This window comes from Grammomys surdaster, unplaced genomic scaffold (assembly GCF_004785775.1).
Source record: "Grammomys surdaster isolate TR1022 unplaced genomic scaffold, NIH_TR_1.0 752, whole genome shotgun sequence".
Classification (NCBI taxonomy): domain Eukaryota; kingdom Metazoa; phylum Chordata; class Mammalia; order Rodentia; family Muridae; genus Grammomys; species Grammomys surdaster.
The window spans coordinates 3,873,499-3,945,587 of NW_021605171.1; the positions used below are offsets into that span (position 1 = coordinate 3,873,499).

General features: G+C 37.1%; 1 pseudogene; it reads right to left on the reverse strand.

Annotated features, from left to right (window-relative positions):
- Nucleotides 1–46,215: 46,215 nt before the first annotated feature.
- LOC114633856 lies at nt 46,216–58,981 on the reverse strand (annotated as a pseudogene).
- Between the last annotated feature and the right edge of the window lie 13,108 nt (nt 58,982–72,089).

Consider the following 72,089-nt stretch of genomic DNA (forward strand, 5'->3'; position numbering starts at 1 on the left):
TTTGGGCTAATCCCTGGACCTCCTCTTCTTCAGGCTCTTCCCCATTTTTGTCCCTGCAGTCCTTTCAGGCAAGAACAATTCTGGGTTAGTTTTTGATTGTGGGATGGCAACCCTATTCCTCCACTTGATACCCAGTCTTTCTACTGGAGGTGGACTCTATAAGTTTCCCCTCCCCACTGTAGGACATTTTATCTAAGGTCCTTCCCTTTGAGTAGTAAGAGTCTCTCATCTCCCAGGTTTCTGGTACATTCTAGAGCATCTCCCTACCTCCCACCTCCTGAGGTTGCCTGTTTTCATTCTTTCCACTGGTCCTCAGGGCTTCAATTCTATTCCCTCATTCCATTACTTGATCATGTTCCTCTCTTCTCCCTGTCCCCTTTCCCACCCAGGTGCCTTCCTCTGTACTCCCTCATGTGATTGCTTTCTTCTTCCTCCAAGTGGGATAGAGGCATCCTCACTTGGGCCCTTCAGCTTGTTAGCCTTCTTGAGTTCAGTGGATTGTATCCTAGGTACTCTGTACTTTTTTGCCTTATATTCACATATTAGTGAGTACATACCATGCATGTCCTTTTGTGTCTGAGTTACTTCACTAAGGATGATATTTTCTAGTTCTATACATGTGCTTGCAAGACTCATGATGCCCTTGTTCTTAATAGCTAAGTAGTATTCCATTATGTAAGTAAGCCATATTTTCTGACTCCATTATTCTCTTGTGGGGCATCTCAGTTGTTTCCAGCTTCTGGCTATCACAAATAAGGCTGCTGTGAACATAGTGGAACACATGTCCCTATGACAAAGCTCTTGTTTGTGTTACTGATATGAAAGCAAGTGTGCAAATAGATGTTGGGCCCCATTTTGGCCCTGTATTGGGCCTTGTGGACAAACCTGAGTCTGGCTCGAGTTTTGTGACCTATCTCAGTCACTTCTGTATTGGGATGATTAGAAAGACCTGTTTGGCCCTGCTTCTACCCCACTTTTGCTGATGTAGAGCTTTGCCATTGGCTCTGTCATTCACCCCATACCCTCCATTACCCTTCCCTGCCTCCTACGTCATCTCACACCACCAAAAATCTCCCTCCCTATACTCCGAGTTTATATAAGTGAGAGCCTGATGCAATAAAGTTGAGTTCCTGCTTCGATCATCAAGACTCCTCGTTCAGTGTGTTTCTTTTGGATTGTCAGCACTCACCATCCCTCTCAGCCCCAGAGAGACCCTGTGGGACCAGAACCTCTCTCCTCTCACCTGGACCTACTGGGAAGGAGCCAACAAATATAGAGTTACCTTGTTTAATCAATTCTTTTATGAATCTAAAGTAAACATATTACTCATAGTTTAGAATTTATTTTTATAAATATCCTCCCAAAATTCTCACTTGTTGAAGGCTCTTCATCTGTAGGTTGTATGAGTGCTTTGCTCATGAGTGCAATACATTCACCCACCAACTCTTGATTTCACAGCTAAATGGGCTCTTAGAATAAGTGAGTTACAAGCTACTTGCCTTTACAGGATATTCTCTTCTCCCTGTCTCTCTCTGTCTCTCTCTCTCTCTTCTCTTTCTCTCTCTTCCTGTATTTTCACTTCATCCCCCTTCTCTTCTCCTTTCTTCTACCACAAAGTGGATCACTTCATGTGTCCCACCATGAAACTCAACTTCACCTCATATAGTGTAAAAGCTATAGCACAATGTTGCCATGGCCTGATAAGTCTCCAACCATGGGTCAAAATAAATCTTTCCTCTTATGTTATTTTCTCTAATATTTGTTCACAGTGACACAGTGTGAGAAAACAACATTTAAAGAATTTTAGAAAACTTCCCTGGATTGTCTATATGGAAATTAAAGCACAAAGTCTGGAAAGTTCTGTGCTGCTTTGTATCGAATAGTATACTGTATTCTGTGGAGCAAAAAATTCATGAGTAAGTTGTCTCAGATTCTATTTATATACCATATGGTCAAACATGAAAGCATATGCATAGAAGTAACATTATAAAGAAAGAACAGCTTGTATTTATGTATTTGTGTGTGTGTGTGTGTGTGTGTGTGTGTGTGTTTAACAACAATTAATGGAATAAGATGCCATGAACAAGGATTGGAGGGAGGAAGGGGACAGAGAAATAATATAATAATAATATTGATAATGAAAAACTTAACGATAATTTGGAAAAGATTCCTTTTTTATTTTATGTGTATGGATGTTTTGCCTGCATGTTTGTTATAATGCTTATATGAAATGCTACAAAGAACATTGGACGCACAGGAATTAAAATTACAGACAGTTGCTAGCTGCCTTGTGGGTACTGGGAATTGAATCCAGGTCCTCTTCAAGAGGAGCCAATATTCTTATCCACTAAGCTTTTTAGGACAAATATGACTGCCATATTTGCACCACAAGGTCTATTGTTCTCAGTTCACATACCAATTCATTTCTAGAGGCCATGATTTCTAGAGTGTTATATTTATTCTTTACTAGAAATGCCCTCAGTGCTCTTTAATTTCTTCTATTTGAGAGAATGAGAAAGACACAAGGCAAGAAACTCACCAGCTGTGCTCACAAAGAACTGCAAACATGTCACATGAGCTGCTCTAATGTGGTACCGAAAAGTGGTTCTTGTTTTCACCAGGTACATAGGATATGTTTTTTTGACACATAACATTCTTTCCATGAAGCAGATTTCTAATCTAAATGTAAGAAGGTAATTCTTACATTTGTGAATTTGTTCTCAGTGGTAGATAGCTGTATAAGTTATTATCAAAATTATAAATGAGGTCATAGTTGGGAAACAGAAGTGTTTATTAATATGTTTTGAGAGAATAAGCATAAGCTGGGCAGGTCTGGAGGGAAGCCAGTAGGCATCGCTGACTATTCATGTAGGTCAATATATACCTCTTGGCAATAAAACTGTCCACTGGGCGATGGCATGTCAGAGCCACAGAAGCTCTCTGTTGCTCAGAGAAGATAGTATTCTTTTGATCTTGCACACAGCTTGAGGAAAGTTTTCAGGTTTTAATATCTGGCTCATGATAAACTATCATTCATCCTACTGCATTTTCTTATTTTTCTTTATATGTAATACTGTCATAACTTCTAGGATGACATGTCACATTAATGACTGAACTACTTTCAAGCATGGCCTGAGGGGAAAGTCTCCTGTCCCTATTTAAATAGAACATTATCTTGGCAAGAAATAAGATTTCTTAGGGTTGATTTTAGGGCTGACCTGTGCTTTCACACACTGAGATGCTGAGATGCAAATCAATAATATCCCAGAATGGTTCCTACTTGGTCACAGATTTATTCCAGATACAGTCTCTTAAAATGAAGCTAAATTGAAATATGCTAGTTTATCTAATAGAAGTGCTATTTTATGTGAAATGAACAATTTGGGTTAAAAATCCAGAGAGGTGAAGTCAACGATGAGCCAAATGTCCATGTGAATATTGGGCCTCAGCAAAGGAGCCCCTATGGCTGTCAGAACTGGAAGAGAAAAAGGAGTTCCTCAGGAAGCTCTGGTGTCCAGTCTACCAATGTCTTAATGTCAGACTTCTACTCTGAAAAACAGAGACAGATAGTATCCTGAGTGTTTTTGGCATCCTAGTCTGTGCCTGGTTATTACTATGACCCTGTGGCTATAACAGAAAATGCTAGTGCCATTATGTAGCCTTCCTAGTTTATGCAACATAAACCTTAACATCACCTCAGACTGCAGAAAGTCAATTCTGGCCTGATGGAATTCTTCAAATTATTATTTACATGATGAAAAGGACAAGCCCAGATTGCGGCACTGAAGTCACAGATATAAAATCAACTCCTGCTTCAAACCTGTGGTGACTCTACTGCTCTGTGATTGTTTTGAGATATTTCAAGCCATAAATAATTTGTAATTCACTGTGTGTTTTCTCTGAAGCAACAGCCTTGCTAATGGAAAAGATTTAAGCAACTCACAAAACTGAATAACAATACTTTAGGCCTTATTTTTTAACTACCCCTGCTCAAATAAATAAAATTCAGCCAGGATGATGGTTTTTACCAGTATGCTTAGCACTTGGGAAGATAAACACTTGAGAAGTTGAGACAAGCAGACAGCCCTTCTGAATACAAGGCCAGCTTGAGCTGCATAATGACACAGTGTCTCCAAACAAAATAACAGCCACAAAATTAAATATAACTATTAATATAACTATTTCTAGTTATTTAGGAATGTCTCTGCTCTTTGGAATATCAAAAGCACAAGCGTTAAGCAAGTTTTAACATCAGGAAAAGGAACACCTATGCAGTGAGTGTAACTGAGTCAATGCTTTTTCTCCCCATTCTGAGTTCCACATCCTAACTGACTAAACTCTTCAAGTTAGACTCACATCTTTAAAATTCTACCTAGATTCCAATTTTTAAAATGTGTTAAATTATTCATCTGTTTGAGAAAAACAAATCCACAAATGTGTTTGAGTGGCAGTGGGCAGGGACAAACAGCTAAAACAATAGACTGTGAACTGCTTCTAACAAAGCTTGCAGCTGGAAGTTTCACATTGTCACACTAAAAGACCTAAACCTCTAGAAATAGTTTGAAAGTAGTAGAGAGTACAAAAAACACAAGCATCATGGCCACATTTGCCATTTGGCAGGGAGTGACACATCAATCATCCTACAGTACCTGACATATGTAACCAAACTCAGGATTGCTTATAGATATCACCATGGAAAAGGTAAATCCTCTCTGTGGTGTACCATGAACCAACCGCAGCAACAGCAAATGCTCAGGAGAAGCAAATTCTAAGGCGATTACCATGCATGGCATTTACAGAGTACTGATGTCTGATGCTGGGTAGAGCTCCCCTAAATTGTGCTTGGGAATTGTTGCCTTCAGCCACCAACATACTATGCTCGGCCAACGTCTTGCCTGAGAAACAGGCCTTATCCACAGGTAGTAGGATAAACACAGATGCAGGAAAATGAGTCACGAGAGGAAAACAAAAATCTAAATTGAAGGTAAATGGAGCTTTGTACACACGCATGACAAGAAATCCATTGAGCAAGACTAATTTTATATTGTAGCCAAAATGTCTATTGTATACACTGAAAGCATGAAGCAGGAGGGAAAGAAAATTGCCACATAATCACAGACCTTGAAGTAAACTAAAATAAAGAATGTCTTCTGTATTTGCAAATACACACACATTCATAGAGAGGCAAGAGAGAGATCTACACACACATGTATACACACATATGTATACACATACATACAAATACACATACATAGATAATATGTATGTGTACTATATATATTTAGATATATATATACTTATGTATTTGTGTACATATATAAGTGGTAAAATCTACCCAGTTTATATCAAAAAATAGAGAAACACTGATAAGCAAAAAAAAAAGGTTGTAAAAGTGAAGAAAACACTGTGAAAAATATGCAGTTGAAGATGTAAGAGAGAAAAGGCAATAACATTGGACCATTGAATTTATGATGTGCATAAAATGAGATTTTTTTTAAAAAAATCACTAATTTCCAGTAACATATGTTCATAAAATGACTGTGTAATGCTTTACTTAAATTTTTCTTGTGCCCTTTTCTTTTTTTCTCTCTGTATTTTTGTTTGTTTCAATTACTAGTGCAAAATGAAGCTTAATTTCTGCCCAATTTAGTGTCAGTGCATAACTTTTGTGCTGGTTTGAAACAAAACATCCAGAATACATCCCTTGAATCTGATGTCAACACTGTGGTAACTAGCACATGTTCTTTGAGGCCTGGTGTTCTGTCAGTTAGCCTCTGGGTGGTTGTTGGGGTATGTGTCTATAGTCTGGCATTATTCATTGAATTGTCAAGTTGTTAGGTACTTTTTTCTTTTTTATAGAAAAGAAGTTGATTTGAATACCTCCTCCTGAGACCAGTTTGTAACCAATAAGATCTTGCTTCAGCTGCTTTGCCTCTTTACTGAAAGAATATGGCTAAAGAATACAATATGCTTTAAGTATTCAAAATTCTTTTTCTAGCCGTGTCAATATCAGGAAGTGACCTTGGAAAAGGTCTTGGCTCAAATAGAACAGTGTCTTGGTAGGAAGCCATTTGGCCTTAATGGGATGGAGGGCCAGCTCATCCTGTCCATTTGGCACCAGTGTGCTGCTCTGTGGAAGGGAAGCATTGCTGCACATAGCCTCAAGTGCTGGCTTCTTGAGGACAGAAGGGACATGACAGTCTCTGTCTCTTCTATTACTGATTCCCTCTGAGTGACATCTGTCTTCATTTTATTTGTTCAAAAGGTCACAAGTGAAAGGAGCTACTTCAGTCAGTAATTTCATCAGAATAGACTTGGTAAAATAGCAGATCTGCAGTACATCCTGGGAATTAAATAGGGATGAAAAGATTCTAAAAAGTAATCATCTCTTCAGTACAGATCTTTAAGATCTGTTGGAGTAGAGTATACTCTATATGGAAACAAGACTAAGGAATATTATATGACTGAATGTTCCTTAGGTTTTGGTTTGTTTTATTCTTAACTTTCATTTATTTTTCTTTGTGAAAGGAAATGAAAATATCGGTATCAAACACAAAATAGAAAGTAAGGCTCATGAATTTTTTTATAAGATTAAAAGGAATAATAAAATCTAAGGGTAATGTTCTTGCTATCATCTAATACACGTGATTTTCCCACTACTAACTTTTCTGATAAAAACAGCAGCAAAACCATCCACTTGAGTCTAGATTCTCTGTGTTTAATGTCAAGCAAATAATCTTTCTGTAGTGGCCACAGCCCACAAGAACATGGAATCTTCATTCCTCCTGATTCTGTAACTCAAAAGGTCGATTATATTCTTTCAACACATTTGTAATTTAAGATACTGGTGACTCCAGGGAATTTTGAACATGAGATTATGACTGGTTCCTAGAAAGGAAGAGACAGAGCATAAGAACTATTAAGGTAAAAGTTCACATAGAGGATTATAACTCCAGGTGGAATTTCAAACTCTCTCTGACTCTGTCTCTGTCTCTGTCTCTGTCTCTGTCTCTGTCTCTGTCTCTGTCTCTATCTCTGTCTCTCTCTCTCTCTCTCTCTGTCTCTGTCTCTGTCTCTCTGTCTCTGTCTGTCTCTCTTTCTGTCTCTCTCTGTCTCTCTCTGTCTCTCTCTCTCTCTCTTTGTGTCTGTGTGTGTGCGTGTGTGTGTGTGTGCCAGGTGTACACAAGATTATGAAGAAAATTGATGCCAGCTATCTTCTTTATAGTTCTCTGCCTTATTTTAGACAAGGTATATAAATCTGAAGATCATTTGTTTGGCTAGACTGGCTTGAAAATGAGCTCCAAGAATATGCCCTCCCAATGTTTTGGTCACAGATGTGTGATATGAAAATTAGATCTGTGTGGATGCTGTGGATTCAAAATTCGGTCCTTATTCATGGGAGTCCACATTCTACAAATTAAACTATATCCCAAGCCCCTGATCTTCATATATTTGACTTTGAGATAGCATTATATAATCATTTCCAATGGCTTTCACATAGCCATTGGTCTCTTGAAACAGAGCAGATGTATTTACCTGCAGGAGACCCTCATGAGGTTGTCTTTCAATAATCTCCCATGGAATGGATGGAATTGAAGACCTCTGGGTGCCCCAAAGTCTTTCCCAAGATCCTCATGAAGTTTCTCTACTTTCCAAAAATGTAAATAATAAACTAGCTGCCATTCTATCTGCAGTAGTATGGTTATCCGTGAGTTGTTAGTCATATTTCAGTGACTCTACTTTCTGTGAGTTATCAGTGTTGGAGGTGGGACACATCAATGACACAAATGTCCATAGCTTGCTTACTAAGGTGATTTCTTAGAAGCATCTTTTGGGTCTCTGATCATGCTCCTGTAACTTGTGGTCCTCTTCTTCCCCTTGGGGTTCCCAGACCTGTTGCCTATTGGACTGGGCTGGAGGGAGGAAATCTTAGTCAGCAAAGATGAGTGCAGGCAAGATATTCACTATTGAATGTGCAGGTGAAGAATACAGACCTGAGAACCGCTTCAGGGAACTGATTTATCTTTTGGTGGTGGGGACAGGGGTATTTATGCCCCAGGGGACTCTGGAGCAAGGTTTCTGTGGCCACGTATAATTGATCAGACAACAGTGTTGGAAGATACTTCATCTGCATTCTCAGGTGTTGTGGAGTGGGAGTAGGGATGGGAAAAACCTAATAATGTTAAATAAGGAGTTAAGCCTGATAACTTTCAAGTAATAAATTTTTACTAGGGTTGATAGTTGGGTAGCCAAATTTATGGTCACCGTTTGGGAGTGTGGACAACGCCTGCTGTCCTTATCTAATATATACAGGATTGAATCTCTCCTCAATCCTTACTCAGTTAATATCGGGACATTAAGGTCCCACAGATCCTCTCCTTTGTTTATAAAAGACAAGTATTGTCATAGTCATTATGTATGTATATTGAGAATGGTTTGGTATTGGACCAGAACATGATTGGCAATAATTTTTGCAATGCTACTTATATGTCATTTTAGAAATTGGATGAGGCAGGGTACTAGGAGAAGGAGGGGCCCAATGCTCAGTACAGGGCCAAGGAAGGGAAGAAGACAAATCACCAGAGGGTTTGTGCATCAAGATGTGGAGGTACCTGGGGTATAGTGAGCACAGAGATCACCAGAGTACCTGTATTTTTCTTCTACTAGCTCAGATTTATGAGCATAGAAACAGCATTTCTCCCTCAGTACAAAACAACTCCCTCCCTGTTTAGCAGTCTATAAGTCCAGAGCTCTCTGATTATGTAGAACAACTCCTTCTAGGAAGGAAATCTACCCTTGGAGGAACTTGAGACTGTTCATGGTGGAATCCATGGACTGGTTAAACCTGTCCTGGAAGTTCTGAGCCAGATGATATGTTTGGATGAAGAGTTATGCAGCCACTAGAAAGGCCACCCAATCTGATAAGCAGATTGATGAAGATCTCCCTTTTATTCAATACCGTTCCAGCCGTAAGGTGAGTTCTTCGGAATCATAGAGATAAACATTAGAAACAATCATTACAAGAGAGCAGAAACCTTGAAAATGGTTCTAATACAGGAATTGGTAACGTTATTGCACCAGAGAAAGAAGGGTTTAACATACACATATTTGCTTCCTGTCTGTGCTATTTCAGGAGCATGTAAGAAAGACCTTGAAGAGAGTCCTAAGAGATAAAAAGGGACAGATAGATTATAAAGAATGTGGGTAAGAGCAAATGAGTTTCATGAAGCAAGATGTTACTGAGAACAGCTGCCAATAGTGGCCAGGAGACTGAAATGCAGAAAAAGCATTGAGAGGAGTTAGGTTGGGTGGTTAGAGGAAGGAAGTTATCTGTATACCAGATGTATTGTAGCCAGGCAAGAGTATTTTGGGCATCCCTTTGAATTCAATCATCCTGTTCAAGAATGTTAACATGGGTAAAACTGACGTGTAGGCTGAGACAAGCTGGCAGGAGATGTATATGCCATCTATAGGGTATTTGGTGTAGCCATTAGGGTAGAACTTACCCACAACTCACATTTGCTTTGGTTTGTCCCAAGGATAAACAATGGAAAATGAAAACTGAGTTTTAAGGCTGGCAAGCATGATCCACCATAACTAGTGTTTTCAATTCAGCATCTCCAATATCTGCAACCTTCATATACAGAGGATTCTTGGAAGCAGTCACCTGTGTTGCTGTAAGGAAAGCAGAGGAAAGGGCTGGTGTTACTGGAGATAGAATCAGTGTAGAGGAACCTCAGTCTTCATCCAATATCCTTGGTCCAAGTGGGTAGTCCTGGATTCCTATGATTTTATTGTTCCTGTTACATATCTCCATAGCAAAGAATCTGTAGTGGTGGATTTTGGGAGGGATAGAAAGTGTCTGGGTGGTAACCAGATTAGAATGAAGAACAAAAAATCAGCTATAAGAATAGACAAAGGGGAAGCCTGTGGAGGACACATGGCCTGGGCTGCTGACACTGGGTCATGAATGTCTTTCCAGGAGATCTTGGTTTCCCACCAGATACTGAATCTCCTTCCTCTACTCAGTCCTTGGCTTGTCATCAAGAGGGGAGCTATCTTCTTGGTCTGTGTAGTATGTGAAACATTTCTCACTGAGACCCAAATAGGCCTGTGCTGATCCTGTGAAAATATACAAACAAAATCCCTTCTGATTTTAAGGAGGAGGTCTGATCTCACCCAAGGTGGTGCTCTGTAACATTAGGATGGGAAGGGTTACCCCAGTTGAGTTCCAGTGGAGTTAGTTAGGAGGATGTTTGAAGCTTAAATATTAAATGTACTGAGAGTAGTCAGAACCATCATTAGTTTTATTTATGGAGTAAGTGTTTGCATTTTGTTTTTTAAGTTGGGCTTTTAGGGTTTTATGTGTTCATTCTATTATCCTTTGGCCCAGGGGATGTGTGAGAAATCCATTGTGGTGGGCAGTTTCCCATCAAGAGTTAATATTCTGCGTAATCAGGAGTTGGGTTGTGGAATCTTATAAGACCAAGCAAGGAGTGAAGCCTAATAACTTTCAAGGTAATTAATTCTTACTAGGGTTGATGGTGGGGCAGCCTATTTGACTTTATGGAACCAGTTTGTGAGAGGGGAGGAAGCCAATGCCTGCTTACCTCATCTGAGGTAGACAAGGTTGAAGCACTCCTTGACCCTTCATCTCTTAATCTTCCACCATAATGATCCCACAGTAACTGACCCTGAACCCTCAAACTCACTTATTCACCAAGCTGCAGGTGTTGTTTACTTTTTCCTTCGTTTACTGTTTCCTTCTCTATCTGGGATGCATTTTGCCTCTCAGCTTTCCATAGAAGGACCTTGAGTGAGGTGAAGTATGTTTCCTAGGATCCCCTTCTTTGAGTGATTCAGTTTCTCATCTGGATAGATGTGCTTCATGATTTGGAAACAGGACTAGGCAGTAACCATGTGCCTGTTTTAAGGGTCATGCCCTAGAGATGTCTAAATCTGGAAATCCTAGTGTCAAGAAGGCAGTCCCACTAGAAACACAATGGGTTCCAAGGAAAGATTTCAGTTACAAGTTGCTCTTTGGGAGTATCTTTTGTTGTGGTACTCTGAATTTACCCATTTGATGTTTATAAGGCAGCTTCAGTCATCCCTTGAGTTGTATCTAGAAGCAAAATCCAAAACAGGGTTGTGTTTGATCAACTCCAATAATTAGAGACAGGTCTATCACTCTATATAAATCTTCTCTTCTCCACCCTTTCCAGTGGTTCTGTGTGGATAATGATTGTTTTCCTTACATGTCTCTTGCTTCTTTTCTAATCCTGATAGATGTTAAAAATCACTTTCTTGACTATTATTTAGAGCTTTATATTTGGTTCTATATTTTCTTTCTAAAGTGGATGTTTGATTTTAATTTCTACACAAGGATATAACAAACATGGTTTATGCAATTCCAGAACTCAGTTATGAAGTTGCTTCACCACTTAAAAATCCTCCATTTTTTTCCTTAGATAAAGTTAGTTTCTGCATTATTTCACATATCTCAAGAATAAATAATAATTCCGAAATACTTCATATGCCACCTTTCTTATTTTATTTTTAATAATCCTTTTTAGGGCTCTATTTAAGAAAAGTAGACACTGTCATTAGTCCAATTGTTTACTAAATTATAATAATTGTAGTAATAGGTAAAATTTTATTAATGTATTCAGTACCAAAATGCTTATACAATGTAACAAAATTATGCTACCTCAGATATTTTAAGCTATTAAATTGTGATTTATTTTATTTACTTTAATGTGATAGTTCATTATTTTTTTCTGTAAGAATGCAATTCTTGTTTTAAATTTTAGTCTCAAACTAATGACAATATTCATTTTTAACTATACTAATTAATTTTTTAAATCACATACATGTTTTGTATTTCTGTTTTCCATTATTAAAACAGAATAGGGAGTGCTTGAGAAAAACCATGCATGATTTCTCAGTGTTCCATTTCCAGGTTTATTTAGTTATTTATGAGGATTTCAAGAGGTGTTTGAAGAAGCTAAGTGGTTTTACAAGGTAGCAATCAATACTATTTCACAATGAAACTAGGTGTCTTCTTATATTTAAAATAAAATTTCAAGTGTATAATAAATCCTAACAAATAGTGAGTTGTAGGTACTGTGTCATTTCTGAGCAAGAATCATAAACAAAAATAACTAGTATTAAATTTCTTCTCTCTTTCTGCAGTAAGAGAATATAAACAGCTGATAATCAGAATTTGTGGTAAATAAAGATGTTATTTAATAAGTTTTAAGCCAAAGCAAATAACACTTAGATCTAAATGATGAAATTATTATTTTAATGAAAATTGTTTAATTTAGAAAGTTCTGGACATATAAACTCAGCTGTTTTATCATGTACTAGCTATGTTTAAAAGTATGATAGAGGTTAAATTCTAATTTTCTCATTTCAATAAAAACCTATATTTAGCATTTATGTCTGTTCAGTTTCAGATAAATTAGCTGTCACTAGCTTTTAGTATATGTATATGTCTTAGTTGTTTTTCTATCACTGTGAAGATACACTCTGACCAATACAATTTATAGAAGAAAATTTGGGGCTTCCTTAGAGGATTAGAATATTAGTCCATGACCGTCATGGTAGAAATCATGGTGACAGTTAGGCAGGCATGGTGCTGGAGCTCAGAGCTCACATTCTGATTTGCAGGAAGAGAGACATTAAGACAAGGCTTGTCATAGACTTTTAAAAGGTCAAACCCCAAGTCCAGTGAAGTACTTCCTCCAACTAGGTAATACCAGCTCTAGCCAGACCATACATCCTAATCCTTCCCAGATGGTACCACCAACTGGGAATAAAACATTAAAACAGATTATGAGGCCAATCTATTCCAAACTATCACTGCTTATATATTCATTTCTGCATTGAATCACTTGTTAAACTTCTCAGATAGATCCACATCAGAGTGTAGTAATACTACCCTTTTCCCAGACTGGTGGCTCACATTGAGGTAATTGATATTATAACAAGAAATGTGTTACAAAATATTTATGCAGAATTTTGTTAATGTTGATAATTCTAAAATGACAATTCTTTAAATTACTTGATACACAAAATTATCTGTTTATAAGAAATCCCTCTCATTGGCATCTGAGACATATTATAATTGATTCACCACCTATCATTGGCCTGTGAGCCATCGTAACTATGACTGAATCCTTTTCATTGGCATATCAGCCATGGGAATAGTGATTCCACCCCTGTGCTTGGCATTTCAGCCATAGAGCAATGATCATTGTTATTCAAAGGTACATAGAATGATGTATTCTGTTCCTAAACACTATTATAGATTTTTTGGAATATCATTTAGAAAGGTTAAAGGCAAATCCTTACATAATGACAGATTTGACAGTGCTATTTTGTGACCTTCAAAGGGTGTTTAATTACTCCAAAATATTTTTTTATTTTTATTTTTTTAATGTTTAAGCTTTTTATTTAGTCTTTTTCAGTATAGCTATGTAAGTATATATAAGTGTTAAAATAATATTTCTACAAAACATGCTTAAATATTATTTCCTTGATATCAATACTGCTGTGTAGTTTTGAAAAATACCATATCTACCTGTGTAGAGGAGGTACATTCTTGTTTCAGTGAACAGAAACAGATCTGTGGTATATGGCTAGCCATCAACATATCTTTCATTTCACTTATGTAGGACATACTTAATTTAACTTCTCAGAGCAAATCAATCTAAAATTTACAAGAGAAATCATCTGAAAAGAGAGTGCAAGATGATAATCATGAAAGTGAGGGAGAACTGTGAGGCAATGCTCTGAGCTTAGATTTCTTGTCAGAGTGAACAGAGGCCACTCCTATAGTCTAGGGTTCCTGGTAAGGCCATTTCCTTTTTCCTTTTTTTTTCATAATTTATTTTTTCTCAAATCGCAATTCATTCACACAGGGGTTATAAACACAGAAAGGCAGGATGTGGAGAAGGGAATGACACTGGAGTGTGGGTGTTCAGGGGGAATACAGATATTCTCAGAAACAGGTATCGGCTGGGTGAAGGTTCAGGGGACAAGTCACTACGACTCTGCACATGGCTCACCTGTCCCCATCCAAGCTGGTATTGTCTGCCAAGGCTACCTATTTACAAGGTCCATGACCACTCAGGATTGCAAACTTCCACAAAAGCTGCCTGTCTACATTAGCTCATAGCCATTTGTTTCAATGCTCCTCCACTGAGACCCAAGACTTGGTGTTAGTATACATGTATGACAGGCCTACTGCTAATTTTAGGCCTATGGCTGATTTTAGGCCTTCAGTATGTAAGCAGGGCTGCCCCTGACATCTCCTCCCTTCTCTAAGTATAGAAGGGCTGTGGCAATTCTAAACTTGTGAAGGCTGGGATAGAGGCCTGACCTCCAGTATTTGAAGGGGACCTTGTAACGGCTCCAGTCCCCCTGTCGTTGTCCAGTGAGGCATGAGGGCCATACCCATCCCAATGCCTTTTTCCTGGAGAAGGGATACTTTTGACATCAACCCCTATGCATTCAGGCTTGTCCCTCAGGGAACCCAGAGAGATATTTTTATCTTTTATATATAATCCCTTGCAGTGCTTAGCCTCACAGCCTAAGCAAGGATTCAGATCACCTGACAGAGGGGGTTCTGGGTGACCCCTCTCTGCTTGGTCTAGGGGCAGAAGTCCCCCCTTTTAGGTTGGGTGGAGATGGGTTTTGGAAACACCCTGTATAAAGTAACAACCTCATCTTGAGTCTTGTGGTCCTCCATAGGTAACTTATGATAATGTATCTGAGTAGGTTTTGCTACCAAATTATTTATCTGTTGTATCACAGAGGTAGTCCATCTATTTGAGGGCCAGGGACCAGCAGAAAAAAGCAAAAAGAACCCAAATAATGGTCCCAAGATGGGAGGAAATAAGGTTGACAACCTTGGAGAGGCTGAAAACCAATTCTTGTACCAGCATTCATCTGTCTCTTTCTCTCTCTGATTTTTCTTAGGGCGTTCACTACCTATTTCATGCTCTCTTTAACCCTCCTTGTCTTGTCTATGTAAAGGCAACCTTGTTCTTTATGGGCTGTACACAGTCAAGAGCTGTACACAGCCTTTTCTATTGTAATAGAGTAAATCAAGTCCAATAAGGATCTTTGCGATTTTAGGAGGTCTCTTCAGACAGCAAAACAAGGGATTTCTTCAAATTAGTGATGTCAATCTCTAGCTGTTTGATGTTCTTGTCAGTGGCCCTTCAAAGGTCTGAGTAGTATAAGTTCAGAGGCCAGCATCTGGATTGGAACTTCTAACAGCAGACATCACGGGTGATTCGTTTTTACCTGGGATCCTGCCTGAGTTCAAGCTCCTGGGATTCCCTCTTTCTGTCGGTTTTCTGGGGTTGAGTACAGAGCTGCCACCTGTGATCTGCTCTATGCTCGGGCCCAGACCGGAAGTCCCCCAAAATATTTTTGGTAAATTGAAATATATAAATGTGCATAAGAACTGTGAATAAAGGAAAGTTTAACAAGCTAAACAAAGAAGAAAATATGTCGTTTTAGTAGAAAAAAACATTTATTCATTTTATACTTACTCAGGAGAACTTTGATGCCTGCTAGTCATGCAGGCCTAATAGAACATTCTGTAACCTGCTTGGAAATATCTATGGGCTTTAATTTGCTTGCCTTAGTTAATACAAACTTGAATAAGTTCCCCCAAACTCTAAAATGCCAAGTAGATCAAATCCCGCTTTACCTTTGTTAATCTGTCTCCAAATAGTTCCAATCTTCAGCACAACTTTGAGAAAAAAGCATACAGCCATAACTCTCTAGAAAGACTTTGGACCTAATGTAGCAAGCCTTCTTGAACTCTCCCCATATAGGCCTTATGTGTGATGATGTTGAGTGCTGCTACATCACTCTCCTAAGTGGAGAAAAACTTATGTCGTTACACTAAAATATGGCAAAGACAAGGCTGCCTAAGCTCCCTGTATGTATTCAATATAGTTCTTGAAATTGTAGAGTACATGAATATATCTATATAAGTTATAGATATATACACAGCTAAAGGAGATTGAGGGGATACTAATTGGAAAGGAAGAACTCAAAGTAGTGCTATTCTCAGATAATATGATAGTACACATTAATGAGCCAAATATTCTACCAGGACCTTCCTAACTGCAAAAATTCAGTAGCTTTGTGGTCTCCTGTTCTGCCTCTCCAATGATGGTGTCTCAATGCTGCTGATACACTGGCTAAGGTAGGACTCAGTAACGTCCAGGACAGGCCTGAATTTCCCTTGAGAAATCAGAGCTCCACTGTTCACCAGCCTTGAAGGGGAAAGCAAGGCCCGAGACAGGTAAAATTCAGGTCCTTTGGAAGCAACTTCCAAGAACTGGGGAGCGAGAGGAGAAGGCCTTCTTCAAGAGCCTTAGTGTCATGGCTCTTTTAGGCAAAGATTTTCCATGTTGTAGTGCTCTCTAATGAAGCAACTCTCTGAGATAATCTTACTTGTTCATATTTCTTTATTTGGAGTGGAAATTAAGGCATATACTTTATTCATGGGTGAACCAGAAATTATATAATTTTGCGGAAGGGTGTAAGAACATGCAAGAAGGAAAGATCTTTGGCTGAAGACTAAGACTACTGAGATGCCTCATTAGCACTGAAAGGCAGTCTAGGTGCTGAGCTACTTAACTGGGTGCCTGTGGTCACATCAGTTGGGAGTTATGGTTACATGTTCCAGAGCAGGCATTATAGGCAGGGAAGGGAAAGCTCCACTCCTGCTATCACACATCTCTGAGATTTCTGGAGTTTCAGCACACACCACCTGCTCTTATGCCCATTTGGTGCCACAGCTCACATGCCCTACATAACCTTTTTATATACAAAGGATGATTAGGCTGAGAAAAAAAGTCATGGAAACAAAACCCTTCAAAATATCCTCAAATAAACAGAAACATCCTGGTGTAACTCTAACCAAGCAAGTAAAAGACCTGTATGACAAGAACTTTAAGTCTTTGAAGAATGAAATTAAAGAGGATATCACAACATTCCATTATCTCCCATGTTCATTGATTAGTAGGATTGACATAGTAACAATGGCCATATTACCAAAAATCTCTCTGACCAAAATTGGGTTAGGCACCAATCTATAAGTATAGCAGAATATCATTAGGAATCATTTCATTGACCTTTTTCCCCAGCAATGTTTGGTTCTTGGCTCTCTAAGCAATATCAGAAGTGTGCTCCCTCCCTTGGCATGGGTCTCAAGTTGGATCATTCATTGGTTGGCCACTCTCACAATCTCTGTGCCACATTTACTCAAGCACATCTTGTAGGAAGGACAAACACTAAGTTTTGTGACTGGGTTGGTATTCCTGTCCCCTCACTGGAAGTCTTGGCTGATTATAGAAGATGGTTAATTGAAGCTCAATATCTCCCATTGCCAGGAATCTTACCAAGGGTCAACCTCATAGATTCCTGGGAGTTTCTATGGCAACAGGCTTCTAGCTTGTTTCAGAAATGCCCAACCATTCTACATTCCAGTTGACTTTCCCCGTACTCTCTTTCTATCTGTCCTTCCATGGATCTGATCCCTCCTGTCCCCATCCCCAACTCAACCCCATACATACTAATCTCTTGCCCCTGTCTATCTATAAAAATAGAGGAAGAGATCCAAAGCCAATCATTAAGTGGAGCTTGAAGAATCCTCTAGTAGAGGGGGAATAAGATTTGTAGGATCCAGAGGAGTCAAGGATACCACAAGAAAATTCAGAGAATTTCCAGCTAACTTGGGTTGATAGGGGTTCACAGAGAGTGACATGAAAACCAGAAATACTGCATGGAACCAACCTAGGACCCCTGCACATGTGACAGTTGTGTAGCTTGGTCTTCTTATGGGACTCCTGATAATGAGAGTAGGAGTTGTCTCTTATTCTATTGCCTGTGTTTTGAACCTTTTTCTCCTACGGAGTCACCTCACCTCATCTAGCTTTAAAAGGAGGGGATGTGCCTAGTCTTACTGCAACTTGCTATGCCATACCTGGTTGATAGTCCTGAAAGTCCTGCCCTTTTCTAAAGAGAAAATGAGGAGTGGATGGGGGTTGGAGAGGGAGAGGGGGAACTGGAAGTAGAGGAAGGGGGAAACTGATGTGGGAATGTTAATTAATTATTTAATTAATTAATTAAAAAGAAGGCAGATTATTTTCTTATACAATGTAGCCCTGGTTATAGTTTTTTTCTCACTATCCTCTTCCAAATTTCTCCCAACCTCCCATTCTTTCCAGATATATTAGTTTTGTGTATCTCATAAGAAAAGAATATGCTTGTAAGAAATAACCAAACACAACAAATGTCTATAGTATAAGATAAAGCAAAACTCATCGTATCAAAATTGAACAAGGAAACATGACAGAGAAAAAGAATCTTAAGAGTAGGCACAAAACTCAGAGGCTCACTCATTATGGGACATTCGGGAGTCCCATAAAAATACTGAGCTAAAAGCTATACTAAATATGCAGAGAGCCTGGTGCAGTTCCCTATAGGCCCTGTGCTTGCTACTTCAGTCTCTGAGAATTCATATACAGCTTGCTTAGTTAATTCAGTGTCTTTTTCACCTGGTGTCCTCTATCCCTTCTGGCTCTCATACCTTCTAACACCTTTTCCACAGGTTTCCCTGAGCTATAAGGGAAGGATTTGAAGATATCTTGACTCTCTTTGTGTATTATGTCTTCATTTGTTCCCATCTGCTACAGAAATAAACTTCTTTGATGATGGTTGAATAAGGCACTAATCTAAAGATATAGCAGAATATCATTAGGAATCATTTTATTAGTAAAATGATTCCTTTTTGTTTTCTTTTAGACCAGTAATGTTTGTTTTACCTTAGGTCTCTGGGCTATCTAGTTTCTGGTCCTTGCTTACCCAAGCAGTGTCAAGTACTGGTTACTTGTCATGGAGTTGTCCTAAAGACAAATTAGACATTGGTTAGTCAATCCCACAAGCTCTGTGCCACTGTTACCCTAGCATATTTTACAAACAGAACATATGGTAGGACAAAGATTTTGTGGCTTGGTTGGTATCTATATTTTATTTTGGTAGTCTGCAGAGCACCTTTCCTTACCAGAGAGAATCAAATGTATGGGCGAAAGTTCCAAATAGACACCGGTTTGACATTTTCATATTTAAGGAGTGAGGGAGTAGTCCTTAGCTATGGTATCCCACTGTCAGTTGTTTGTGGACTTACATGGGATCCCCATTGGCCAACAACTCAACTTAATGCATCCCCTTACCACTACTGGAAACCTCATTTCATGACCAAAGATGGTGCATTGAGACTCCATACCATATTATTAGGACACCTCACTAAAATCACCTGAACATAATTTAGGAAGTTCCCACCACACTAAGTTTCCATATCAACCCTCAAATTCTCCTCAATTTCAACTGTCTTTCACTGAATTCTCTTCATCTACACTATGTTCCCTACCCCTCTTCATCATATGCTCCTGTTCCTGTCCCCATCTATCTAAAGTCTGTCCTTAAAGTCTATTTTATTTTCCCCTCCTCGGGAGATCCAAGCATCCATTTTGTTTACGCATGTGAAGTTGAGAATTATCCCTTCAATATTTGTATAGAATTCTGTTAGAGCTTTGATGGGTATTTTATTGTTTCTGAAGATTGCTTTTTGAAGGATAATCATTTTTACCATATTAATCCTGCCTATTCGCCAGTGTGGGGATTTTTTCATCTTCTGATACCTTCATTTTTTTCTGCAAAGACTTGAAGGTTTTAGCATACATGTCTTCCACTTTCTTGGTTAGAGTTAACCCAAGACATTTCATCTCATTGAAGCTACTGTGAAGACTGTAGTTTCCCTGATATTTAAGACACTCAGATGCCATAGCTAGAAAACAAAATAAAAAGAAACCAACTGCATCTTAAGCTAGAAATTCCAATCACAGAATTGTGTCAATTTATTTTGATTCAAAAAGCAGTAAAATTTTTTATATTCCCAACAAACATGAACTTCAGGGATAGAAGAAATAACCTATGCATTGTGATATCTGTATGCCATGAGCACTATGGGCCTAATGGGCATTTGTGACAGTCTTTTCTTCTGACTGTGAGTAGCCCAGCATAACTCACTGATCACTGCAGCTCTCTGTGCCTTCTGTTTTACACTGTGTTTATTTGGCCAGCCTGTATTTTTGACAAGAATAGTTTTTTATTCTTTTCCATAATGTAACATATTGGAGTAACAGCAAATGGAGAAGAAGGTTAGACTAAAGCTCTACAGTTCCTTCCCCTAGGGTGCATGTTAGAAACAGCTATGAATAGATAGATTCTATGTCAAGCCAGAGCAGCTAGATTTATAGGTAATGCTTGGGGTTTGTTTTATTGATTTTTTTGATTGATCAACTGATTGATTTTTTTGATTGATTAGGTCAATATTGAACCTAAATGAGAGATTGGATTGTGGAAATGGGGCAAGAAGTGAAGACCAGATGGAAAAAGGGAGGATTCTAGAAGTCAAAAACCTGAAGGAGAAGCCAATCATATTATATCAAATGCTGTTATTTGGACTTCTAACAGAACAGAAAAGTAAGTAATAAAACATGGTTACTCACTCCAATGGGGCTGTTGTAACATTATACCATTTGTGCAAAATAGATCACAAGACTCAAGCCAGAAGTGGAAAGATTGGTAAAAACTGAGCAAGTCATTAAGGAAGGAGGTCTGTCAGTAAACAGAGAACAGAGGCCAGGAGGAACTGAAGATGGCATGGGATTACATGATATTTTTCCCCAAATAGCATTATTTTATTGCAGATTTGAAATGCTTCTGATGCAGAGTGAAAAATTGTTCTCAAAACCAAACAACAAAAGAAGCCATATTTCTGTCCAAAACTGACAAATTACTGAAGCAGAGGCTGTAACCAGTGGAACTGAATCCAGCTCCTGTACTTGGCCCTAAAATTAAGTCTGGTATGGTAGCTTGGAAACTGAGGCTGGAAGATTGCAAGCTGAAAATCAGTCTGGTTACAGAAAGAATCACTGCTTTAAACAAACAACAAACAAACAAACAAACAAACAAAAAACCAAGCAAAAGGCAAAAAAAAACCAAAAATCAAAAAACAAAATCAAAAACAAAAGCAAGCAAGCAAACAAACAAAAACAAGAAGAGAAAAGAGGAAAGAGAGAGAGCACTCAGCAATGAAAAGAACATGTAGTCTTTCCAGAAGAGAGAAGATCAATTCCTAGTGCCTACAGAGAGGCTCAAAACCACTTATAGGAATTCAACAATCACTTCCGATTTGGGACCGAGCCTAGAGCAGGTCGCAGGCAGCAGCTCCGTACCCAACCGCAGAAAACCAAGAAAAACAGGGACTCCCAGGAGCTTGAACTCACGCAGCATCCCAGGTAAGGAAAAAGCAGCACTCACCCCAAACAGGGAGCAACAGGGACCCACAGGGACCCAGGAATTCGCTCCTGGCCTGGAGCGGGCTCCATCCGGTAGGGGCCGGAGCACTCGCGGATCCCGGGAGGCAGCTCTGCACCCAATCTCCCAGACTCCAGAGGAAGCGGGGCTCGCAGGACCTCTGTGCCAAGCAGGGTCTTGGGCTAGGAGGTGGCAGTGCTTGCCCCCGAACAGGGAGTGGCTAGGACCCACTGGGACCCAGGAGTTCACTCCAGGGCCCGGAGCGTGGGTTCCTTCCGGTCTGTGCCAGAGCAGATCCCGGGAGTCAGCTCTGCACCCAATATCACAGAACCTAGAGGGAGCGGGGCTCTCCGTGGCTCAAGCTAGCTCAAGCAGTTTCTTAGGCTAGGAGGTGGCAGTGCTCGCCCCCAATCAGGGAGCAACTGGGACCCACTGGGACCCACTGGGACTCATTGGGATCCAGAAATCCGCTCCTGACCCGGAGCCCCGACCCCTTCCGGTTTCCACCTGAGCACCAAGCACATCTTGGGCCTCATCTCTAACTCAAGCAGCAAAACCCATCCCAAACAGTTCTGACACAACCTAGATAATAGGAAAGACAGGCCCCAGTCAAAGACAGCTCTGATAGCACAAAGGTGATCCAGATGGCGAAAGGCAAGCGCAAGAACACAAGCACCAGCAACCCAAGGTACTTGCCATTATCAGAACCTAGTTCTCCCACATTAGAAAGTCCTGAACTCCCCATATCACCAGGAAAACAAGAACCAGATCTAAAATCATTTCTAATGATGATGCTAGAGGACTACAAGAAGGAAGTAAATAACACTATCAAAAAACTTGAGGAGAACACAGGAAAACAGGATGAAGTCCTTAAAGAAACACAAAAATCCTTTAAAGAATTACAAGAAAACACAAACAAACAGATGAAGGAATTGAACAAAACCATCCAGGACATAAAAATGGAAGTGGAAACAATAAAGAAATCACAAAGGGAGACTATCCTGGAGATAGAAAACCTAAAAAAGAAATCAGGAGTCATAGACACAAGCATCACCAACAGAATACAAGAGATAGAAGAAAGAATCTCAGGTGCAGAAGATACCTTAGAAAATATTGACACAACTATCAAAGAAAATGCAAAATGCAAAAAGTTGCTATCTCAAAATATCCAGGAAATCCAGGATGCAATGAGAAGACCAAACCTAAGGATAATAGGTATAGATGAGAGTGAAGATTCCCAACTTAAAGGGCCAGTAAATATCTTCAACAAAATTATTGAGGAAAACTTCCCTAACCTAAGGAATGAGATGCCCATAATCACACAAGAAGCCTACAGAACGCCAAACAGACTAGATCAAAAAAGAAATACCTCCCGTCACATAATAATCAAGACTCAAAATGTACAAAACAAAGACAGAATTTTAAAAGCAGTAAGGGAAAAAGGCCAAATAACATATAAAGGCAAACCTATCAGAATTACACCTGACTTCTCACCAGATACTATAAAAGCCAGAAGATCCTGGACAAATATCATACAAACCCTAAGAGAACATAAATGCCAGCCCAAGCTACTTTACCCAGCAAAACTCTCAATTACCATGGACGGAGAAACTAAGATATTCCATGACAAAACTGAATTTACACAGTATCTTCCCACAAATCCAGCTTTACAAAGGATAATAGCAGGAAAGCTCCAATACAAGGAGGGCAATCATACCCCAGAAAGAGCAAGAAAATAATCCTTTTCCATCAAACCCAAAAGAAGATAACCACACAAACGATGTCTCCACTATTAGCAAAAATGACAGGAAGCAAGAACACCCTCTCCTTAATATCTCTTAACATCAATGGACTCAATTCCCCAATAAAAAGGCATAGGCTAACGGACTGGATACGCAAACAGGACCCAGCTTTTTGCTGCTTACAGGAAACCCACCTCAGTGACAAAGACAGACACTACCTTAGAGTAAAAGGTTGGAAAACAATTTTTGAAGCAAATGGCACTAAGAAACAAGCGGGAGTAGCCATTCTAATATCGAATAAAATCAACTTTCAACTTAAAACTATCAAAAAGGATAAGGAAGGGCATTTCATACTTGTCAAAGGAAAAGTCAACCAACATGAACTCTCAATTCTGAATATCTATGTGCCAAATACAAGAGCATCGAATTTCATAAAAGAAACCTTACTAAAGCTCAAAACACACATTGCACCTCACATAATAATAGTGGGAGAATTCAACATCCCACTCTCAGCAATGGATAAATCATGGAAACAGAAACTAAATAGAGATACAGTAAAACTAACAGAAGTTATGAACCAAATGGACTTAACAGATATCTATAGAACATTTCACCCTAAAGCAAAAGAATATACCTTTTTCTCAGCACCTCATGGTACCTTCTCCAAAATAGACCATATAATTGGGCACAAGACAGGCCTCAACAGATATAAGAAAATTGAAATAATTCCCTGCATCCTATCAGATCACCATGGTCTAAGGCTGGTCTTCAAAAATGACAAAGAGAATGGAAAGCCCACATTTACATGGAAACTGAACAACACCCTACTCCTTGATAATCAGGTAAGGGAAGAAATAAAGAAAGAAATTAAAAACTTTTTAGAATTTAATGAAAATGATGACACATCATACCAAAATTTATGGGATACAATGAAAGCAGTGCTAAGAGGAAAATTCATAGCTCTAAGTGCCTACAAAAAGAAACTGGAGGGAGCATACACTAACAGCTTGACAGAGCACCTGAAAGACCTAGAACAAAAAGAAGCTAATACACCCAAGAGGAGTAGAAGGCAGGAAATAATTAAACTCAGGGCTGAAATCAACCAAATTGAAACAAAAAGAACTATCCAAAGAATCAATAAAACCAGGAGCTGGTTCTTTGAGAAAATCAACAAGATAGATAAACCCTTAGCTAGACTAATCAGAGGGCAGAGAGACAGTATCCAAATTAATAAAATCAGAACTCAAAAGGGGGACATAACAACAGAAAGTGAGGAAATTAAAAAAATCATCAGATCCTACTACAAAAGCCTATATTCAACAAAATTGGAAAATTTGGATGAAATGGACAATTTCCTAGACAAATACCAGTTGCCAATGTTAAATCAGGACCAGATAAACCATCTAAACAGTCCCATAACCCCAAAAGAAATAGAAGCAGTCATTAAAAGTCTCCCTACAAAGAAAAGCCCGGGACCAGACGGTTTTAGTGCAGAATTCTATCAGACCTTCAAGGAAGACCTAATCCCAATTCTTTTCAAACTATTCCACAAAATAGAAACAGAAGGTACACTACCCAACTCATTCTTTGAAGCCACAATTACACTCATACCTAAGCCACACAAAGACCCAACAAAGAAAGAGAACTTCAGGCCAATCTCCCTTATGAACATTGATGCAAAATTACTCAATAAAATTCTAGCGAACCGAATTCAAGAACACATCAAAACAATTATCCATCACGATCAAGTTGGCTTCATCCCAGGAATGCAGGGTTGGTTCAATATTCTGAAATCCATCAATGTAATCCATTATATAAACAAACTCAAAGAAAAAAACCACATGATCATCTCACTAGATGCTGAGAAAGCATTTGACAAAATTCAACACCCCTTCATGATAAAAGTCTTGGAAAGGTCAGGAATTCAAGGTCCATACCTAAACATAGTAAAAGCAATTTACAGCAAACCAGTAGCCGGCATTAAACTAAATGGAGAGAAACTTGAAGCAATCCCACTAAAATCAGGGACTAGGCAAGGCTGCCCACTCTCCCCCTACTTATTTAATATAGTATTGGAAGTCCTAGCCAGAGCAATTAGGCAACACAAGGAGGTCAAAGGGATACAAATTGGAAAGGAAGAAGTCAAAATCTCACTATTTGCAGATGATATGATAGTATACTTAAGTGACCCCAAAACTTCCACCAGAGAACTCCTAAACCTGATAAACAACTTTAGCAAAGTGGCTGGATATAAAATTAACTCAAGCAAATCAGTAGCCTTCCTCTACTCAAAAGATAAACTGGCTGAGAAAGAAATTATGGAAATGACACCCTTCAAAATAGTCACAGATAATGTAAAATACCTTGGTGTGAACCTAACCAAGCAAGTAAAAGACCTGTATGACAAGAACTTCATTCCCCTGAAGAAAGAAATCGAAGCCGATCTCAGAAGATGGAAAGATCTCCCATGCTCATGGATTGGAAGGATTAATATAGTAAAAATGGCTATTTTGCCAAAAGCCATCTACAGATTTAATGCAATCCCCATCAAAATTCCCACTCAATTCTTCTCAGAGATAGAAAGAGCAATCTTGAAATTTATTTGGAATAACAAAAAACCCAGGATTACGAAAACTACTCTCAGCAATAAAAGAACTTCTGGAGGAATCACCATCCCCGACTTCAAGCTGTACTACAAAGCAATAGTGATAAAAACTGCATGGTATTGGAACAGAGACAGGCAGGAGGATCAGTGGAATAGAATAGAAGACCCAGAAATGAACCCCCATACATATGGTAACTTAATCTTTGACAAAGGGGCTAAAACCATCGAATGGAAAAAAGATAGCATTTTCAACAAATGGTGCTGGTCCAACTGGTGGTCAGCATGTAGAAAAATGAAAATTGATCCATACTTATCTCCTTGTACAAAGCTCAATTCCAAGTGGATTAAGGACCTCCACCTAAAACCAGCCACACTGAAACTAATAGAAGAGAAACTGGGAAAAAGCCTGGAATACATAGGCACAGGGAAAAAGTTCCTGAACAGAACGCCAATGGCCTGTGCTCTAAGACCAAAAATTGACAGATGGGACCTCATAAAGCTGCAAAGCTTCTGTAAAGCAAAGGACACAGTCAATAGGACAGAGCGGCAACCAACAGATTGGGAAAAGATATTCACCAACCCTACATCTGATAAAGGGCTAATATCCAAGGTATACAAAGAACTGAAGAAATTAGACTCTAGACAATCAAAGAACCCTATTAAAAAATGGAGCACAGACCTGAACAAAGAATTCTCAACTGAGGAAGCTCGAATGGTTGAGAAGCACCTAAAGAAGTGTTCAGCATCCCTAGTCATCAGGGAAATGCAAATGAAAACAACACTGAGATTCCACCTCACACCAGTCAGAATGGCTAAGATCAAAAACACAGGTGACAGTACATGTTGGCGAGGATGTGGAGAAAGAGGAACACTCCTCCACTGTTGGTGAGATTGTAAACTGGTACAACCACTATGGAAGGCAGTCTGGCGGTATCTCAGAAAATTGAACATAGTGTTACCTAGGGACCCAGCTATACCACTCCTGGGCATATACCCAAAAGAAGTTTCAACATACAACAGGGACACATGCTCCACCATGTTCATAGCAGCCTTATTTATAATAGCCAGAAGTTGGAAAGAACCCAGATGCCCTTCAACAGAAGAATGGATGCAGAAAATGTGGTACATTTATACAATGGAGTACTACTCAGCTATTAAAAACAATCAGTTCACAAAATTCCTAGGCAAATGGATGGAGCTGGAAAATATCATCTTGAGTGAGATGACCCAATCTCAAAGGAACATACATGGTATGCACTCACTGATAAGTGGATATTAGCCCAAAAGCTCACAATTTCTAAGAATCTTCATATAGACCACATAAAACTCACATAGAAGAAGGAAGACCAAAGTATGAATGCGTTGGTCCTTTTTAGAAGGAGCATCAAAAGTTTCAACCAGAACTCCCAAAGTCTAAACCACCAACCAGAGAGCACAAAGGGAGGGACTCAAGCACCTGTATAGGGAATTGAGGGTGACCTTGTTAGACTCCAGTGAAAGTGGAGGGCCAAGGTCCCCAAAAGTTTGGATCCCCTACTGTGTTGGAATTCGAGAGCAGGGAGATGGGACTGGGAGGATGTTTGGAGCACACCATCACAAAAATTAGGAGGAAGGGGTAGGGGATAAGGGATTTGGGGGGAGAATGAGAAAGGAGACAACATTGAAAGGTAAATACGTATAATACCCAATAAAAACCCCACACAGATAAAGGATTTTAAAAAAAGGGAGTCTATTTATTTTAAATTAATTTCAAAAGTTTCTAGGAGATACAAATTGGCTAAGATACTATTTTAAGCTCTCCACAAAAGAATTTAAATCTCTGTTCAATATTCTCAAGAGAGAGGTAAACCCTAACTTCCTCAACAGTTAATTGACAAAAGAGAGGTAATCTAACAAAAAGTAGAAAAAGCTATTTCTAATCGATATATCATATAGTCTGATTGTCAGTGGAGCTATAAAAGTCCTTTGACAAAAGATTATTAATATAGATTTATATATCCTTAAATAAGGCCTTCATGACTCTCTGAGTGTGGAAGGAGCAACTGTTGGCGCTTCTGCCCTGATTTTACAAGAACTCTGAAAAATTGGCTTTAAAAACAAAAGAGGGGGAACGGTACCCCCTCAGAAGGAGTCCCCCTGAAATACTCTCCATCATGCCTTGTTCACTTTTCTCTCTCTAAAGCTGAAAGCTCATGGCAAATCTCTTGCTGACCATGTTGGTGACCTAGGACACCACCAAGACCAACAAAACTTTGCCACAGATATGGGGAAGGACCCTCATACCCATAAAGGGAATGCCCCAGTCCCAGTTCCCTTATGGAGCCGAGGACTGATATGCCTGCCCAATACCACAGAAGGCACAGCTAACCGGCTACCACAAATATTAATGGAAAAAATAGATACCCTCACAAAGCCAGGCCCAATCATAAATACGATGAATAACAATTTACATCCAGGGAAGAGAAATCTCCCTGAGAATCCCCTTCTTTTTTCTTTCCAGGTAAAATTGAATCACCCGTGATGCCTGCTATTAGAAGTTCTAACCCAGATGGACCAGAAGCCAGGAGCCTCGCCCTTACCCTCACCCCCTACCTTTTCCCACCTGCACAAGGTCCCCTGAAGCTGGGCAACTGCAAGATCCTGCTTGGCAACTGCAGATAGACTCAAAGCAGTGTACCATATCATCTGAAGAATAGCAGGGAGACCATAACTCAAGCAGTGTACCATATCTTCTGAAGAATAGCAGGTTCCAGTCCTCCTCGCCCCCACGAATAACCAGGACCCGCCGGTCGGGCCAAGTGGCACCCAGACGTGGGGCTCGAGGCACGGACCCATCCGGACGGACCCTCATTGAGAGGATGTGCGCACGACATCAAGATTGAGCAAGACAGAGATCATCGCCCGTGACCTGTCATCCACAGAACCAGGTTGATGCTGCCATCAAGAAGGCAGTTGAAGTTCATTACCATCAGCTGAAAATTGCAGAGGATCCAGAAGTGACTCCGCAGGAGACTGACACAGCTGTCAGCTCCCCTGCCTCCCCCTACGGTCGACCCCTAGACTTCCACGCCCTCCAGAAGGGTTCCTGGTATGCCTGGCTTTGCCCTCATTTCTCTCGCTAGAGAGCTTGGCCTCTTGATCACCACAACAAAAATTGGCTTTTTCCTAAACCAAGGCCACCCTTGATATGGCCGCTAACATTGGGGAGCCTTCCTTTATGACAATATTACACCCTAAACTGACAAATGGTTGGTAACTTGAACATTTACAAGAGACTAGGATGGCTGTGAGTTAGCCCAATGACGGGATTATTGTAGGTCCACTTCCCAGGGGCCCACCCAATGCAGCCGAAAAGGAGTGCGTGGTGCTGGGAGTGGGTGCAGCCTACATGGCCTAAGACAGGGCTCTCACCCTCCTTTCACCCACATCAGAGTCCCTTGACGTTGCCCATCGTCGACAGCCTAAAGCCTTCGACCATCGATGTGACTTGTCTCACGTCAGTGTTTTGGGGTTGTGAACTTGTCTAAGACCCCCCATAATTAGACATACAAATTCAAAACTCACATAGTTGGGATTGAACATAAGAAGCCTTCTCTAACTAAACAGAGAAGGGGGAGATGCCAGAAGCCAGGACCCTCGCCCTTACCCTTACCCCCTACCTTTCCCCACCTGCACAATGTCCTCTGAAGCTTGGCAGCTGCAAGATCCTGCTTAACAACTGCAGATAGACTCAAAGCAGAGTACCATGTCTTCTTAAGAATAGCAGGGAGACCATAACTCAAGCAGTGTACCATATCTTCTGAAGAACAGCAGGTAGATCATAATTCAAGGCAGTGTACCAAGGCACAGGCCAAGAAGATTTTGTACCTTTCCACCACCTGGACCCTCTTACCCCCTCCCCTTGTAAAACATGCTATAAAAAAGCATTTCATGTTCAAAAAAAAAAAGAAAAAAAAAGAAAAAAACACTTGATCCCTTCCAATATAGTAGTGTAAAAAACGGTCACTTGGAAGGTCACTGTATAACCAGATCTGAATCACCACACCTGAGAGAGTTCTCAGTGTCTGTGTGTTAATGTTCTTTTTCTGTATAAAGTTCACCCATTTACTACATAGTAGTCATGTGAAATTTGAAGTTATTTTGCAATAGTTACTTTTATTTGATATTTACTGTGTTGATCAAAAGTTTTGTGATTATTTAGCATATTCTAAAGTATTCTCTTTCCTCCTAGACTTCTGCCTCTTCCTGTAGTTAGGGCTAGAGGTGAGGTGAGTGTACTAAGTGAATACAGTGTGGTTTCACTATGGTAGGATATTTTGTTGTCTTGTAATTTACAGTGTGTTTTTATCTGTTTTTATTTTAGTAAGTAAGATTTATATTTTTGAGCTCTCTGAAAGGAAACTGCCACTCTAAATTTGCTGCATGCATTGTTCCCATTAGATCTAACTCTTATTGTACTTATGAGTACCTAGATACTGAATAAAGGAAGAGGAGAGATGAAAAAAAAAAAAAAAAGAAAAAGTCATTCCTTGTCTAGTGACTTTAAAATGTACGTTTTCTACTGACAAATTTTTTCTGATTTACAATATATTTTATCATATCAATTTTTATATGTATTTGAAACCAAAAATTGTTGAAATAGTGAAGACTCTTCTCATGTAAACAGTGAATCAATTTACCTACCATCTTGCAGCATATCCTACTTGATTAGGCTGATATCTTCGCATTACTCATTATATGAAATAATCTTCTTGGCTTTCATATGGTTTTTAAAATAACATTCCTTAATGGTCTTGCCTTCTATTCTTACTGAAAATTTTATCTGAATGTAATTTAGTTAAGTTATTTGAGTTTTTTTTTCTTACAAGTCGAAGATGTTGATAAAACTTCCCTTGATATATGCTTGATACCTCTACTCTTAAGCTTTTGCTCAAATACATGCAAATGCAAAATGTCCTGATAAATAAACTTACTACAATTTTTCTCAAAAAAAAAAAAAAAGGAATTCAACAATCCTCTTCTGACCTTCAGTGGCAACAGGCACACATGGGGGAACATCCACACACATGAAATAAACAAATCTTATGAGAAAGGCAAAAGGAAGAGACTAACGTTACATTTCTTTAGGAAGACAGAATACATGTATCCCAAGTGGTGCTTTCTGAGAAATACATTTGTAAAAATGTTCAATCTCAGTCAAATATTAAAAATTTCCACAAGTGGGATCCTCAAATAAACAGCATATTCTTCACCCAGTGTTAATTAAAAATGGTGAATTTGGGATCTTGTTTTACATATATTGAGCATCCATCTTAATTATTATACCAGCCATCTTAATAAATCTTCACAGGATTTATATGGAACTTGAAGTATGAAAGATGCAAGTCTAGCTGTCAAAGGAGGGAGAGGTAAATACCAGCGGAAGTGGTCATTAACTGATACAGACTTAGACTCCCTGAGGATAATACCAGTAAAAGTTGGTGTAAAAAGAGCAATCCTTTAACCAGTGTTGAAAATTTCAAGAGAGATCAACTGATAAGGGTAAATTTGGCATGACAGGTAATTTAGTCCTAGAACACTTTCTAGGCATATGTAGGACTTTGGGTCCATCCCTACACTGCCAAAATAAATAGCTAAGTATATAAGCAAGCAAGCAAGCAAGCAAGCAAGCAAGCAAGCAAGTAAGTAAGTAAGTAAGTATGTAAATACCACCGCCCAAATGATATTAAGGTAGTTTTAAGCAATAAAAAGTTATGATACTTTTAAGGAGTGAAAATTATGATAACTGAGATTCTGAGTAAAGCCATGTAGAAAATGAAAACAAACCCAAGATAGCTATTAAGTGATACAATGGAAGGCCAAAGCCTAGTTCTCTACAGTCAAAGGGGACTAACATACTGTGGAGGTGGGATTTCTGTTGATGAAGTGGGAAATGTCGCCTCCTGGGTTATTCATTATTAAGGTTAAAGACAGCTTGACATTCTATCTTATTATATATAATAATATACTATTTATCTCTTAAAATTAGTTCTTGTTGACTCTACCTTGTTCTTTTTCCCGCCAGATTGTTGGCTCTTTGCAATACGCTTTATCTCTAGTTTTTTTTCTTCCTCTTCTTGCCACGCCTTTCTTGTGTGTATCTTCAGTATAGTGCTCACCTCTAATTTCATTCCACAGGGAGGATTCCTTTTCTCAGAAAGGAGTTGAGCCAAAGAGCAGATAGTTAACAGAAGCCAGAGGACACATTGTCCTCCATGCATTAAAGGATTTTGCTTAGTTTCTCTTTCAGGAAGCCAGACATTAGGAGAAATCACAGATAAGGCTAAGGGGCTACTCAGAATGGAAAAGATTTGAGCAATGGGCTTTAATTTAAAGTAACAAGAGTAAGAACCATGCATAGCTATCAGCTTTGCATCTCATTCTAGTGTAAGAAGACCATAAACTACTAGCTACAACTGCTATAAGCCGAAGAGTTTGATGATCTGCCAAAGAAAGACTATACTGAAGAAACGCTGAGGAAAAGATTGTAAAGATGATTATAATTATCATTGAGCCCATTGCAAATGAGGAAGCAGATTCAACTTTGCTGAAGTAAGAGGTAGTAGAGTTTCCCATATGTGGGAGTCCATGAGAAAGAACTGGAGGTACATCTGGAGATATTTAGGGTTGTCATTGGGACATGTCCTAAATGGTGCTTACTGAATTGATGTTTCTATCTTTTTATAGGGATGAAACATGGGACAAAGACTTGGTAATGACATTCCTTAGCAAAATTTCAGGTCCTCAAAAAAGGCATTCCTTGTTATTGGAAGGAGATTGAGTAAAATTTATATCTCATAAAAGCAGAGAAATGATATAAAATGGCAGTTATTCTAAGAAAAAGACCAAGAGGCTAAGATGAAAGAGGATCTGTTTGTCAATCAAAGGAAAAGGAGTGTTTGATCTATAGGTAAACTACTGTGCAACATTTGGTAGACAGGCACACGCATACACACACACACACACACACACACACACATACACACACACTCACACAAATCTGCTGTTCTTGCAAATCTGATTGCAGGCCCATATAACTGATACATGTTACTAATCCTTCTATCTTATGATGAAACCTTTATACTTCCTTGGAAACAATTTAGAGTAGGTCTCCTGTTTTGTGTGGTGAGCCTCTTTCTTGTAAGCCTCGCTCTTGCTCTTAAGTCTCCAACCCAGGACAAGTCTCACTCAGAACCTGTGGTCCCTTCCATCACTACTCTCCCTGTCACCTACTCTAAATACCTTTCTCCAAGAGCCCTACCCTCTCTCCACCTGATCCCTATATACCAGTCCAGACAGCCTTTCTTGGTCCATGGTTTTTTCTCTTGTTCTGCCTCCTTCTCTGTCTTTTCATGGTCCAGTTTACCACATTCAGCCTGGACTACCTACTTTCTCTAATATATGTACAATAAAAATCTCTGTACTTTAGTAGTCATGTCTTCCTCCTGTTAATCCATTTTCTTTCTCAACCTGGCGCTGAACACAGAGAGAGTGGCATAAATGAGCTCCTCTCTGTTATGCACCCTCTGCAAAACAAGTTGCTGTTGTGTCTCTCCTAAGATATGTGTGCATCTTTTGTTTCTGCTGGTGTCTGCCACCCATCATATTTGGTTCTAAATTCTAGAGTCCTACTCTTGATCTGTTATTTTTCCCCTCTAATTTCTCTAACCATCTATCTCTCCTACTCAGTAAGCATCTTCTATCTGATAGTTGGAGCCAGCTCCAACCTCCAGAGTACCTACTATGTGTATGTCTCCTTATTCTACCACTCATGGTGCCCAACATATGGGCATATCTCTACTTACTAAGATACTTACTCTCCTCCTTCTATGGAAATTCTTATCCCTACCTCCATCCCACACAGTCTTTCCCAGTACATCTTTTCAGCTGCATTCTACTTTACCTGCTCTAAAGTCTCACACCTTCTCCTCCACTAGATAGTATTACCAGGGAGTTCCCTGATTTTTCCTACTTTTCCTATAACAGCTGCACTGGTGGATCAAGATGTTCTTCTTGTCCTTCTGAGATGCTGTCATGTGTAAAGGGACTCTTCTCATCTGTGATTTGGGACATTTTTTTTTCTGGGTAAGTCTCAGTTCATTTGAGGTAGACTTGGAATGAAATTTCATGCTTCTTCTCCCTTATCCCTCACAAATACACTCTTTTGTCTCTTACTTCTCAGAGCTTATTGGAACTCTCAATAGTTTGTTTTGTGACATGGTCTCTTTTTAATTCTCAGACTCAATGTCTTTTTGGGGTTCAGATATTTTATTAATGCCTCACTATGTGACTACAACTAGTTTTGTCTCATTTCAGCTCAATGGCCAAAATATAGCCACATACAATTTTCAAATTCTCCGGCATCATAACTTCTGCTATTGTACAAACAAATGATTCTAAAATGTCTTCTATTGACATTTTCTTTGCTTTATACATTTAAAAGTCTCATACCAAAGTAAGAATATTCTGTAAACACTCAGATTTGTAGATTCATTGGGTATGGATAAAGAATGTATGTGTTTTCAAGGTTAAATCTAAAGCAAGTAACTAAAAGCAAGTAACATTTGTTTGAATCAAGTATGCTTAATAGATAATGGTACTCAAACTGTTCAAAGATCTGTTTAATAGGACATTTTAAATTATTTAATGAAAAAGCTTCCCCTGATAGACAGAAATGGAAGCTTAAGGGGTGACCCTTTGCTCTCCAGAGAGGATGATGGGGCACAGACATCTCTACCTGGTTTACAGTAATACTGACCCATGCCTTACCTGCTGCCAAGGTTCTTCAAAAATTGTGGACAGGTTTTGGTTGATTTCTCTACTCTGCTTGACCAAGTTCATTACTTATCCCAAGCTACTTTCTGTAAGAAAATGCCTGAGAACTTCTGAGTCTGGCTGCAGAGACCAAAGCTGTACTGTATAGTAGCCAAAGACCAGTCACTTCTACCCCCAACAATGAAACCACAGGAGCCTAGGTAATTGCCCAGGTAGCAGTGAGTCCATCATTTTACACGGGCCATGTGGATTATACTTCCTGCTTTAATTTATCCTTCTCAGATCTCTGGTGATATTGATGGGTATCTGTAGCTTTCTATTAGCTACAAAATAGCAAACAAAACTGTTCCTCCTCCCAAGGCAACAGCTGCCTGTTCAGTCCATCTTATATGAAAATCTAGCTTCACTTTTCAAGAGCTATTAGGTCTCTTGCTGAGAAAGGCAGACACACTTTACTTTGGTGACAAACTTCTTTCTGAAAGATATAAACTCACAATACAGGTTTAAAGGTTTTTTTCAGTTTTTTCCTTTTGCCTTCAGAAATTCATAGTTTTAACATTAATCAATGAAGTCTGATAAGCTATTAATCTAGCCTGGATAAACCACTGCTACTATTATAATAATCAGAAGCTCATTTTTTAAAATTTCCTTTGACTGTCTTCTAAGTATAGACTTAAAATTGCTTCTCAGTCATGCTAAAAACATGTCTGTCCAAGCTCTAAATCCAGCCATCTGAAAAGAGTGTTAATGCTTTTAAACCAGAATCATTTTTGGGTGGCCAAGCTTTTCCTATGATTCAAAAGTATGATCCTACTGCCTTTTCTACAATATGGATTTTAGTACAGGTTACAGATTTTGGTAATGCTAATATAACTATATATATTTTCCCATTTTATAAACTTAAAAAATTTCCATGTAAGCCTTAGGTAGTCAACTTTGATCTGCCTCTCAGAAGTTAAACAGACTCCAGAGTAGAAAAGTACTCCTAAATTTGCTAACCTGCTTATTACTGAGGTTATAATCTCTCTCTCTCTCTCTCTCTCTCTCTCTCTCTCTCTCTCTCTCTCTCTCTCTCTCTCCCCACCCCAGGTCTTCAAGACCTTAGCCCTGGAAACTTTAACTGTACATCCTTAATAAAATATTTCTCTTTAACTTTAACTCTTTAACTTTGCCTTTTTCCCTTTTCTCCCTAGTTTATATCTGATCTGGTAAGTGTAAATGTTACCATTATTTCCTCAAATGAAGTGATGAGGTGAGACCATACCCAAGATGCATGACTACATGGCTTGGGCTGAGGCCAGAATGTTTTCTTCTCTGTTTAAACTATCCCTAAGGCTAGGCCTGGCATCTTTTGGCCTTCATACAATCTAATTTTCCAAGATGACTGATTAAGTCTGGCTTTTCCTGGTTTCTAACTGAATTGTTCTTCTTGGCAAAATTGTCTCTGAACTCCACAAACTGAAATGCACTGACTGCCGAGAACTGATCTGAACTCTACTCACCTCAACTACTCAGCATTCAACTAAACTCAACAGTACTGACTTTCTCTCCATGTGCTGTTCCTTTAAGTTGTCTCTCTTTCCTGTCCTTTTTCTGTCAGGAGTGATCTAGGATAAGTTAAGTCCAGCAGGTGGCCTTCCTGGGGGCAGTTCCCTATTTTTGCATGATCTGCAATAGGTAAGCAGGATGGAAATATTCCAAAAAAAAAAAAAACAACTTCTAAGGATTGCTTCTTATAGCTGATATGCCTTTCTTGTTATTATTAAATTAATATAATAATCCCTGGGGATTTGTCCACCCTATGGATCAGATTTGCTGCAGTTCAACATAAAGATGAATTTTCATGAATCAATTTTGTTTAGATGAATCAATGATTCTATAAAATCCCTATTGGATTTGAATATTTTCAGAAAGAACATTTTAAGAGATGGTCTTAGTTGCTTTGCTAGGAAGATGTATGTTAAATTTAGACTCAAGAATAGAATGTGCCCACTCCTCAAATAGAAAGTAAAGGGTGCATAATAAACACAATGACCTTCAATAACCACACTGAAAAGAGAAATAGGCTTGGGACAAGTTTGTATTCAAAGAAAAACAATTAGCTCCAATGATAAAGTGACAGGTGTTGACTATGATAAGAGAAGGCCATGTAAACACTGCTGCATTAAACTTATAAGGAACAGATGATACTGAAACATTGCTTTGAACTTAGTATCAACATCTTTCTGTAACTCCCATTTTATGTAACATTTTGTCTATAAGGTAATTTTCTAAAGAACATTTGGTCTAGGAAGGTATAAAAAGGCCAGACAAAGAAATAAATGTTTCAGCTGAATGATTTGGCTTGGAGAGCTCTTCTTTCTTTCTTTCCTTTTTTCCTTCTTTCCTTCTTTCCTTCTTTCCTTCTTTCCTTCTTTCCTTCTTTCCTTCTTTCCTTCTTTCCTTCTTTCCTTCCTTCCTTCCTTCCTTCCTTCCTTCCTTCCTTCCTTCCTTCCTTCCTTCTTTCCATCCATCAATCCATCCATCTAGATTTATGTGACTGTCTATCTATAGGGAGGTGTGTAGAAATGTGTGTGTATATGAGCATGTATTAATAATTGTGGAGAGTATGATACAGGTAGTTGGGCCCAACAAAGATGTGAATGTATTAATGTGTAAATGAGAATGTGATTGAAAATGTAAATGTGTGTATGAATGTATATGTGTCTGTGCATATTTTCCTGTATGAAGCATCTTAATTCTTTTTCTTTCCTTTCTCATTGGTTCACAAAGAATTAACCAACCTACCCACAGAGGCTTCTGGCTACCTGGACAAAGAAGGGAGTGGCAGCAATAAACTTTTTAATTAATTCCCCACTTCTAAGCAACAGGTGTTAATCGCCTGAGCCAGTGATTTTAAGCATAGAATAAGGAAGAATGGTTTTAGGATTTGTTTTAGAAGTTATCAGCAAACATTCAGTATAGTTAGCTAGAAGCTCCATCTTTAAAGCTACTTCTATGTACATCTCTGTGTCCTGCTTCAACCTATTCCAGGCCAGGCAGGCTCCTAGTATTGCTCCTGAGTGAGTGTTGGGTATATCCTAGCTCTGACTCATTCTGTCAAATCTTTCTCTTATTTGCCACTTTATCAACTCATCAATTAGAAGTCACTTTCAAAGATGGTTACTTCCTTCTAAAAATAATTTTATCTATATTGTTCGGGATTAAAGGTATATACTAAAGATGTATCTGTATTCCAGCCACAGGGATTAAAGGTGTGTAGCATATCTGCAATGTTGCCATATCACACAAATCTAGAGTAGGTCTTTGGATGTGATACCCTGACAAAGCAGTCATGTTACTAGATTAAAATTCCTCAATAGATTTCAAATCAACTAAAGATTGCATAAAGTGTTCCAACTATGCCATCCCTAGATGCTTTTGACACAATTTTCAATCAGCTTCCAAAACTGCCTACCCTTCATTAGCTGTAGGTGGTTCTGAGCATTGAGTGTAACATCTTGCACTCTTCTCTGTGAGTCCTTTGGCCATAATTCTAATCTTCCTGTACACCAACAATGACACCCGAATTTCATCAAGAAGTACTTATAGAATAGATTACCTTAAACTTTATCATGAATAAAACAGTCTGGAGTGTCAGGTCTCAAACCCCAGGACAAGCCTCATTCAAGGTCTTTGGATTAGCAGATTACTTCTCTCCCTTCACGCTACCCTAAAGCCGTCCCTTCCAGAGGCTGGGCTTTTGCTTCCCTTCCTCCAGCTGGATTTCTACATAACTGACATTTTGGCTACACTAGCCACTTAGTGTCCTCCCAGGCAGCCTATCTTGGTCTTTGGCTCTTTATTTTCTCCCTCCCCCTAGCTTCTCTCATGGTCTATTTTAGTCTAAAGACCAGGTTCAGCCAGGACTTGTCTCTCTTTCTGCTTTCTCCATTGTATCTACAATAAAAATCTTCTCCATACTTTAGGAATATTCATGGTTTTTCCTCTTATTTTATTTTTTCATTCATATCCTTATGACTGTAATATTTTCTGCAGTGCTAATAACTCTTAATTAAGCTCTTACCTACTGTACGCCCTCACTCCCAAGTCTTAAGTGGCTCCCCAAATTGGTAGTGCTTGTAATAATGTCCTGAACAGGAAGACTTTGGGCAGGCAAACAGGAAGATTGTCATTGGGTAAACAGAGGCCTAAAGTTGGTTCACTATTTACCTGGAGAATCATTCAAACCACCAAAATCCTCCCTTAATCTTTCTCTAGGCAAGGGCATTTAGTTCCTGGGTCAATTCAAAACGCCTATAACAGCTCAGGGACCCTCATGCTGCTCCTTGTCATATTAAAACATGCTTACTCTCCCATCATTTTGCTCTTCTTCCTGCCCCACCCAAGAGGAGAGACAGTTTTGGCAGTTTAATCCTAAATAAACTTTACTTTCTGCCAAAGGGGTGCTCCAAATAGGTGGTTTCACTTTCCTTCTCTGACATCTAACAGCATTTACCTTTTAATATAATTTATGTATCATTTTACTGGACTCGTTTTCATTGTTTTATACTTACTCTATGTGTTATTCCTAATGTTAATACATGCATTGAATATTTGTGATAGTTTGAATATGCTTGGCCCACAGGGGTTTGTACTAGTTGGAGGTATGTCCTTGTCCTTGTTGGAGGAAGTGGTAGGCTTCGAAGCTCTGCCCATTGTTGAAGAACCAGTCTTCTGTTTTCCTTCAGAACAAGATGTAGAACTCTCAATTCCTCTAGCACCATGCCTGCCTGGACTCTGCCATGCTTCCTGCCATGATGATATTGAACTGAAATGAACCTCAGAACCAGAACTCTAGTCTCAATTAAACATTGTCCTTTATAAGAGTTGCCTTGGTCATAGTGTCTCTTTATAGCAATGGAACCCTAGCTAAGACATTATTCAAAAATCTGCAGCTATATTCATTAGAGTGGACCTAGCTAATTATTCTATTAGAATATCCTTTGACAAAGTAGCAGAAGGTTTCATTCTGGAATACTGTTTATGTGTCTGAAGGGTCTTCACCTTAAAACTGTAAGTTCAAAATTTTTTGTATTATGTTTTTATTACAACTTTTGAGGCATTAGAAATTCAAGACAAAAGTCCAAAATGAGTCTTAGATCACAATTTATCTGCAATTTCTTAAACTCAGAAGAAATATCTACTCACTATCTTTAGTGACCAAGGATACTATTCTCTGATCTGTGTTGGCTTGACCATTGCTATTTCATGTACTCCTTTTTGCAGTGTGGTCAATGTGCAAGCAATTTCTTGAACTAGAGAGTACTTTGGCCTGGTAGCCATGGAAACTAATTGAGCCAAACAGTACAGTGGTATCTAGGTCTATGGAATGGTAATGGAGCTGTTAACAGTCTCTAGTAAAAGGAGGCATAGGCAGGTTACAGAACTCTCTTCTGGAATTCTAGCCATTAAGGCCTCCTGCTTTTCTGCCTCTCCTGCAAGTTGCAAGTGATTTGGGAAGATTATAGTGCACATATGACTTAGATAGTTATTTAAAATTTGTAGTTTATGTGACATCTTTCACGTGGCTATTATCTATTGATGCTGTGGAGCTTTGCAGTGAAACTTTGAGCTCACCCACAGTCCCATAAATAATCTGAATAAACTCATTGGTTTACTAAATTGAACATTGTCATGATCCTTTCTTTGAGACTTCATTTTTGCCATATCTAAAGCAAGTACACACTTTTTTCATGTCACTGCAGAAAATGTTAATCTGACAATATTTTAGCCCCCTTTCAGTGAGGTTCTCCAGGTCCATGCTCTACACTAGGGTGAAAATAGCTTTGCCTAATAATTATTTTCCCATTTAACAGAGCACTTGGACATAGCCAACACATAAGAAATGTTCCTTAGATGTAGACATGTTGTGTGTCAGCCATCTTGTACTAAAAACAAAATTTCTCTTAGAAATCAGTTATTAGTCTTGTAATTTGATTGTGAACATTAAGTTTCTATGTCTCCCAGTTAGGAGAAGAATACATTTACCTCTGTTATCTATATATTTTGATTATTTTATTTTGACCTAGTTATGTTTTACTTTTCATATTTTCCAGGATGTAATGTGAAACTAGTCTCTTCTGTATTTTCAGAATACAGATATTTTAAAAATTTATTCAAATAACTACTTTTAGGGAATCTCATCTTTTCCTTTCCTTTTACGCTGTCACCTTCTCTCTTGTTTCTTAGCCTTCCTTCCCTTTTCCTGCAATAGGAACAGATGGCAGATGTTCTGAGCTAAACGATATATGGGAGTGACAGCTTCTATTTGTCATATGCTTAATTTGACGAGCTTCTCAAAGTGCTCCTTAAAATCTCATTAAAATTTAAAGTGCTTATTCAACATAGGTATTAGATCATATAATTTTATTGGGGATATGAAGACACGCTGGATCATAGAATTTATACAGAAAAAAGAAATGCCAAGTGAATGACCAGGTATGAGTTGAATATCATTGCTCGTGACCATTTTCTTATTCACAGGTAGTTCACTGGCCCTCATTATAGACAAGCATTCATGGCTTAGAGTTAGCGTTAGATCAAGAATGTAGGAAGTCCTCTGTAAGATTAGTACAAAATGCTATAAATTAGTACACCCACCAAACCTTGCCAATAATAACCTTGTTGTGCTTTTCCGGTAGGCTTTACTCTGTGTGTATGACACAATGGTGACAATAATTGCTTTTATAGATAACACTTTTAGGTAGCAACTTTTATAAAATTTGTTCAAGAAAACATCTTAAAATGTGATATAAGTGAAAGGTATAACTATTCATTTACCTTAAAAGCCTCCTTTTTAATAATACCTCACACTTTCCAATCTTTTATGTAATCTCAGAACATTCCATTTCCAATTTGTCATTGTCCTTGGGTTAGACTGCTAAATCAGCATGGTGATTCTAATGCTACAGTACAAAAGTGTTAAGGAAAGGCAAGTAGTGGAAAGAAAATAATGAAATTCAAAAGGAAAATCTTCATGTACTGTTCTACTTCTGTGATAAACATGGCCATTACAAATACATACATTAAAGGAAGAAGACGAATTTTCTATAATCCTGCAAAATCATACTTGTTCTTAGTTTTAAAGATGAAAAGTGATTTCAGGGAGAGCTAGAGCAAAGTCTGCCTGGGAAGGTTTATGTAGTAGCTAAAGATCCTGACCAAGATGAATATTGTTAGGAAGACAAATTGGGCCAAAAGGGCTCTATAAAGCCAGAACCAAATTACCTTTCAAGATCTATCAGAAACAAAGTGTTGCTGAGCCCATGCTATCATCAACATCAATCCAGGAACACACTGCACTCTGCAGTCATAATGATGTCACTTTGAAATGGAAACATGGAGATATGCTGGTGCAATGCAAAGTTACAAGAGCTTTTAAAGCCTAGGAGTCTAACTCAAAGCTTCATTAGTAAGTGGAAATAAATCAAATAATGAGGAGCCAGAGAGATCAAACAACATGTACAGAACCAAGAGAAAAAGGCAGCACCACCCAGAGGCACCTCTCTGGAGGGCTATTCCACCAGAATGAATTATGTACTTAATGGACACTGTTTTATGACTATCATTTTCTATTTTAATCAACTGAATACTTCTCTGTGTTATTGAATATGACCTTAATGACTTGAGTTCAGGTAAACAAAAACAATGGAGAAAGAAGATCTTAAGATTATACGGATTTTAAAGAGCTCCTGCAAATTCTTTGAATAAGTTCTTTTTAAACTCCGTTAATATATCTGGGAAACAGCAACATATATTTTCCAGTATTATTGGAAAGACAAAAGTATTAGAACATGTACATTGGTAATGCATAAAATACTTATCAAGTGATACATTTTTATTGGTCTTTTTCTTTGAAAGTTTCACTCATATATATAATGCATTCTGATTATTCTCAGCCTCAAATCAAATATGGACAGGGCAAGAAAGAAAGAAAGAAAGAAAGAAAGAAAGAAAGAAAGAAAGAAAGAAAGAAAGAAAGAAGTTATGAAGTCTAGGTCAAAGTCACAGAAAATATTTCAATAAAACAGTAGAAGATAACTCCTCAGATATTAGGAAGAGATACTCATTAAGATACAGGGGACATACAGAAGATGTAATAGACAAAACCAGAAAAGATCCTCATGACACATCATAATCAAGACATTAAATGTACAGAACAAAGAAAGAATATTGAAAGCAGCACGAGATAAAGAAAAAAACCACTCATAATGCAGGCCCAAAATAATAACACCTGTATGCTCATTGCAGACTTGGAAAGCTAGGGTGACATGAATTGATAGTCTACAAGTTCCAAAAGAATACCAAAACTGATATATTTAGGAAAACTTAAAGAAGAAAGTAAAACTTCCAAAATAAAAATTGGTTTGATGAGTTTGTGTCCACTATATCAACTCTGAAAAGGACACTAGATGGACTCCTTCAGACTGAAATGAAGATCAAGCCAACTTAAGAGAATGGAAAAAAAATAAATCTCACAAAATTAACAAAAAGAAGTCTACTGGAGGTCAAGCCTCTATCCCCGCCTTCACATGTTTAGAATTGCCACAGCCCTTCTATACTTAGAGAAGGGAGGAGATGTCAGGGGCAGCCCTGCTTACCCACTGAAGGCCTAAAATCAGCCATAGGCCTAAAATCAGCAATAGGCCTGCCATACATGTATACTAACACCAAGTCTTGGGTCTCAGTGGAAAAACATCAAAGCAGATGGCTGTAAGCTAATGTAAACAGGAAGCTTTTGTGGAAATTTACCAGCCTGAGTAGTCATAGACCTTGTAAATAGGTAGCCTGGGCAGACAATACCAACTTAGGTAAGGACAAGCGAGTCATAGGCAGAGTCATAGTGACTTGTCCCCTGAACCTTCACCCAGCTGATACCTGGTTCTGAAGATATCTGTATTCCTCCTGAACACCCACACTCCAGTGTCATTCCCTTCCCCACATTCTGCCTTTCTGTGTTTATAACCCCTGTGTGAATGAATTACGATTTGAGAAAAAATGAATTATAAAAAAAAGAAAGAAAAAAAGAAGTCTTAGAAAACACTACCACTAGAACAAAATAAGAAGAGTTAATCAACATTACCCACAAATTTCAACCACAAATGAACAGATTTTACAGCAAAGCAGGATCCTTCCTCTTGCTTCTTCCAAGAAACACACCTCACAATCAATAATAAATGCTACCTTAAGGTAAAATGATGGGAAGTGTGTTCTAAGCAAAAGAAACACAGAAACAATCATGTATAATTATTCTGATAATAGAAAAATAGACTTCAAATCAAAAACAATGCAGAACCTAATAGAAACTAATTATGTTAAATGAACACAGAAAAATGGTCCCTGATGACTTGTAGCAATAATTTAGTCAGCAAGTCTCTCCTCTTGAAAGCTTTTTCTTGTATTAAATGTCAATCTACACAAAGACTCTCACCTGATCAGTATACAGAAAATAAGAAGCTATGAAGTGACCCACTCTAAGTGGTATAATGAGAAGACATGACTCTCCTAAGAGAATTGGGATCTCTGAAGAAGAGTAGGGAAACTGTTGAGGGAAATAGTCGGTAGATATATTCAAGAAAGTATTATTTTCACAACATATGAGGAAAGTCATTCATTTGAACTTACAGCACTTAAGAGAACATACACAAGATCTATTCAAACTCTGGCTAGACAAAATCCTAGTATATAATGGGGCAGTGGATATGATTTCCCACCACTGGCTAAGGAGCTATTGGAACCTGATAGTTGTTGGGAGAGAGAGAGTATGTTTTCTTTAATGATAGGACTTTTGTAGGTTGTCTACTCTCCAGGGCAGGCTGCACTATCAAGAGCAGTTGAGAAACATAAAATAGACTCAGTGAATATTTTTTTAAAGAAGAAAATTTGAACTCAAAGTTGGGTGGGTAAGGTACATTTGAACAAAATACATTATTTTAAATTCTCAGAATATTATTATAAATATTTTCAAAGTAAGAAAAATAAATAAAATTTTCGTATATTCTTGAGGGGTTTTTGTGAAATACTTGGTTTCCCTGGTCTTACTGAGCATGGCCTTGGAAATAACAAGCATTTTCTAATGACACTAAACACAATGTCTTTGGAAATCACTAATATTAATACAGAAGATTCCAAAGAATAAGAAATTCAAAACAGCTTCATGTATCTGTGGGCATGAAGATAAACATTTAGAATGTAGTTAGGGGGTATGCATAGGGGATAAGTAGGGTGCTAAGGAGATGGGAAATTATGTAATTATAATTTTTAAATTAAAAACTGTTTACTTTTTTCCTTAATTGAAAATAGTTTTTCTCATACAGCATGTCTTATTTATAGTTTTCCTATTCCCTATTCCTCCGTGTTCATCCCCATCTCCCATACCCCCTCGATCCCTCTTTCTGTCTCTCACAAGGAAGAACAGGAACCTAAGAGATACCAATGAAACAAGACAAAATAAAGGAAGACGAAGCAAACACTATTGTATTGAAGTTGAATACAGAAATCCAACAGGAGAAAAATAGTTCCAAAAGCAGGCACAAGATTTGGAAACCCACTCTGGTTCACACTGAGGAGTTCCACTAAAAGGCAATAAGCTATAATGCTAAACTATACTTGCAGAGGACCTCATGCAGACCCATGCAGGGACTGCACTTTCACCTTCACTCTCTGTAAATTCATGGGCCTTGCTTAGTTGATTCACCTGGTATTTTCAATCCCCTATGGATCTCAAGCAGTCCTCTTCCTGAGGGCTCCCTGAACTCTGAGGGGAGCGATTTGATTGAGACCTCCCATTGAGATTCTTTTGTGCTGTGTCTGGCTATTGGTATCTGCATCTCTTCCCATCTGCTGCCAGCCAGAGAAAGCCTCTCCGGCAATGATTAGGCACTGATATATGAGTATAGAAATATATTATTTAGGGATATGTTACTGATAGTTATTTTGGGAGGGGTGATTGACAGTTATATTCAACGAACCCGAATTAGCAAAGCAAAAGCATAGGAAAGGTACAGAAACTTAAAAAAAATCAGGAGATGGAGATATTTTTTGATTTCCCCCAAAATTATTAGGTTCTCTTGTACACAAATAATTTGCAGAAAAGTTTGGTTACTGTTTGAATCTTGAATACAACCGCAGAAACTGATTTGTGAAACCTACACACTAGCCTAGCTGCAATTAATTGCTGGTGAAAACAAGCCATTTCAGATTCCTCCTCAGCACCTGGATGCATATTCAAATCTATTCACACTTAGACTGCCCTCTCACTCTCTGCATTTCCCTTCCAGTTTCAGACACCTGAGGTTGAAGCCTGACATATTTGGGGGGTGTGGGGGGTATGTTACCCAATCATACACAGTCAGTCCAAACAACACCCATTGGCCACAAAGACTCCTGGTGGTAGTTAAAAGCCTGAATTGCACACAGGATAGTAAAACTAAGAAAGCTATGGGGCCTGAAGACAAATTCAGGACAGTACAGGGCAAAACAATCAGGTTCCTGGTGGCTTTCTTCACTGGAAAAAACAAACCTGTATTCTTACTCCCACAATCTTGTCCCTGCTTGCATGTTACTGCACCTAGTGAAATACAGTAGGCCTTTCTAGAACTATGCACACAGAATGCTGTCAGGGTCACTGGTCACTTTTCCGCTTTTCCTTTTTCTCTGTCTTTTCTTCCCAGGACTTGCAGGTGTTAGAGTTTTTTGCCCTCTTCCCCCCAACCCCGGGGAGGGGGGCACAGCCAGTTTGAAAACGATTTCATTATCTTTACTGTCATTGATTTTCATCACCTGCGATTCTGGTCTCTCCTAAAAACGTTGTTGTACAAACTGGTGTGGGATCCTGGCTGTCCACAGATTTCTTCCTCCTCTCCTCCTAGGCCTCTTATGCTTCTTAGGAATGTTTCTGAAAATCTCTCTTTTCACCATCTTCTCCTTTTTTCTAGGTACGCCTGAAAGCCTTTCTGTTTGGTAACGTAAAACCTGGTAACCCGAGAATACCCATTGAGTATTAGCAACGTTTGAAATCTCTTTCTTTGGTTTCAGTAAGACCAAGTGAAGGGAAACTATAATCAATCTGCCTCTCAGCTAGTTTCTTCCAAAGTAATTTTTCCTTTTTCTTAAATCGATATTCTATCTTCAATATCTGCAAACGTCCTCATTTCTGATTCTAGTGTTTCTCTGCTGGAAATGATGGTGAATGAAATAGAACATTCCACTCATTTATGATCAAATACGAACCATGTTTATCTTTCTGGGACTCAATTACCTTACTCCGGATGAATTTTGTTGTTGTTGTTGTTCCTTCTATTTGCCTGTGACATTCATGATGCCATTTTTTTTTTTAGCAGCTGAATAATACTTCATTGTTTAAATATACCATATTTTCCTTATCCATTCCTCTGTTGAGGAACATTTGGGTTGTAAAACAATAATTTAAAAGGGGGCACAAGATGAAGGTAAACGTCCCATATTTGCAGGAGCACATTAATGATTATTTTTGTATAAATGGTAGAAAAAAGAGCTGTGCCTGTGTAGGAAGGTAGAATTTATAAAGTGAGGTAAAAGTTAAGAAAGAGCTCAATCTGTTATAGGAAATGAAGAATGGTCCACCCAGTATGGAGAGCTTTTGGGGCTGCTTGACAGGAATCTGACATTGGCCAAAGACAAGGAAATGGGTTTTAGGCAGGAATCTGACATTGGGCCATGACAAGGAAGTAAGTTCAGGCAAGAATCTAATTTTAGGCTGAAACTGAGAAGTAATTTCAGTCATGAATCTAAGTCTTAGGCCTCAGGCATGAATATAACTGTGGGCTAGGACAGGGAAGTAGGCTCAGATATTTTTGTCATCCTGATGAGCCCTTAAAAACAGTGATCATGAGAGTGACCATGGGACTTTGTTTATTGCCTTGCTTGTTCCTTGACTATTTGCAGCTATTGTATTGCTGGTCCCTCAACCTAGAACTGACCTAAATACTTGCATGTAATTAAAACGGTTTAAAAGAAATTTAGGAAAAAATAAACCCGCCTCAGCCTTCAGCCTCAGAACTGTCTGGGTTCATGCTGCAATATCATCTTTTTTCTTTTTAATTCTCACTCCTGCACTGGAAAGACTGTTGACTGACTGAGATGGCATGGTCAACCCAGAATACACACACACACACACACACACACACACACACACACACACACACCAACAATAGCCAAGAGATTTCTACATGTTAAAACACAGTTTCCTTAAATTTCCTTTATTTTAGTAAAATTTACTAAAAACATAAAACAGAATTCAGAAATTATGTTGGTGAGATTACTTTTCTATTGGTATGCAAAAACAAGTACCTGACTTGTTCCTATATTATAAAATTGACCCTATCAGCTTTCCAATTGGAACAAAAACAAAGAAGTGAAATATCTCAAATAAGAAAGTAGTTTTTTCTCACGTTTCTTGATTTGGCCTATGTTTAATTTAACTGGTGATAATAGATCATTTATCTCTTTTACTTATATTTCTGCAAATGATGGTTACTTAATGACTGGGCAGAAATTGCCCATAGATAAAAATTTTATTTAATTGATTGGATTTAAATATTATTAACTTCAAAATAAAAGAAAATGTCTTTTTTTCCTAGTTACATTGGAAATACATTTTTTATTATAAAAGAAAAGAATAGTAGAAAACCTAAAATTTGAAGGGTGAAAATGAGGTCACCAAATTCTCAAAACCTTGAAAAATATTATCCTTGAGGTTTACAAATATTTGACAAATATTTTTCATGTTCCCCCCATTTTATCATTGTTCACAGACATACTTTTTCAATTGTTTCATAATTTCATTAATTAATTTTCATTTTTAACTTTTGTCATGTATGTGGGGGTGGGCATGGAAAGAGGGACAGCTTGTGGAAGTTAGCTATTTCTCTCCATCATGAACATTCTAGAGACCAAAGTAAGGTTGTCAGATATGACTGCAAATGTCTTTGCCTGCTGAGTCATTTTACTGGCAACAAACATAGATGCTACTTAGTAATTTCATAGTTACTTGCTTATGTGCATATCTATCTATCTATCATCTATCTATCTATCTATCTATCTATCTATCTATCTATCTATCTATCATCTATCTATTGTTCTTAACATACATATACATGCATATATATGAGTAGAGAACAAATAAGTATACATATATCATATTTATAGAAATGCAAAGAAACATTAAAGTCATATGTTCAATGCAACCAGAACTCGTAAAACATAAATGTGACACATTAATAAAAATGAGACAATTCAGAGAAAATAATTTTAAGAGAAATAAGAATGCTCTGGTTTTCATATTGTCAGTTATGTTTTTTATGTGTTCACTGATTTTAAAGAAAAGTTTAAGAGTTTAGATGAATCTTATTAGGATGCTTAGTCCATAGAGGACAAAGTTAATGACATTTTAAGTTTCATAATTACTTTATAATTATGTTCTCAATGAAGCACACATTAATCAAGTTGTGTGTTAACTGGGCGGAAAGGACTGACTGCAGCCATTTTTAAATGATCACTGTAACAATTAAGATATGTTTCATATCTGTATTGTTAGATGTTTTTTCAAATATTTCTATTTAAAATGTTTTTTAAACAATTGAAGAAGTGATTCATTTGATTGACAGAGATGGCCATGTGATCTTCTCAGGTATAATATAGCTAGCTGTGCAGTTACATCTAAAGGAAACCATTGTTAACTGTGGCAAACTGGTGAATTCCCCATGCGGGTATGAGAATTTCAGTTTTACAGTGAGACTCACAGTTCTACCAGTATTTTGGGAAGATTTTAATTAGAATGGAAATAATTTGTGTGAATGAACAAATAATATAAAATTAGGTCAAAATATATTTATAGACTGCTGCCTCATCCTATCAGAGAAGTATAGTTCTTCATGGTTACTCAGAGACAAATGGAGGTAGGCCATTTGAAAGGTGAGGTCTACAGTGAAAAATCTGCTGAGAGTTGCATGTCTGTATACTGCTGTTTATAATCTTTAAAACAAGAGAAATGCCTTTATTCATTTATTCAGTATTTAATGATGTCCATGCTTTCTGTAATGGATGCGTTACATAATTTTCTGTTATATTTTCCAGAATAACTGCTTTTGGACTCCTTTTTATGGGGATACGATAGAAACATAAAACGTGCATATATTTAAGATACTCAGTACAATGTTTAATATCTGATGTGTGGTGTATTATGTTTTACAGCAATTAGCAGGTCCATCAGCATTTCACTAGCTTTTCTTTGTATGTCATCTGCATTAAATGATGATGGCTCAAGGAAAGGGTTTCAGTTTTCCTTTGCAAGCTAGTTTTAATCAAATATTTATCTGGATATCACTTTATTTATTTCCTACTTACTCTACACAATATTGTTTTGTGAATCCTGGGTTGGCTGACTGTGTACTCAAGTTTTTTGGCTTTTTTGTTGTTGTTTTTTGTTTGCTTTTGTTTTTTCATAGATCATAGATGTCTTGAATTATTGTCAAAACACTATGATAGAGCTCTATATAGTAAGAACTGTTCTTTGAAGACTTGCATGATTCTCTGTGATCCAAGTTACCTTGTATTGATATACAAGATTATATATTTTTTGAGGTTATAACTAAAAGAACCCATAGTCTCTGATAGGGAGCCAGAGGGTTTGGGGACAGGGAAAACCTCTATCTCCATTTTGAGATCAAACTGAGTATACTCATGTGCTTTTCTCTACTGAATTATGTCTTAATAATGATAATCCTTTTCATTATTTTTGCATAGGCTTTGGTAAGTAAAGTCCTTCAAAATAAACAGGCCTCTTGTCTATTTTTCTGAACTTCTGGACTTCATTTGAGGCTATTTATGAGCCCATCTAAGATAATTTTAATTTCAAATGATGCAGTTTTTGAGCTATTGTTTGTGTTTGTTATTTGATATCCCATCTTTGTAGTAAAATTACCTATTGGTGTTTGTACATCTTTCCTTTAGTCTCTTAGCACTAATTATAGTTATTTCAAAACATCAAATTATTCATATTCAATCATTTGGTCATCCTTAGATTTGGTTCTGATCATTGTTTTCTCTTTTTTATTTTTCCCTTGAGTCTTGGCATTCATAGTTCTGAAAGCTGAGTGTACTTTATAAGCAATTAAACACCGAGGTAATTGGGATCTTACATTAGGTTAATTAGGTTAATCTTCTCAGAATGTGCACTGAACTTAAAGCATTTTGTTGCATCGACAGTGTAGGCTACAGATCTCTATGGTGAGCTTGTTTGCAATCTCTCCATTCTTGTTGTGGGGCCTTTGCTTTCTCTGACAGGTTCTTAGAGGCAATCTGTATTTTACAGGCATCCCAGATGTAATATAGTTGTGTTGTTAAAAACATATTAGAGTTGTGTTGTGAATGAGAAAGAACCCAATATTCTGTATATATCTCAGTTTTGGGAATATAAGAATACATGTGTCTTGTGACATTGCGTCACAAACTGCCTGTACCTTTCTTTTTTATTGACCTCTGTTTTCTCCTCTCTTCTTTCTTCCTGCTACTTTGGGCATTACTCTGTGACTCTCAGGAGATTGTTTGGTGACCCTTCCCTCTAAATTAAAGCTTTCATTATTTTTTTCGCTTTACATATTATAATACTCAAAAATGAACTTTATCATTTCTATATATGTATGCTCAACTTCTAATTTCCGAATCTCAAAACATGAATGTATTTAGAGATCAAACTTATGAACGATTAAAAATATGCTGTTTAACTGGGCACTACTTTTTAGCCAGAAGAAGAAATTTTAACTCACAAAGAGACACCAGCGAGTTACATTTATAAGTAAAGGGCCAGCCTGTACAGAAGAATGATTCATGAAGAAACCTAGGAAAGCATCTACAGAAGTCACACATACAGAATCTTGAATTAGAATTGTAGTGTCTATGACTAGGCACTGAACATGGTGTTAAAAGTAAACTTCCACTGCTTAAACCTGTTGCTGTTTATTATGATAACACCAGAAGAATACAAACATGAGTGTAGGGAATTCACTGACTTTCCATCTTCCAATTTAAATGAAACTTGCCCAAATTTTCAGGGTCCCCTTTTCTCTTATGCATTGAACCTGTGCTTGAAAAACAGGGAAGGCTTTGAGTGGTCATCCTCACTAACAGGACATTATTGGCCCATGTTTTCTTCTGTTCTATGACAGGAAACCTATGATAGAAATACCTTTTCTTGTAGGTATTTCATTGTTGAGCTAGTCCCAAACCTATCCACAGACATTTTTAAATTGTCCTTTTATATTCCTTTAATCTGGCACATAATAATTTCCCAGTTCTGCATAAGATTCAGCTCCTGGCCCTTTTGTGATTTTTTTCTTTCTTTCAGTGATAGTCATATTGATTCATATTTTAAATAAGGAATCATATTGGATTATATGAGGACTTCAGCAATACTTCCTAGGTCATTATGCCTTGCTACACAAACTGGAAAATTCAATTGTAATTATCATAAAAAAGATATACATCTTACACAGAAAATAGTTCTTTTCCTATGTCTACAACCTATATTGTATTTATTTTAACCACATTAAAAACACTCAGCAAAAATGGCCTCTTTCCACTGGGTCCCTGGCCAATAAAACATTTCCAAGCTAGAATAAGTGTTGTTGCTTCTAGAACTGGAGTTCAGAAACAGTGGAAAATGAGAATAAAAATTTTAGGTTTACTGAAATGCTAAGTGCATAACACTGACAGTAATCTGTATTATTTTTTGGACCATGTAAGTGTCTTAGTTTTTATAATTTTAGTTATTCTCTCAGATCTGGTGCTATTGTGTGTTTACATATCTTTCTTAAAGTGTAGCTTGCTTTGTATAGAATTTGTTTCTACTGTGTGCCATAAAACATGTTCACAGAAAATTATCGCAGAAACAAATTGCGTCATGATTTATTCTTTATAAATTGTCACGTCAGCTTTCCATTTCTTTGGAATATTTTATTTACCTCATTATTATGTTAGAGTTTGCACCCTTATATCAACCTGAACATTTGCTTGGAATAGAAACATTAAAGGAAGGACCCTCAGCTGAGGTGACTAAAACTGGGACAAGGTTTTAGCCAAGTGTCAGTCATCTGAGCTGAGTGTGCTAGTTAGACACGTAAGTTGTTAACCTTCCCTCTAAATATGTCCTAGATATCTACCTCTATAAGCCACATCTATCTCAAGGGTGTCAGTATGATATGCAAGGAATTCTGGCATTTATAACTCAAGCTGGTAAATATTGAACAAGAGAGCAGACAAAGATATCATTTATTTAGGTAATGGTTTCTGTTACTTCACATCCTTATGAAACATTTAGACAGATGTTAATACTGAAGAATATACACTAACGACCAAAAAAGTAAGAGATGCACACAAAAACTACTAAGAGTTGACACTGGTCATCCTTCTTTTGTTAGTTACAGTACAGCATAACATTTATCAGTATGGATTATTTCTGCATTTAATTAATCAGGTGTTTCTTTAAATATAGGAACAAATATTTGATATTTTTATTCTCAGAACTTAACAGGAATTGTGGCATAGAACCTCTCTCTTATCATAACTTCACAGACAAGAAGATGATGTTGTTGATTGAAGCAAGCAGCTCATATCTTCCATTACACTTCATGTTTTAAAACTATTTTATTTATTTACATCCCAAATGTTGCGACCCTCCTTGTCTCTGTTCTGAGTTTTCACCCTATACCTACTCCCTGTTGCCTCTGAGAGGGTGTTCCCACACACCCTTGGGCATCCCCTAGTTGTCATGCAGACCCTTTAGACACTTCCTTTTTTTAAAGGAAAAGAAATGTTTCAATGTACTAAAAGTGAGAGTGTGGTGGTTTTAAGAAGAGTAGCCCTCACAGACTCATATATTTGAACCTTTGGTTCTTAGTAGTTAGAGTGTTAAGAAAGGATTAGAACTTACTTATGATGTTTTAGGAGAAAGTATTTCACTAGGGATTCCTCTGAGGTTTCAAAAGCCCACCTCATGCTCATTTTGTTCTTTTTCTGCCAACTATCTGTGGGTAAGACGTAAGCTGTAAGCTACTGCTCCAGTACCATGCCTGCCTGCCTCCTGCCATGCTGTCCACCATGGATGGTTATGGACTCACCCTATATACTAGCTGGGTTTTTTGTTTTGTTATGTTTGATTGTATGTTTGTTTTGTTTTGATAAATTGACCCAAGCTGCAGTTATCACAGAGAAAGGAGCTTCCCTTGAGGTAATGCCTCCAGGAGATCCAGATGTAAGGCATTTTCTCAGTTAGTGATCAAGGATCAGAGTGCCCTTTGCAGGTGATGCCATCTCTGGGCTGGTAGTCCTGGGTTCTGTAAGAAAGCAAGCTGAGCAAGCCAGGGGAAGCAATACAGTATGGAGCATGACTTCATAGCCTCCAAGTTCTTTCCCTATGCGAGTTCCTGTCCTGACTTCCTTTGGTGATCAACAGCAATGTATAAGTGTAAGCTGAATAAAACCCCTTTCTCCCCAACTTGCTTCTTGGTCATGCTATATTTTTGTGCAGGAATACAAATCCTGACTAAGATACCTCTGAAACTATAAGCATTACCCTGATTTTAAATACTTTATCAGATAAGTTCCTTTGGTCATACATTTCTTTACAGCAATAGATGAGTAAGCAACACATAGAAGGAACTGTAAAAGCAGGGGACTTCTCATCATATCTGGCCTGTCTCTAAATGTCAGCACCTAAAACTAAAAAGATACAGAGAAAAAATGTTATACAGACAATTTAGGTTAAGTAGAATGCATGCCAACATTTAAATGTAGTTTAAATCTGAGCAATGCAGTAAAAAAAAAAAAAAGTCTATGCGCTCATTCTTAGTCATAAAGGCATTGCTTTCTTTGCCCATGGAAGATATTAATTAGCTCCAATACCACCACAGTGAGTGTTCTAGCTCTTAGTTTAGGAAGTTTATTGTAGCAGCATATTTTCCCCTCAAATTGGGAGGAGCTAAGGTAGGGTGAGTAAGGAGAAGAAGAGGAGAAGGAAGAGGAGGAGCTAAGAGAGAGGACCAGAGAGAGGGACATGGCAGCGGATATATGTGTGTGTCTAGCAGTCAAAGGTAATTGATATACCTAGGTTGGGTATTGGGTTTCACCTCTAATTTGTGTGGGCATCATGTTATTGAGCATTACCAAACATATAAAGCCTTTGAATAATCTAAGCATTAGACTCTCATTTGTACCGAGCCTGCATGGATGGCAAGATGGTCTGGGCTCAGCACAGCCTTGTGGAGACTGCGTGGAAGATTGGCAGAGCCTTCTCTCATGCTGGCATCTTGTGGATGGCAGGACCAGTGTTTCTGGCCTCCTGAGCTGGTGGCCTGAGTAGGTGTCGTGAGCCAAGCAGTGGAGTAGTCTTAGGCCTAGGCTAGTAGGGAAGATGGCAGGTGATTAAGAGGAAGCCAGATTGAGTCAGATTGAGTGCCACCAAATTAAAATATCTCCCTCAACAAGTGGCGACCAATGTCTGGCATGAATTCAATAGAAATTTAAGTCTATTTCACCTTAAAAAGTAAAAGTTTTTTTTGTTTTTTTGTTTTTTGTTTTTCTTTTTTTTAAGAAAGTGAGTGAGTAAGTGCTGAGATAAGTTATGTGACTCCTGCTATGAGGAAACACAAGTTGCTTTTTGTTAAGAAAAGAAGAAAGTAGCTTTCTTCTATAATACAGAGATTTGAAATGTGAATTAAAATTGAGATTATTTGTTTTTAAGATAGATATATAAACAGATTTGTCTGATTCATGTGGGGAATCTCGCCTGTGGTTTGGAACATAGACAGGTAGAGAAGATTTGTCTGTGGATCTGTGCCTAAACAGGTATACATTATTAGCTTCACTGAGTGAAGAGAGCTAAATAAATAAGCCTCCAGTGTGGAGCAGTTACTGATTTAAGTATAAAGTTACTATATAGGGATTATTTGATTTAGGAAAGATTTATAAACAGATTTGTCTGAATCACATGGGGATTTTCGCCCATGGTTTGGAACTTAGATAGGGAAAATTGTCACTGACTCTAGAGTAGAGAGTTCAGTGTATAAATGAAGGCTGCTCTGGAGTACAGAGCCAAAGAGATAGATGGTATAAATAAAAAAAACTGTTCTAGGCAGAGGGCTGAACAGAAAGATAGTGTAAATCAGACATATTCAGATGATATAAAGTTATATTGCCTCACAGGAGACTTAAGTTCTGTCTAACGTGGGCCTCATGGGAATTCTGGGTTCATTTCCTGCTTGGGAAAATAGGAAAGGCCTAAGAATAGGCACATGCCATATTTTAGTTATTAAATTGATTTTATTTTCAAGATGGGTGTGATTTTCAGTTTTGTGGTTACATTTTTCCTCTGGGAAAGAGTTCAAGATAAAGGTTTTTCTGGTTACTGGCTCAAGAATATGCTGCTTTGGAAAAAAGATTTTGTCTGTGTGTTTTCAGAAGAGATGATTAAGGTATTTCTGCCTCCCAGAATTATATGAATTAGACATAACAGAGGCAGGCCGCCAGAAGACTAGATTCCAGAATTCAAACAAAAAATTATCTTGATACTAAAACTTGTTTTGAGAATTATATATTGCAGAATACACAGCCTTGGTGTATGTACTCATCAAGTAAGCTGAGCAGACCTGCTTGAATCTCTAGTGTCCTGGAATTTCAGCTGAATGCAGTGAAGACACAGATGTCAGAGGCTTATCAATTTACCCTTCCCCTCACCCCTCTTCTAATATCTCAATGCCCTTAATCAGCTTGAAGAAATTAATGAAGTTTTGGTGCTCCAATTCCCTAGTCTTGGGGACTGAGGTGGTTAATATTAGGCTGTCCTTCTAGCAAAATGTAGTGGTTTTATTGGAACAGAGAGGAATAGCTAGAATTGATTATATAGCCATAACCTATTGGTAGAAATCTATATAATTGTTATTCAAGCTGAAGTTATAATTTCTTAAATGGTACAAAATATATTTTGATTTTAAATTGAATGGTTTCATTGGTATATTTTCTTCTACTAAGTCAAATTTGGTGGGTACAAGGCTTAGACCCAGTTCTTCTTTAAAGCTTTTTTTAACTGATCTTAGATGATTAGCCTGAGAGCTAAGGACCTATAGCAAATTCATGGCTCTGAGTTTACTGTTAGGGTGTTTTCTAGATTTTAATTAAAAATAGCTGAGAGGAGTTAATGTACTACAGTCTAGATTACTTTACATAGATAATTGGTTCTCAAAAACATCAGAAGTCCACAGAATTGAAGTTACCAATATTCCTATATTAATGTTCATTTGATTAACGACGTGTCTGCTCCTGACAGCTTCCCTGTCTTGGATTCTAAGAAGAAATTGAACATCTCTGGAGTTACTCCAGTTGTGGTGAGACAGCCACTAAGTAAGAATTGACACTTTTCATCTACAGACAAATTACTGTCTAGAAAAAGGACACACTTGTGGAGTAGTTGACTGATTATATCTGCCAAGACAGAGTGATCAGCACTTAAAAATTCTGCATCACTAGGTCTGTCAGATGATCCTGGGCCAGAAGGCTGAAGATCAGATGTTCCAATGTTTTGAAGTTTAAGGACTGTTCAGGTGTTCAGTGATTTCTATAAATTGACTAAGTTTTGGAAGTTATGCTTTGTGCTTCCCATATCTTCAGTTAATTCAGTCGTTCTGGATTTCTGATGGGGTTGAAGACTTATGTCATAGCCAATTCAGGGTATTTACTTTGAGAGAACATATTTGAGAGGGTGGTTTTCCATGGCATTCGTTCTGAAGCCAGGACATAAGCCAGTTTATCATTGATGACTACTGCTTTTAAAGGAGATGTCAGCTGTGGTAGAAAATAATAGAAGTTGTGAAAAGAAAACATTTAAATAGAGACAATCAGTATGAAAGGGAGAAAATGAGCTAAAATAATGATTTATGAACATAAAATAATGGGAGCCAGTGTCTCCTAGTACCAGGAATGAGGTATCATGGAAAGGGTGGAAAGTAAAAAAAGATTTATACCATTAAAAAATAAAAGAAGTAAAAACATGAGTCAATTTTCATTAAGAAGTGCTCAACAATTACTGCATGAGCTAATGTGTTAATAATGCTGTTTTCAGAAACCAAGGTACTTTGGGATGCACAATAAATGAATACCAATAATTCTGGGAAGCTTTTATTTGGACAAGATGAGTATGTTTATGAAAATAAGTCATAAAACAATATAACACATTATAGAAATTCCAGAAAAAAAAAGCTGGCAGTCTTGAATTAAAACAATATAAAATACATTAAAGTAGAAATCTCAAGAAATTAAAGAAATGACTTTTTAGACTGTAAATGCCAGTGAGTTCTGACACACAATGCAAACAAATCACTAAGAGGTGGTGAAAGACCTATTCCCCAGAACAGATTTTTTGGCAAAAGCCCAAAATATCTTAGATGTGGGTAGAGAATCCAAAATCAGAATGTCCTCAAAATTTCATCATGAAGATCAGTATCTAGAGAACAGCAGATAAATATCTCTAAAGCTCTGAATATATTAAAATCATGTTCTACATCCAGCTGTGGAAGACAATTTATTGCCGATGGGTTGCAAAGACTCCTTTCAATATATTCACTTTGATAAATAATGACATTATATCTGCAATTTTTTTTTGTTTTTAAAAGTGGACATCAGAAGGAAAGTAAAAGGAGACATTTTACTTTCCTTGCTATTTCCTTGTCCAAGCTTGACATTTCTGTCTTGTGACAGGATTTCTGAGGGATATGCTATGAGGTTATTGATATGTGTGTGTGTGTGTGTGTGTGTGTACATTTGTGTGTGTGCATATGTGTATGTGTGCGTGAGAAAGAGAGACAGAGATAAAGGTCAGAAGCAGAGAGAGAGAGAGAGAGAGAGAGAGAGAGAGAGAGAGAGAGAGAGAGAGAGAGGCTGTTATATTTAGTGCACGGTTTGATAAATATGTGTATGGTTTGTGGTGTGGCAGGGTAATAAATTTGTATATGATGAAGTCTGAAATCTCAAGGCCTATATACCCAGAATCCAGTTCTTCTGCAGGATTACAGTCTCGGCTGGCTGTAACATTTTCTGGTCCTCTCATCATAGAAAGGGGTGATCGATTTGTCCAAAATGCAGTGTGGGTTCTAACGCGTGTCACTTGTAACTTCAAGAATGGCCTTGTTCCTTGTATGATTCACTACCTTCTCACCTCAGCAGTCTGTCATCACCTTCAATGTATGCCTTCTACCATGATAGGTGTTACTTGCCCAGTGACTGCTGGCCAGCACTAGCAACCTACCAACCGCACCTTCATCAAAAAAGTCTGAGCCATTTCGAAGTTACTCATTTTTTAGTTATATTTCTTAATTCACAGAGCAGTAAAAATCTCATAACCTCTTCTATTTTTGTTCTTGCTATTGTTATAAGTTCCATTTAGCCCCTACTATTTAATTGCTATAGTTACTTACAAATAGTTTATATCTTGTCCTTGGTCCTGAATTTCTATGCCAACTTCAACTTCCAATCAAGTGTAGAGATAAACCAAATATATTTTCATCCATTCAAATATCCAAAATTCCTTGAATGTAAAATTTTATTCTCATAGTTTCTAGAATATTTAAATAAAGACAAAAACCAAGACACGGGAAATCATTAAGTTTAGGAATTAAAACATCAGGGCACTATGAAGTAAAACTTAACAATGAATCAAGTTTCTGATAGCAATTTCAGAATATTAACTTCCCAAACTTGAGTGCCTGGAAAAATGGTTTCTGAAGAGATACTTCAACGTGTTGCTTCTATGACCAAATATACAAAGTTCTGTTAGAGTCAGGAGAAGCACGATTTAACAGCAGGCACCCAGAGTATTAGAATAAGAGAAATGACCAACTTCAGGGAAAACGAAAGTAAAATAATCTAATGATAGTGCACTCAGGCTGAGCTATAAAAATGTCCTTAGTTATCATTCATAAAACAGCACCGATTACCAAACTAATAAAATACATGATTCACTGGGACATGAGGGAATTTGGCTCTCCCAGATCCAGAGACATGCTGGACAGAGACAGATGCTCTCATACAGTAAATATTGACTAAATATAAAAAGGCAGAAATTCAACAAAGGGTGCTTTTAGAAATAAGACATCAGGCAATAAAATGCAGTTACACTGGTGGAGTCGAGTAAGGACAAACTGTAAATGTGTTATGTTTTATGGACTCCAGCTTCTAAAACTAACTTTGTGGATTGCTTCATATTGATAAAATTGATGCTGTGTCTGAAATATTTTCTATCTCGGACAACTAGGTAAAGAAGCCCAGTGGGAGACCATTCCCAGCTCTCATTTTTATATGAAAAATAATCATTTAAGTGTTCATACTGTCTTTATTAATTTTCTATTCCTGTAGAAGAGACAACATGATCAAGGAAAACACTTAACTGAGGGCTTGCTTACAGTTTCAGAAGGGAGTTCATGACAATTGTGCTGTGGAGTGGCAGGTAGCAAACAAGCATGGCACTGGAGCAATAGCTGAGAGATTGACAAGTTGGAAACACACACACACACACACACACACACACACATACACACACTGAGAGAGAGACAGAGAGAGACAGAGAGAGAGAGAGAGACAGAGAGAGAGACAGAGAGAGAGAGAGAGAGAGACAGAGACAGAGAGAGATGGAGAGAGATGCAGAGAGAGACTAGGTCAAGCTTTTAAATTTTACAATCTAACCTCCTCCTAATATACCCCTTCTCCAACAAGACTCCACATCTTAATTGTTTCTAAACACTCCACCAATTGGGAAATAAATGAACCTAAGGAGATCATTCTCATTCAAATTACCACAAGTACATCAAATTTATTTGTAGTAGCTTAAAAATGTTTCATATATGTTACTTGTCTCTGATAATAAAATGGTGAAGTACAGTGAACAAAGATCACTATGCCTATAATAACTGTGTTTTGTATATATGCATGATATGCTCAAAACTCATTCATGTATATGAACAAATAATTGTAGTATCATATGTATTAACCACTATGTACATTTATATCATCAAAATTTTAGGGAAAATGGCTTGAAAGACACTAGTTTCGAGTAAGCAACATCAGGACACTTCATAGGGTTATGTGAGCATACTGAAAAAATACAGTTACTATAGAGTGTTTAAATGGTAATTTTAAAGAAATCGATTTTTCTGTCACTCACGTTAACAGAAAATGTCTTGTTGCTCATAAAAATATAGTAAAATCAAGTTATCTTAAAAATGGAGCAGAAGGTGGAAAATTATCTCCCTGGTAACCTCAATAACTGCATGGTGAAAGTAAGGCTAACAATATAACTCCATGATCACATGATTTGGGTTCCCAATATTCTGCTAAGTACCCTCATTAGTATCATCCCTTATTGCTTAATTTGCAATTGATTCTATCTTTATTCTTAGTTGGCAGAGAACAGAGGCAGTGCTCAGAATAGTTGAACAGTTTTCAGGGTAGTACAGAAGAGTCAGATTAAGGCAGATATTTAGAAAGGTAGTCAAGTTTTTTCTGTATAGTAACATGATTGGCAAAAATGTATAAAATATTAATGAAATATATTATGACCATTTGGGTGTCAGAAGCAGACCTGCAGAAGCTATACGTGACATTGACTCTAAAGAACAAACATTGATGGAAATAGAAGCTGAAAATAGATTTTATGAGAGATGATGTTTCATAGAGATATATCCTTTTATTTACCTGAAGACAATCACAATTAATAGATCATATATAATGATTTTAGAGCCAGAAAGTTGGCTCAGTAGCTAATGTCTTTTCTAGCTAACCTGATAACGTAAGTTCAATCTTTGCTGCCCACCTAGGTAGGAAAGAAGACAACTCCCTCAGATGGTTCCCTGATCTTCACATGAATACTTGTGAATGTATGTGCACACACACACATACAGACACACATACACAAACACACACACAGAACACACAAACTCATACACATTCATATGCACATATGCACAATCTCAAACATACATATATACACATACACACTGACATATACACACGCTTACACACACACTCCCATCCGCACAAAACAAATAAATAAAGGTGATGAAAATAAAGGTATTTCATTACCTCAAGAATGAAAATAGCAGCAAATATTCAGAAAGTAGAGACACATTCAGGAATGTTTGAGATGAAACATTTAAAACACAAAGTTACTTACTGACATCATTATATGAGCTCAGACCACAGAACCAGACAGCATACATTTAATGTTTGAGTATGTAGCTTCCAAGGTCTGTGACATTTAGTTCCTTAAAACTTGCTCAAGATTTTTTCTACTAGTTTGATCTGCTAATTAAATTTCATAGATAGGATAATTAAATATTTCCTATGTACAGCTTACTCAGAATAGAAGATATACATACTTATAGATGTTAGGGATTGTCATGCTTATAGCCTTCCTTGCTACCATGAGAATGAGAGAGTCTCAGAGTCAACTGCTCATCTCTGAAGCATTCCTTTTTATTTTAAATACTCTTGCAATGTCAAGGCAAAAAATCAAACTTCTCTTGGACTCAGAAGTTTAGATAAGGGCTGTCTAGAGAGCTACCATATCCCTCTGTGTTAATTAGTGCAAACACTGGTGCAGAGAATGAAATTCTACTTTTTGCTTCTCTCCAGTCATCCATTCCTTAGAATGAGCATAGATCCAGATAAACTTATGATGTCATCTCTTGTGTAGTCTTGAGTTTAAAGTTTGTCTCCTTAAGCCAATGGGATACAGTACAAGAGTACTAGGGTGAGAACAAATGTTTTTAATAATGGACAGTAATGTGGAGTATATATTATGGATTAGGTATATGACAGATAGGAAACTGCTTATCCAGCCTTATCACTGGATCTTGACAGTTTCTGTGACAATCTGTACTCAAGCCCTTCTTCCTATTCCTGTCCCTCATCAATGTTTCAGTAAACTCACTGTGGTGGCTTGAAGGAGAATGAATCCGATGGGCTTATGCATTTGGTTCTCAGGTGGCTGCAATTTCTGGAAGGATTAAGAATTGTAGCTTTGTTAAAGATGGTGTGACACTTGGGGCAGGCATTCTTGTAGACCAAATATAAGCTCTTAGTTACTGCTTCAGCACCACATCTGTCTGCCTAATGCCGTGTTCTCTACCATGATGGTCATGGACTAACCCACTGACACTGTTATGATGAACGCTTTTCTCCACAAATTGCCTTGCTCATGGTGTCTCTTTGCAGCAATAGAAAGGTAATGAAGACATGCTTTATTTAGGATCTCAAGTTAACTTCATCTAGCATCTAGAATAATTTTGCTATGGGACAGAGAATAGCCATCATCATTATCATGTTTATGACTATGACTATAATAATTACTCTATTGGAGAAAGACTATTATGAAGTGCCTACAATGTGAAGGATAAAGTAAAGCACATAGTTAAGGGGATACTTTTATTCAGGCTTTAGTTATAGGAATATTGTCAAATAATACGTATCTCAAAGGAAGAAGCTAAAAGATTTATACAGACAGTAACAAGTAAGAAGCATATGATCCTTATCGGGTAATCAAAACACTTATTTTTTCTGTTCTATGTGTAGGACAAGAACTCATTGATGTATAACTCAATTATTAGGCTCCGGAGTAACACAAGGAAGTTTGTAAGAAATATGAGAGGTTTCTTAGTGGTGTTTTTACTGGAGGCTACAGAATTGAGAGCTATAGTTTTAAGAGGGTTTGTAGTCCTCAAGATCCAGCAACTTTAAAGACATAACTAATAAAATGAATGAATGAATTAATTAATTAATTTAATTTAATTTTAGATAAGCTAACCACAGGTGTTCCAGTGTGCTGGAAAATATATGGACACTTCTCTAGGTTTGCACGTTGTTTTCTGTAGTCTGAGTTACCATTTATCTTCCTGACAGGAATTTCTCGGTGTTCTCTTATTAGTCCAAAGAACAGCAGCCTGTTCAGGAGGAGTTCTGTTCAGTGGACAACCTAATGTAGTGATTATCTCTAAAATTCCAGGGAAAGGGGCCAGCCTCTAGGCAGCCCAGAGTTCATGCAGAGATAAAGGAAGTTAGATGTAACATTCTGAAATTGAGAAGGAAAAACTTTAGGAAAAAAATTAACTTTTAGGCACTTATCAAAAAGTTAAGAAGTTAAAACTTTGGTGAGCACTAGATTTTGGGCAAGATAATAAAATCTGTTTCAATCTACTGGTAGGTACCAAAATTGATTTTGTATAGAAGAGCAGAAAGTTAACTGAAATTCTGCCAAGTTGGACAGGGTTTGCATATCCATCAGGTACTGTAGACATATGTGAAAGCACTCAAAATATGAGAACATAATTGCCAAGAATGAAATACCCATGACTGACAATGCAGATGTATGGGGCAATAGATCTAACGTACATTAATCTTGAAAGCCAAAAATACACACACACACACACACACACACACACATACTCAACAACTAAAAAATTATCACTTTTGCCACACAATAAGACTATTAGAATCTCCATATTGGCATTTTAAATTTGTTTTACTGGAAGTTTACATTTAAATACCAAGACTGGATTTTATCGGATCTCAATAATGCTAGATGTCAAGAGGCCTACTATCACAAGCAGTATTCAGAGATGACTACAAATGCAGAGCCTGTAAACATGCAATTCACATGGGAAGAAAGAGAAGGCCTCTCTCATCATGTCATATGATGAATATGAGAAAGCATATGCTCTAAATGGTTACACAGGTAGAGGATGCTTGATGTAATTCTAGGAGTTTTTAAGTAGGAAAAGTAGACAGTGTATCACTAAATCATGTGATGTAATATGATAGTAATCTCTTTCTTGTGTCTTAGCAGGTGGAGAATAATGGTTATAAAACAAAAAATAAAGGAGTGTTGGTGTATCCGGGATCTAGAAAGAATAAGGAAGGGGGTGGCTTCCAAATAAAAGGATATCTAACAGTAACTTGATGATAGTCTAGTGACATCATTTTAAAAAAAATATTACATATAAAAATCATTTTTATGTCCTAAAATTTTTCGAAAAGTGTTAGAAGAGCAAAAATTAGAATTAACATTATTGTATTAGTGAAAATACTGATTAATTTAGATGACAGTTATTAATACTCCCAAAATATTCTGTTTTTCTGGTTATGGGAAAAATATTACCACCTACCATCTCTGTATAATTTGGAAGGTTAGTTATTCAAAAAGCTTTTACAATTATTTGCTCCAAAAAGTCAATCTTAGTTCTGTGAATTCTCTGTTATGACTGATCAAATAAGTATTGTTTTACTATAATTAACCAGGAAGGCTTTTGTTGAATGTCTCTAATTATGTCCTACTAAAAAGGAAGACAGATTGCTACCAAGCAGTGAATAATTGTATTTCCACAAAAATAGAAATACTCAGATTTTTTTGAATTTCAGAATAGATAGGGATAAAAATATACATTCCTTAAAATTATAATTTATGTGTACAAAAAGCATAGTTTATTAATTTTAAAAGAATAGATAAAGAAACCCTTATATTTCTAGGAAACTCACAATACAGTATTTACATAAATTTGGAAATATTTCTTCTACAAATAATTGTCATTAAAAAATGGTTGTTTCTGGTATTTAAGAAAGATAAAAGCATAAATATAGATCAAATATAAACATAATTAAGTTTGTTTTTCAAAGTAATGAATAGGTATAATATTTAAAGAAAAATAGCATTATTTAGAAATACCCAATTTAATATACTATAAAAATTTATTCCATTTACCAGAAATGTGAATTGAATTCCAAGAATAGAGAATAGAAGACTTAAAATTCCAGACTGAGTCTTGAAAATTTTTGTACTGAAAAAATTTATGTAAATCCATAAGTGAAAAGTCAATGACCAAGGAGGTGCTGCGCTTAAATTATAGGTACAAAATGGCAACAAAGTTATTGTTTTCATAACAAGTAGAATTCTGGTGAAAAAAATCTAGAGATTGGTATTGTCAAAAACCAGATAAGACAGACATAGGACTCTGATGAATAAGAATATTTCTAGTATGCAAATACAATGACATGTCTCTAGAAACTTCCCACATAACATACATTCTATGCATTAGTACTACTTCACTCAAATAGATTTAACCATCAGGCATCTAACCATTTCTTCGGTTTAACTATTGTTTTTCAAGTAATGTATCTACTGTACTGTGTTAAATGAACCTAATTATCTCTGCTATCCTTTTCCTCACCAAGTTAAAGAACAAATCCTTTGTGCTTTGAGTTAATTAATATGAAAGTCATATAAATGTTGTCAATTGCGAAAGATACTAACAATTTAGTTTGCTTAAAGTGAGTAAGCTTTTAGTAGTATTTTAGATGGATAGAAATGAATGGAACTTCAGAGAGCTCCCATCTGCTCCCTTCTCCTGCCTCTCCTGATTGATATATTTGTTAGAACTGGTACCTACTTGTGCATTATTGATTAATCATCAATGGATTTCAACAGTGTTTTCTCATTTTATCAAACAGCTCTCCAAGTCTCTAAATGTGCAGTACCATATCTTCCCTTACAACAGCTTACAATATGTTACAATGTCTTCAATGCCCCTTAACTACCACCACCACACTTTGACTATTAAGTTCTCTCCTTTATAGCCATAGAGACCATTGAACTCTGGTTTTCCCTGCCTTTACAGCTTTTTTATTTTAAGGATGTGATGTATTTGGAATCCTATGTAGGCATGCTGTAGATCGACATCTCTTGTCTAAAATTGTTCTTTTAAGCTATAACAATATTTATTACTCGTTTTGCTATCTCATTTCTTTTTAAATTGTTGAATGGAATCACATGACATGGCTGTTCAGAAGTTGACATTTTGTTTTGGTTTATGATTTGTTTCACTAAGGCATCTCTTAGTGGATTATAGTTACTGGAAAATATATAAAAGCTATCATAAACATCCATGGGTAAGTTTAAGAGTTGACACATATATACAACTCATCTGCTAAAACTCAAACTCTTGTGTCATATGGCAAGATTGTGGTTTATATAAATTACCTTTTGTGCCTTATTACTTTTTCAGCTGTGAGGATATTTTCTTACCTCAAACCCTTCTCATTTGATATTTTTATTTTGGATTTTGCCAAACTTTAATTAAAATGACATAATTTTAAGCATCTATTTTATATACTTGTTTGACAACCTTGTATCTTTCTCTGTTGAGCTGTTTAGTCTGATCATCTTTCCAGGATTTTTGTTTTATTATTGTGTTTCAAGTATTTGTTTTATCCACTAGACAGAAGCCTTTTTTCTTATCAGACATGTGTTTGGTAAATAATGTGTCCATATGTATGTCTTATACTCTCCTCTTAGTAAAAATTTAATTTTATTTATTTGTGTGTATGTGTGTGTGTGTGTGTGTGTGTCTGTGTTTATCTGTATGTGATTCGCATGCACAAAATGCCCATAGCGGACTCCTAGATACCCTGGAACAAGAGTTAACAGGTGGTTGTGAGCTACCCTATGTTTGTCCTGGGGACCAAACCCAGAACCTCTATAAGAGTAATTAAGTTCTCTTAAGTACTGTAAAATTCATCTATTCCCATGTTCCTATTTTTAACTGTAGTCTCCCAAAAAATATTTTAATTTTAATGATTTCTAATCCATCACTCTTTTTCTCCAATGAAGTATGCTTAAATTATTACATCTAAAAGCTTATTTCTAAACTGTTTTACCTTGTTTATCCCATATTGTTTTACAACATGATGTTATTCTACTTAAATGTACTATTTATTTTTAAATATTAAATTATTTAATTTCTCAAATAATCAAGGACATAGTCAAAGCAACAGGAAAGAAAGGTATGTCCTGTGTGTATTTCTATCACACTTTCTTTATCCACTATTCAGTTGAAGAACATTTCAGTTGTTTTTGTTTTCTAGCTGTTATGATTAGAGTGGCACTGTGGATGGTTGGACAAGGATCTGTGGAGTAGTATACCAAGATATTGGGTATATGGCAAAAAGTAGGTTTTTTAGTTAGAATTCTCCACACTAGTTTTTCACTATGGCTGCCCCAGCTTGCAATTCTACCAACACTAACTTAGGAGTAATTTTTCAATTATTGTTTTTTTTTTCCTTTGGATTGTTTTGGCTATCCAGTATGTTTTGCAGTTCCATATAAATTTTAAAATTGTTTCTCTGGTTTTTTTTTGGAAGAAGATCTTGGTTGAGTTTCTTGAGTTGCATTGAATTTCTAACTAAGTTTTCACAAAATGATTATTTCTTGCAATATTAATTCTACCAACATATGGGTGTGAGATGTAATTCCACTTCATATTGTCTTTTTCTTACTTCAGAGGCTTCAAATTTTGACTGCAGAAGTTTTTGGTTTCCTTCTTTAGGTTTATTTTTAGATATTTTAGTTTTCCACTAGGCTACTTTGAATAAGAGTATATCCATAATTTCATTTCCTGTAGTTTGTCAATAGTATATGCAAAACCCACTGAATTTTACTTTTGCCAGACAGCTGAACTTCTTTATCGTTTCTAGATGTTTTCTGGTAAAATTTTTAGAATCTCCAATGTATAGTATTGTGTTATCTGCAAATAGTGATAGTTTGATTTTTCTTTTCTTTTTAAATCCCTTTCATTTCCTTCTCTTGGCTTATTGATTAAGTTAGTACTTCTTTGTATACATGCATGAAACTTAAAAATAAAGAAAAACTCTAAAGTAATTTTAGCAGAAATAATTTTATTTGGGCCAAACTTTATCAAATGCAGTATCTATAAAAGAAAGCTCTCATGAAGTATGAGTACAAAGAATAAAATTGTCCACATAAAGTTTAATACATTATAGATTTCAAAAACTTGAGGAAAATAATTTCTTAAAACAGAATCAAAAAAAAAAATTCCAGGGCAAGAACCATTCTCTATGTTCTCTACATTAGCATCAGCACATTGTTTTCCCCTAACAAGCAGGATTTGACTTAGTAATCACCTTAATTTACTGTTTTCTCATAAACAGTTAGAGGAAACACTATAAAATGTTGACAAAAATCAGTTAACAAGATAACATTGAGTCATAACCCCAAAATTAAAAAGTACTTTGTAGTTTAAGGCATTAAAGTTGATACTCTGAATTAAAATGAAACACTCCAGGGTCACAGACAAGCGGCTTACTTAAAGCATTACTGAATCACTACATTCTCAGAGCCAGAAAAATGTATAGCTCAGGAGAAAACATAACACACACACACACACACACACACACACACCTTTCAGCACTGAGAGGAGAGGTTTTATGGTTCTGTTGGTAATTAATGGAAAATGAAATATGAATCAAGCTACATCGTTTCCCTAAATTTATTGTTCCAGTAAAACTGAAAGTTGGGTTCATTGGAATTTATGTGTTGAACATTAATTCTCCAGTTGTGACAAGTTACAATGTTATTTACCCTGAATTGTAATTGTGTAAATCTACTGTTTCTATATAAGGAGGGAAGTCTTAAGTAGTCAATACCAAAGTCTCAGGCAATTGCAGCCTATGTGTTATAGAAATGTAGAACTATGTGAAAGAAAAGCATGCACACTGTCTCCACAGCTCAATAGCTAGTAGGAGAAAGAAAAACTGCTATAATTCTGATTTGTTTAACGTGTTAATTTGGAGAAAATAAGCATATTGACTTTGAGATAATAAAAGGCAAGTTCTTTTGAGCAGTCTCTTCTACACTTAAAAAGGAAAATTGAAGTAAGTAAAATGATCATACCATCATACCATGGGCAGCTTGTTCTCATGGGAATCTATAGCAGAATCACCCTTCAGTTTTCCCTTAACAGTCAAGTGAGTGCTCACTTCAAGAAAACAAATGGGAACCTCTACTTAAAGATAAAGTGGTACTTTTCTTGGTACAGGCTCCCTCTTGAGTTTGCTCCAGTGAGTACACTCTTATGCACCCTACTTCATTGCCAGGTACTATTTTCCATTATTAAGTTTTTATTTATTATTTTGAAAAAGAAATTACTAGATAAGTAATGAGGTTGTATAACAGGTCTACTACTGTATGCTCGTATTTCTGCCATTGCACTTAAGAGAGTTCTGTACTGACAATGAAAGGAACAATATATTGTAGCATTCCAAAACACGCATTTAAATATTTGGGGTAATATTTTTCTACAAAGACCCTTTTAGGTTACACAGAGAGAACAAATTATTAGAGTGTCAATTATAATAATGCTTTCACATAATAGGTAAGAACTGCAGATCGTCAGAATTATACTCTCTGCCCTGTCATTAAGAAAAATAGTGCCAACAAAACTGTATATATGGTCAGTGAGGAAGGTAATAAGTAATAACATACCTTGATTACAAAAACAATGTGTACTAAGTCATATTCCAAACAATGTGGAAACAATGCAGCTGCCCTACTCTCCATCTGCTCCTGAGCTTCTCCTACACACCTCAGTATGTTGTTTGTAAGTATGAAAGAAATGTTCCTTGTAGGATTTAGCTTTTAATTTACAAAACAATATTAGACAAGACTTAAAATATTAAAAGCTCTACAAAGAATAATATTTAATTTATCTGTTTCTAAGCAATAGGGCTTGTTTTGCTGTAGGAAATGTGCTCAGAACCCAAGGTCGATTGACTTTCATGAACACATTAATAAATTTATCTCCACACATAAATGTCCATGTATCTTTTTTGCTAGTTAGCAAGAGAATATGAAATTCTGAACAAAGCGAGAAGTTGCTGAGAATCCTGCAGCTCAAAATTAAATCACTGTTTTGCTTTTGTTAATTTCATATATTATTATAAGTTTTGCTATATACCTATATATTTGTTGTACAGTCCAGATAATAAAATTTAATGGTAATTTAATTCTGAATAGAAATATTAAACCAAAGGGTATCAGTAATATCTGTGATTCTCACTAATAAAAATCACAAATTTTACATATTAGACGATCGACATTTTCAAATGTAATTTGTATTAGTCACTGTTTTATTGCTGTGAAGAGACACCATAATGAAGGCAACCTTATAAAAGAAAACATTTAATTGGGGTATCTTAACAGTTTTATAGGGTGAGTACAGGCAGACATAATACTGGAGGAGTCCATCCTTATCTGCAAGGCAAGAAGAGAGACATTGGGCCTAGAATGTGCTTTGTAATCCTCAAAGACCGCTTCAATAACACAATTTTTCCAAAAAGGCCACACCTACTATAAGGAGGCTATGCCTCTTAATCTTTTTAAACAGTTCCACTCCCTGGTGACTGAACATTCAAATACATGTGCATATGGGGCATTTTCTTAGTCAAACCACCATTAAATGTATATTCATTAAGAAGTAAAATGAATTGTACTCACTGAAATATACTTCTGGAATTTAACATTTTAGGTACTAGTACATTAAAATATTGAAGGCTCAGTTAATTATTAATTGATTAATAATAATTAATTCAATAAAACTGGATTACAGTTAACTTCTTGTGCATTTTTGTGTTTATTTAACAATTGAAAAAAAAACCCAAAGGCTTTGCAAGATCATTCTTTAGGTGACTACGTTGGGTTCAAGGAAAAGCCTAGAAAACTCACTTCAAATACAGAGGCTTAAATGTTAGCTTTATTCTCTTGAGTGCTCAGGGAGGGGAAGGCTTGAGATTTGAACTATATCCTTGGAGAGAAATTGTACAGCATATTAATATGATGAAACCATAAAGTGAGTGGAGCAAGGTTGGCTACAGCCTTGTCCAGTCATATTTTGACACAAGGAGTTGAACAAGAGAAATTGCATCAGGGCCAGCCAGTCATAGGAAGGGGGTAAAAATTTTAAGGTCCTTAATTCAGAGTCTTGATTATCAGGCCTCACACTGGATATCTCCCCATAACTCAAAATAAAAATGGAACAAAGGAGTGGGTAAGCTGTACACAGTCAATCGAGCTATGACAATCTGACAATCAGTTTCATACATTAATGAATTGTCTATCTTAGTTTCGATAACAGGCAATTTCTTTCTTTATGTGCTTTTGTAATTTACTGGTTAAGAGAGAAGCAAGAGGCATCTGGAGAAACTGGATAGAAGTTGACTCCTGGGCCTGGGAACATGAACTTAGTTTGACCATGCCACCAAGATGGAGAAGTCCTTGAGGTGGCTGGACTTGGCTCAGACAACTGTCTTCTTACAACTATTGAGATGTGTGATATAGTTAGCATATGTAATTAAGTTAAAAGCCAATGGTTTTTTTTGTTTTTCATGAAATAGAGGACATTGCAAAACAAAATACTTGGGTTAAATGTCATGAAGTTGGGAATGACTTAGGAATAGTTTGGTAGGATTTTGGGTTTTGTTTATTACTTTAGATGGATGTGATACAGGAATAATACAGGGAATGATAAACATGCTCAGAATTGAAGTGGGAA